Source organism: Centroberyx affinis, unplaced genomic scaffold (genome assembly GCF_046629955.1).
Source record: "Centroberyx affinis isolate AG114_WGS23_722 - 3 ecotype Tasmania unplaced genomic scaffold, CSIRO-AGI_Caff_v1 ptg004408l_1, whole genome shotgun sequence".
Lineage (NCBI taxonomy): Eukaryota > Metazoa > Chordata > Actinopteri > Beryciformes > Berycidae > Centroberyx > Centroberyx affinis.
In genome coordinates, this window is record NW_027282089.1 from 1 (window position 1) to 62,392 (window position 62,392).

The 62,392-nt window shown below is 47.5% G+C and overlaps 1 protein-coding gene and 68 non-coding genes across 69 annotated transcripts; 51 read left to right on the forward strand and 18 right to left on the reverse strand.

The window, feature by feature from the left end:
* The first annotated feature begins 2,934 nt into the window (after window positions 1-2,934).
* trnap-ugg (transfer RNA proline (anticodon UGG)) lies at window positions 2,935-3,006 on the forward strand. Its single transcript has one exon. It is a non-coding gene; the product is annotated as a tRNA-Pro (tRNA).
* A 1,256-nt stretch (window positions 3,007-4,262) lies between these two features.
* trnag-ccc (transfer RNA glycine (anticodon CCC)) lies at window positions 4,263-4,334 on the reverse strand. Its single transcript has one exon. It is a non-coding gene; the product is annotated as a tRNA-Gly (tRNA).
* Window positions 4,335-4,499: 165 nt separating this feature from the next.
* On the forward strand, window positions 4,500-4,571 carry trnap-ugg (transfer RNA proline (anticodon UGG)). Its single transcript has one exon. It is a non-coding gene; the product is annotated as a tRNA-Pro (tRNA).
* A 194-nt stretch (window positions 4,572-4,765) lies between these two features.
* trnap-cgg (transfer RNA proline (anticodon CGG)) lies at window positions 4,766-4,837 on the forward strand. Its single transcript has one exon. It is a non-coding gene; the product is annotated as a tRNA-Pro (tRNA).
* Window positions 4,838-5,842: 1,005 nt separating this feature from the next.
* trnag-ccc (transfer RNA glycine (anticodon CCC)) lies at window positions 5,843-5,914 on the reverse strand. The gene has a single exon. It is a non-coding gene; the product is annotated as a tRNA-Gly (tRNA).
* Window positions 5,915-6,079: 165 nt separating this feature from the next.
* Window positions 6,080-6,151, forward strand: trnap-ugg (transfer RNA proline (anticodon UGG)). Its single transcript has one exon. It is a non-coding gene; the product is annotated as a tRNA-Pro (tRNA).
* A 194-nt stretch (window positions 6,152-6,345) lies between these two features.
* On the forward strand, window positions 6,346-6,417 carry trnap-cgg (transfer RNA proline (anticodon CGG)). The gene has a single exon. It is a non-coding gene; the product is annotated as a tRNA-Pro (tRNA).
* Window positions 6,418-7,422: 1,005 nt separating this feature from the next.
* On the reverse strand, window positions 7,423-7,494 carry trnag-ccc (transfer RNA glycine (anticodon CCC)). The gene has a single exon. It is a non-coding gene; the product is annotated as a tRNA-Gly (tRNA).
* A 165-nt stretch (window positions 7,495-7,659) lies between these two features.
* trnap-ugg (transfer RNA proline (anticodon UGG)) lies at window positions 7,660-7,731 on the forward strand. The gene has a single exon. It is a non-coding gene; the product is annotated as a tRNA-Pro (tRNA).
* Window positions 7,732-7,925: 194 nt separating this feature from the next.
* trnap-cgg (transfer RNA proline (anticodon CGG)) lies at window positions 7,926-7,997 on the forward strand. Its single transcript has one exon. It is a non-coding gene; the product is annotated as a tRNA-Pro (tRNA).
* Window positions 7,998-9,002: 1,005 nt separating this feature from the next.
* On the reverse strand, window positions 9,003-9,074 carry trnag-ccc (transfer RNA glycine (anticodon CCC)). Its single transcript has one exon. It is a non-coding gene; the product is annotated as a tRNA-Gly (tRNA).
* Window positions 9,075-9,239: 165 nt separating this feature from the next.
* trnap-ugg (transfer RNA proline (anticodon UGG)) lies at window positions 9,240-9,311 on the forward strand. The gene has a single exon. It is a non-coding gene; the product is annotated as a tRNA-Pro (tRNA).
* A 194-nt stretch (window positions 9,312-9,505) lies between these two features.
* On the forward strand, window positions 9,506-9,577 carry trnap-cgg (transfer RNA proline (anticodon CGG)). Its single transcript has one exon. It is a non-coding gene; the product is annotated as a tRNA-Pro (tRNA).
* A 651-nt stretch (window positions 9,578-10,228) lies between these two features.
* On the forward strand, window positions 10,229-10,300 carry trnap-ugg (transfer RNA proline (anticodon UGG)). The gene has a single exon. It is a non-coding gene; the product is annotated as a tRNA-Pro (tRNA).
* Window positions 10,301-10,582: 282 nt separating this feature from the next.
* Window positions 10,583-10,654, reverse strand: trnag-ccc (transfer RNA glycine (anticodon CCC)). Its single transcript has one exon. It is a non-coding gene; the product is annotated as a tRNA-Gly (tRNA).
* Window positions 10,655-10,819: 165 nt separating this feature from the next.
* Window positions 10,820-10,891, forward strand: trnap-ugg (transfer RNA proline (anticodon UGG)). Its single transcript has one exon. It is a non-coding gene; the product is annotated as a tRNA-Pro (tRNA).
* A 209-nt stretch (window positions 10,892-11,100) lies between these two features.
* On the forward strand, window positions 11,101-11,172 carry trnap-cgg (transfer RNA proline (anticodon CGG)). The gene has a single exon. It is a non-coding gene; the product is annotated as a tRNA-Pro (tRNA).
* Window positions 11,173-11,823: 651 nt separating this feature from the next.
* trnap-ugg (transfer RNA proline (anticodon UGG)) lies at window positions 11,824-11,895 on the forward strand. The gene has a single exon. It is a non-coding gene; the product is annotated as a tRNA-Pro (tRNA).
* Window positions 11,896-12,177: 282 nt separating this feature from the next.
* On the reverse strand, window positions 12,178-12,249 carry trnag-ccc (transfer RNA glycine (anticodon CCC)). The gene has a single exon. It is a non-coding gene; the product is annotated as a tRNA-Gly (tRNA).
* A 165-nt stretch (window positions 12,250-12,414) lies between these two features.
* trnap-ugg (transfer RNA proline (anticodon UGG)) lies at window positions 12,415-12,486 on the forward strand. Its single transcript has one exon. It is a non-coding gene; the product is annotated as a tRNA-Pro (tRNA).
* Window positions 12,487-12,695: 209 nt separating this feature from the next.
* trnap-cgg (transfer RNA proline (anticodon CGG)) lies at window positions 12,696-12,767 on the forward strand. The gene has a single exon. It is a non-coding gene; the product is annotated as a tRNA-Pro (tRNA).
* Window positions 12,768-13,669: 902 nt separating this feature from the next.
* trnap-ugg (transfer RNA proline (anticodon UGG)) lies at window positions 13,670-13,741 on the forward strand. The gene has a single exon. It is a non-coding gene; the product is annotated as a tRNA-Pro (tRNA).
* A 282-nt stretch (window positions 13,742-14,023) lies between these two features.
* Window positions 14,024-14,095, reverse strand: trnag-ccc (transfer RNA glycine (anticodon CCC)). The gene has a single exon. It is a non-coding gene; the product is annotated as a tRNA-Gly (tRNA).
* A 446-nt stretch (window positions 14,096-14,541) lies between these two features.
* trnap-cgg (transfer RNA proline (anticodon CGG)) lies at window positions 14,542-14,613 on the forward strand. The gene has a single exon. It is a non-coding gene; the product is annotated as a tRNA-Pro (tRNA).
* Window positions 14,614-15,515: 902 nt separating this feature from the next.
* Window positions 15,516-15,587, forward strand: trnap-ugg (transfer RNA proline (anticodon UGG)). The gene has a single exon. It is a non-coding gene; the product is annotated as a tRNA-Pro (tRNA).
* A 282-nt stretch (window positions 15,588-15,869) lies between these two features.
* On the reverse strand, window positions 15,870-15,941 carry trnag-ccc (transfer RNA glycine (anticodon CCC)). Its single transcript has one exon. It is a non-coding gene; the product is annotated as a tRNA-Gly (tRNA).
* A 446-nt stretch (window positions 15,942-16,387) lies between these two features.
* On the forward strand, window positions 16,388-16,459 carry trnap-cgg (transfer RNA proline (anticodon CGG)). Its single transcript has one exon. It is a non-coding gene; the product is annotated as a tRNA-Pro (tRNA).
* A 1,153-nt stretch (window positions 16,460-17,612) lies between these two features.
* Window positions 17,613-17,684, forward strand: trnap-ugg (transfer RNA proline (anticodon UGG)). The gene has a single exon. It is a non-coding gene; the product is annotated as a tRNA-Pro (tRNA).
* A 282-nt stretch (window positions 17,685-17,966) lies between these two features.
* Window positions 17,967-18,038, reverse strand: trnag-ccc (transfer RNA glycine (anticodon CCC)). Its single transcript has one exon. It is a non-coding gene; the product is annotated as a tRNA-Gly (tRNA).
* A 165-nt stretch (window positions 18,039-18,203) lies between these two features.
* Window positions 18,204-18,275, forward strand: trnap-ugg (transfer RNA proline (anticodon UGG)). The gene has a single exon. It is a non-coding gene; the product is annotated as a tRNA-Pro (tRNA).
* A 209-nt stretch (window positions 18,276-18,484) lies between these two features.
* Window positions 18,485-18,556, forward strand: trnap-cgg (transfer RNA proline (anticodon CGG)). The gene has a single exon. It is a non-coding gene; the product is annotated as a tRNA-Pro (tRNA).
* A 400-nt stretch (window positions 18,557-18,956) lies between these two features.
* On the forward strand, window positions 18,957-19,028 carry trnap-ugg (transfer RNA proline (anticodon UGG)). Its single transcript has one exon. It is a non-coding gene; the product is annotated as a tRNA-Pro (tRNA).
* A 282-nt stretch (window positions 19,029-19,310) lies between these two features.
* On the reverse strand, window positions 19,311-19,382 carry trnag-ccc (transfer RNA glycine (anticodon CCC)). The gene has a single exon. It is a non-coding gene; the product is annotated as a tRNA-Gly (tRNA).
* A 165-nt stretch (window positions 19,383-19,547) lies between these two features.
* trnap-ugg (transfer RNA proline (anticodon UGG)) lies at window positions 19,548-19,619 on the forward strand. Its single transcript has one exon. It is a non-coding gene; the product is annotated as a tRNA-Pro (tRNA).
* A 209-nt stretch (window positions 19,620-19,828) lies between these two features.
* Window positions 19,829-19,900, forward strand: trnap-cgg (transfer RNA proline (anticodon CGG)). The gene has a single exon. It is a non-coding gene; the product is annotated as a tRNA-Pro (tRNA).
* A 651-nt stretch (window positions 19,901-20,551) lies between these two features.
* On the forward strand, window positions 20,552-20,623 carry trnap-ugg (transfer RNA proline (anticodon UGG)). The gene has a single exon. It is a non-coding gene; the product is annotated as a tRNA-Pro (tRNA).
* Window positions 20,624-20,905: 282 nt separating this feature from the next.
* Window positions 20,906-20,977, reverse strand: trnag-ccc (transfer RNA glycine (anticodon CCC)). Its single transcript has one exon. It is a non-coding gene; the product is annotated as a tRNA-Gly (tRNA).
* A 165-nt stretch (window positions 20,978-21,142) lies between these two features.
* trnap-ugg (transfer RNA proline (anticodon UGG)) lies at window positions 21,143-21,214 on the forward strand. The gene has a single exon. It is a non-coding gene; the product is annotated as a tRNA-Pro (tRNA).
* A 209-nt stretch (window positions 21,215-21,423) lies between these two features.
* Window positions 21,424-21,495, forward strand: trnap-cgg (transfer RNA proline (anticodon CGG)). Its single transcript has one exon. It is a non-coding gene; the product is annotated as a tRNA-Pro (tRNA).
* Window positions 21,496-22,146: 651 nt separating this feature from the next.
* trnap-ugg (transfer RNA proline (anticodon UGG)) lies at window positions 22,147-22,218 on the forward strand. Its single transcript has one exon. It is a non-coding gene; the product is annotated as a tRNA-Pro (tRNA).
* Window positions 22,219-22,500: 282 nt separating this feature from the next.
* On the reverse strand, window positions 22,501-22,572 carry trnag-ccc (transfer RNA glycine (anticodon CCC)). Its single transcript has one exon. It is a non-coding gene; the product is annotated as a tRNA-Gly (tRNA).
* Window positions 22,573-22,737: 165 nt separating this feature from the next.
* trnap-ugg (transfer RNA proline (anticodon UGG)) lies at window positions 22,738-22,809 on the forward strand. The gene has a single exon. It is a non-coding gene; the product is annotated as a tRNA-Pro (tRNA).
* Window positions 22,810-23,018: 209 nt separating this feature from the next.
* Window positions 23,019-23,090, forward strand: trnap-cgg (transfer RNA proline (anticodon CGG)). The gene has a single exon. It is a non-coding gene; the product is annotated as a tRNA-Pro (tRNA).
* A 400-nt stretch (window positions 23,091-23,490) lies between these two features.
* Window positions 23,491-23,562, forward strand: trnap-ugg (transfer RNA proline (anticodon UGG)). The gene has a single exon. It is a non-coding gene; the product is annotated as a tRNA-Pro (tRNA).
* Window positions 23,563-23,844: 282 nt separating this feature from the next.
* trnag-ccc (transfer RNA glycine (anticodon CCC)) lies at window positions 23,845-23,916 on the reverse strand. The gene has a single exon. It is a non-coding gene; the product is annotated as a tRNA-Gly (tRNA).
* A 165-nt stretch (window positions 23,917-24,081) lies between these two features.
* Window positions 24,082-24,153, forward strand: trnap-ugg (transfer RNA proline (anticodon UGG)). The gene has a single exon. It is a non-coding gene; the product is annotated as a tRNA-Pro (tRNA).
* A 209-nt stretch (window positions 24,154-24,362) lies between these two features.
* trnap-cgg (transfer RNA proline (anticodon CGG)) lies at window positions 24,363-24,434 on the forward strand. The gene has a single exon. It is a non-coding gene; the product is annotated as a tRNA-Pro (tRNA).
* A 651-nt stretch (window positions 24,435-25,085) lies between these two features.
* trnap-ugg (transfer RNA proline (anticodon UGG)) lies at window positions 25,086-25,157 on the forward strand. Its single transcript has one exon. It is a non-coding gene; the product is annotated as a tRNA-Pro (tRNA).
* A 282-nt stretch (window positions 25,158-25,439) lies between these two features.
* On the reverse strand, window positions 25,440-25,511 carry trnag-ccc (transfer RNA glycine (anticodon CCC)). Its single transcript has one exon. It is a non-coding gene; the product is annotated as a tRNA-Gly (tRNA).
* A 165-nt stretch (window positions 25,512-25,676) lies between these two features.
* On the forward strand, window positions 25,677-25,748 carry trnap-ugg (transfer RNA proline (anticodon UGG)). The gene has a single exon. It is a non-coding gene; the product is annotated as a tRNA-Pro (tRNA).
* Window positions 25,749-25,957: 209 nt separating this feature from the next.
* Window positions 25,958-26,029, forward strand: trnap-cgg (transfer RNA proline (anticodon CGG)). The gene has a single exon. It is a non-coding gene; the product is annotated as a tRNA-Pro (tRNA).
* A 651-nt stretch (window positions 26,030-26,680) lies between these two features.
* Window positions 26,681-26,752, forward strand: trnap-ugg (transfer RNA proline (anticodon UGG)). Its single transcript has one exon. It is a non-coding gene; the product is annotated as a tRNA-Pro (tRNA).
* Window positions 26,753-27,034: 282 nt separating this feature from the next.
* Window positions 27,035-27,106, reverse strand: trnag-ccc (transfer RNA glycine (anticodon CCC)). The gene has a single exon. It is a non-coding gene; the product is annotated as a tRNA-Gly (tRNA).
* A 165-nt stretch (window positions 27,107-27,271) lies between these two features.
* trnap-ugg (transfer RNA proline (anticodon UGG)) lies at window positions 27,272-27,343 on the forward strand. Its single transcript has one exon. It is a non-coding gene; the product is annotated as a tRNA-Pro (tRNA).
* A 209-nt stretch (window positions 27,344-27,552) lies between these two features.
* trnap-cgg (transfer RNA proline (anticodon CGG)) lies at window positions 27,553-27,624 on the forward strand. Its single transcript has one exon. It is a non-coding gene; the product is annotated as a tRNA-Pro (tRNA).
* Window positions 27,625-28,275: 651 nt separating this feature from the next.
* Window positions 28,276-28,347, forward strand: trnap-ugg (transfer RNA proline (anticodon UGG)). Its single transcript has one exon. It is a non-coding gene; the product is annotated as a tRNA-Pro (tRNA).
* Window positions 28,348-28,629: 282 nt separating this feature from the next.
* Window positions 28,630-28,701, reverse strand: trnag-ccc (transfer RNA glycine (anticodon CCC)). Its single transcript has one exon. It is a non-coding gene; the product is annotated as a tRNA-Gly (tRNA).
* Window positions 28,702-28,866: 165 nt separating this feature from the next.
* Window positions 28,867-28,938, forward strand: trnap-ugg (transfer RNA proline (anticodon UGG)). The gene has a single exon. It is a non-coding gene; the product is annotated as a tRNA-Pro (tRNA).
* Window positions 28,939-29,147: 209 nt separating this feature from the next.
* On the forward strand, window positions 29,148-29,219 carry trnap-cgg (transfer RNA proline (anticodon CGG)). Its single transcript has one exon. It is a non-coding gene; the product is annotated as a tRNA-Pro (tRNA).
* Window positions 29,220-29,870: 651 nt separating this feature from the next.
* trnap-ugg (transfer RNA proline (anticodon UGG)) lies at window positions 29,871-29,942 on the forward strand. The gene has a single exon. It is a non-coding gene; the product is annotated as a tRNA-Pro (tRNA).
* A 282-nt stretch (window positions 29,943-30,224) lies between these two features.
* Window positions 30,225-30,296, reverse strand: trnag-ccc (transfer RNA glycine (anticodon CCC)). Its single transcript has one exon. It is a non-coding gene; the product is annotated as a tRNA-Gly (tRNA).
* A 165-nt stretch (window positions 30,297-30,461) lies between these two features.
* Window positions 30,462-30,533, forward strand: trnap-ugg (transfer RNA proline (anticodon UGG)). Its single transcript has one exon. It is a non-coding gene; the product is annotated as a tRNA-Pro (tRNA).
* A 209-nt stretch (window positions 30,534-30,742) lies between these two features.
* Window positions 30,743-30,814, forward strand: trnap-cgg (transfer RNA proline (anticodon CGG)). The gene has a single exon. It is a non-coding gene; the product is annotated as a tRNA-Pro (tRNA).
* Window positions 30,815-31,465: 651 nt separating this feature from the next.
* On the forward strand, window positions 31,466-31,537 carry trnap-ugg (transfer RNA proline (anticodon UGG)). Its single transcript has one exon. It is a non-coding gene; the product is annotated as a tRNA-Pro (tRNA).
* Window positions 31,538-31,819: 282 nt separating this feature from the next.
* trnag-ccc (transfer RNA glycine (anticodon CCC)) lies at window positions 31,820-31,891 on the reverse strand. Its single transcript has one exon. It is a non-coding gene; the product is annotated as a tRNA-Gly (tRNA).
* A 165-nt stretch (window positions 31,892-32,056) lies between these two features.
* On the forward strand, window positions 32,057-32,128 carry trnap-ugg (transfer RNA proline (anticodon UGG)). The gene has a single exon. It is a non-coding gene; the product is annotated as a tRNA-Pro (tRNA).
* A 209-nt stretch (window positions 32,129-32,337) lies between these two features.
* Window positions 32,338-32,409, forward strand: trnap-cgg (transfer RNA proline (anticodon CGG)). The gene has a single exon. It is a non-coding gene; the product is annotated as a tRNA-Pro (tRNA).
* Window positions 32,410-33,060: 651 nt separating this feature from the next.
* Window positions 33,061-33,132, forward strand: trnap-ugg (transfer RNA proline (anticodon UGG)). The gene has a single exon. It is a non-coding gene; the product is annotated as a tRNA-Pro (tRNA).
* A 6,278-nt stretch (window positions 33,133-39,410) lies between these two features.
* LOC139664917 (uncharacterized) lies at window positions 39,411-42,250 on the forward strand. Its single transcript, XM_071543917.1, has 2 exons — window positions 39,411-39,549; window positions 41,571-42,250. Exon 2 carries the CDS (start codon window positions 41,610-41,612, stop codon window positions 41,760-41,762), a length of 153 nt encoding a protein of 50 aa, XP_071400018.1. The 5' UTR covers window positions 39,411-39,549; window positions 41,571-41,609; the 3' UTR covers window positions 41,763-42,250.
* Window positions 42,251-62,392: the final 20,142 nt, after the last annotated feature.

The window sequence follows — 62,392 nt, forward strand, 5'->3', positions numbered from 1 at the left end:
TTCAGAGCATTGTGATTCCGGTTAAAAGAAAATAACTTCACAATATCTATCTGACGTCTGTGTGCTAAACCACACATCCACTTCACTGTGGAACCTGCCAGTCATCTGTCAGCACTCCGTTTGTTGAATAACCCACAGCATCTGCTCTGCTCTAACTCTTAACCAGGCGCCACAAGGGAGAGATTCCCACCATGCAAGGCAATCAGCCAGCCATTAGTGCAGTCAGGATTCCCTTGTTAGTTCAGTGAATATATAGGCTCTGGTAGCATTAAACTTGATGAGTGAATATGCAGGATCTACGAGCATCAAGTTAGGTAAATGTTGTACTCAGCTGTTCTATTTGAGTTCTCGAGCCTGTTAATGTCATGCTGTAACATTATTCACAAACAAATGAAGTGATGGCAGAAGTAAACATGCAGATTGTGTGTTCATTTCTCTGCTTTCCATCACAAAGACAAGAACCAGTGACACTTTATTTTGTGTGCAGCCATCTTGGGGGAAATGCATAATTTACATAGTTTGGGTATTCTGGATTCCTTCTGATGATTTGGATTGACAGCTACAGTTACGTCCAATCGAGGAACAACAACAATGTGACTGGAGCCGTCTACCGGTAAATATCAAAGAATCAGGGATCCATCTATACAGTCGCACACCAAAGTGGGTTACTAAAGTAGAAACAATTGTGTTTGTGATATGAAATTCCAACAAATCACTGTGTGATGGTTAATCTTAGACATTTAAGTAATTTGGGAGCATTTAAATCTCCATATACCCCCTGTATGAATTAATTTCTTGGCATATCCCTCTGAGACACACATATGTACACATTTCACTAGAGAGGTCAGGAGCAGACAGACTAATTTAGACTAATTTAATCAAAGAGTGACTGCAAGAGGAAGCATGCCTGACAAAACCGACACATAGGAGCATTTGGATTTGGTCAGTCATCGACAGGTCAAATTATGTTAATACTAGCTGTGATTTGTCTCAGAATAGCAGGAGTGGTAGCTGCAGTGAAGTGAATGTTCTGATCTTAATGACCCAACTTTTATGTAGGCTAAGTTTTTATGGGAAGAACACATTAAAAAGTTATGAGAAGATGCTCCGGAAATGCATATGGATGAATCACATTAGCCCAATTACTCTGTGCCTCTGATATTCTCTGGAGCATGACCATTTCTGAATCTGGCTCCAGATGTTCTTAAAAAGCATAGCCTTTTTTGCCTGCTCTCCTTTCCTACTTGGCTATTGCTGAAGCTTGGGAAGTGTCAGCAGTGATGTGGGAAAAACTGGCCTCAGATCAGAGTTTAAACAGTTTGTAGCCATGCACTCACTGTACATTGACTGAGACTGGCACTGAACATCTGAGGTTTAACGTAAAAAATTAGCTCTGTAGGCTGTGGGGCAATGTCGTGTCAGGCTTTTCTATCTGTCACATGACCTTTGCCTTTCATCGCCTTCTGTCTTTCTCCCATCTGGATAGAATTTGGTGAAGCAGACATGCCAAAAAATAATCTTTAAGAAAGCTATGCACAAGCTGGAACTTGGAGAGATAGTAGGATTGCGATGCTTTGTAGAGATTGTAGTTTTGGACAAGTAAATGTGTTAGTTTAACAAGTCAATATGCAGAATAATGACGATAATACAAAAAAAGAGCCGCTGCAGTTCCTCTCCAAAAAGACACAAATATGGGACAGACTGTTTGGAGCTTTTTGTGGAAGCTAAGGATGCTAATTTGAATACTCACTGTTGTCAGTTAGGCAAATCCACTGCAAGTACACACACACACACACACACACACACACACACACACACACACACATACAAACATACATACAGATCCACACACTATGCATCCTGGATGTGGGTTCAACTTTAAGGTGCTAAACTGCCTCTGGCAGCCACAGTCGGCTTCCTGTCCTATGATCATGTGAGATCAAAACATATATTTCTCTTCTAGAGATTCTCCTGCTTGTCAAATGATGGGAGGTGTTTGTTCTCATGTCTGGGGAAAGCTTCCACTGGCCTACTTCTTCTCTCTAAGCTCAGTTATTGTGGTAAACTATACAGACGTCATGAAAGTAGAGAAATGTTGTAAGTTAAATTAAGACAAATTTTGAGAGAATTAATGTGAAATCAAATGAGCATAATTAACAGTGAATTAAGTCTTCATTACATTTAAGAGGAAAAATGCAAAAGGAAATGTAATTCATTTAAGCAGCAAAAAAACTATTCAGTGATTGGACTCTTGAATTAAACATCAGCATGCTATTTATATCCGTAAAGATTAGCAGCTCTATTCACTTCTTGGGAGAAATCGAGCTGATTAAGACTACAGGGTGTAGTGTGTCTTCCAACAGCCTCAAGCCGATTCTTCCAGATGCAAGCAGTCCGCATTCCTGCGCTTACTTCAAAGCAAGCAAGAGGGAAAGGAGATCGCTATTACCATAGATTAGCATACCTACAGATGCACTCCACTTTCCAGCAGCTGTTAGTTTAAATACTCCTCATTGGGATGGGAGGGCCTCATGAGAGGGCCTTGCCCATCAGATCCTTGATATAGCATGCCTTCATTCTTATCAAGCAGTTAATGCAAAATTATTAATCTTATGATTTTTAAGTAGAATCTTACAGACACTAGGCAGTTTACATAACACTATTATTGACTATTACCTTTTTGTTTTGTTTTTTTAATTCAAGACTTTTGTCATCCAGTTAGCTTGCCACCAGTACTTTAATGCTGTAGTGGCACTATACCAATAATGTTCACACGTATTGCCGGCTCGCTTGAGTGCTTACAAACCGTACAGTATCTGGGTGGGTTTGTACTGGGCTGTTTAAATGTTCCGCCCATCAGCATGTCAACATATTGCTTCGGCAGGAAATGAAGCCGGCCTCCGGTTTCAAGGCAGAGGGGCGCCACCGGTCGCTGGCTCGTTGGTCTAGGGGTATGATTCTCGCTTTGGGTGCGAGAGGTCCCGGGTTCAAATCCCGGACGAGCCCTTGTCAGCCAGAGATTTGCAAATCCGTGCTCTGCTGTTTGGCAGGTCCGTTTAAACAAAGGGATCTTTGCTAAACCGAGGCGCTCTTGCCAAAGTAAATAACCTGACAGGGATCGGTGTGGAGTAGTTGAACGCACACTACTAGGATGGCGTGAGCCAATATGACTGGATGTCCAACCAGCGTTCCACATTTGGTGTGCCGGTCTCTTGCGCTAATGCCTTTCACAAAAGTGAAAAAGAGAAACATTTGTATCGAGCCCCGCTCAGCATTGGCTTGCACGCAACAGCTTTGGGGCCCCGGATCCTTGTAAAAGAACGCGCTGGCCGGGAATCCAAGTAGCGAAAGTAAATAACCCGCCAGGGATCGCTGTGGAGTAGTTGAACGCACACTACTAGGATGGCGTGAGCCAATATGACTGGATGTCCAACCAGCGTTCCACATTTGGTGTGCCGGTCTCTTGCGCTAATGCCTTTCACAAAAGTGAAAAAGAGAAACATTTGCATCGAGCCCCGCTCAGCATTGGCTTGCACGCAACAGCTTTGGGGCCCCGGATCCTTGTAAAAGAACGCGCTGGCCGGGAATCCAAGTAGCGAAAGTAAATAACCTGACAGGGATCGCTGTGGAGTAGTTGAACGCACACTACTAGGATGGCGTGAGCCAATATGACTGGATGTCCAACCAGCGTTCCACATTTGGTGTGCCGGTCTCTTGCGCTAATGCCTTTCACAAAAGTGAAAAAGAGAAACATTTGCATCGAGCCCCGCTCAGCATTGGCTTGCACGCAACAGCTTTGGGGCCCCGGATCCTTGTAAAAGAACGCGCTGGCCGGGAATCCAAGTAGCGAAAGTAAATAACCCGACAGGGATCGGTGTGGCAGCGACAGAGGAGCGTCTCCCGTCGCTGGCTCGTTGGTCTAGGGGTATGATTCTCGCTTTGGGTGCGAGAGGTCCCGGGTTGAAATCCCGGACGAGCCCTCGCCAGTGTGAACTCTGTTGGCCTGTGTCCTAGTCTTTGGTTGGTCTGTTTAAACCAGCGGTCCGAGCGCCTGCAGGTTTTCCTTCCGACCAAAGACTACACCCGGTGATTTCACTGGTTCGCTGCTCCCTTTCCGGTTGAAGGCGTGCTAACCAATGAAGTCATCGTGCCAGTACTCTACGGCCTCTTGCTCTAATGCTTTTCGCAAAAGTAACAAAGCCTTCTCCTCAACTGCTGCGTTTAACTTGCCAAATTTTAGCCCTGGGGCACTTATAAACGAATGCACTGGCCGGGAATCGAACCCGGGTCAACTGCTTGGGAAGCAGCTATGCTTTCCACTATACCACCAGTGCTCACACGCTTTGCCGGCTCGCTTGAGTGCTTACAAACCGTACAGTATCTGGGTGGGTTTGTACTGGGCTGTTTAAATGTTTCGCCCATCAGCATGTGAACATATTGCTTCGGCGGGAAATGAAGCCGGCCTCCGGTTTCAAGGCAGAGGAGCGCCACCGGTCGCTGGCTCGTTGGTCTAGGGGTATGATTCTCGCTTTGGGTGCGAGAGGTCCCGGGTTCAAATCCCGGACGAGCCCTTGCCCGTGTGAGCTCTGTAGGTCTGCGTCCTACTCTTTGGTCGCTCTGTTTCAACCAGAATCCCACTTCTGCCACCTGAGCGCAGCGCCTTTGATCGCTCGGCCATCCTCCCAGCTGTTGCTGATGTGCTTTTATAAACTTCTCTGATGAAGCCAGCCTCCGTTTACGAACTTGAGGAGCCCGTCCCCTGGCTGGCTCGTTGGTCTAGGGGAATGATTCTCGCTTCGGGTGCGAGAGGTCCCGGGTTCAAATCCCGGACGAGCCCTTGTCAGCCAGAGATTTGCAAATCCGTGCTCTGCTGTTTGGCAGGTCCGTTTAAACAAAGGGATCTTTGCTAAACCGAGGCGCTCTTGCCAAAGTGAATAACATGACAGGGATCGGTGTGGAGTAGTTGAACGCACACTACTAGGATGGCGTGAGCCAATATGACTGGATGTCCAACCAGCGTTCCACATTTGGTGTGCCGGTCTCTTGCGCTAATGCCTTTCACAAAAGTGAAAAAGAGAAACATTTGCATCGAGCCCCGCTCAGCATTGGCTTGCACGCAACAGCTTTGGGGCCCCGGATCCTTGTAAAAGAACGCGCTGGCCGGGAATCCAAGTAGCGAAAGTAAATAACCTGACAGGGATCGCTGTGGAGTAGTTGAACGCACACTACTAGGATGGCGTGAGCCAATATGACTGGATGTCCAACCAGCGTTCCACATTTGGTGTGCCGGTCTCTTGCGCTAATGCCTTTCACAAAAGTGAAAAAGAGAAACATTTGCATCGAGCCCCGCTCAGCATTGGCTTGCACGCAACAGCTTTGGGGCCCCGGATCCTTGTAAAAGAACGCGCTGGCCGGGAATCCAAGTAGCGAAAGTAAATAACCCGACAGGGATCGGTGTGGCAGCGACAGAGGAGCGTCTCCCGTCGCTGGCTCGTTGGTCTAGGGGTATGATTCTCGCTTTGGGTGCGAGAGGTCCCGGGTTGAAATCCCGGACGAGCCCTCGCCAGTGTGAACTCTGTTGGCCTGTGTCCTAGTCTTTGGTTGGTCTGTTTAAACCAGCGGTCCGAGCGCCTGCAGGTTTTCCTTCCGACCAAAGACTACACCCGGTGATTTCACTGGTTCGCTGCTCCCTTTCCGGTTGAAGGCGTGCTAACCAATGAAGTCATCGTGCCAGTACTCTACGGCCTCTTGCTCTAATGCTTTTCGCAAAAGTAACAAAGCCTTCTCCTCAACTGCTGCGTTTAACTTGCCAAATTTTAGCCCTGGGGCACTTATAAACGAATGCACTGGCCGGGAATCGAACCCGGGTCAACTGCTTGGGAAGCAGCTATGCTTTCCACTATACCACCAGTGCTCACACGCTTTGCCGGCTCGCTTGAGTGCTTACAAACCGTACAGTATCTGGGTGGGTTTGTACTGGGCTGTTTAAATGTTTCGCCCATCAGCATGTGAACATATTGCTTCGGCGGGAAATGAAGCCGGCCTCCGGTTTCAAGGCAGAGGAGCGCCACCGGTCGCTGGCTCGTTGGTCTAGGGGTATGATTCTCGCTTTGGGTGCGAGAGGTCCCGGGTTCAAATCCCGGACGAGCCCTTGCCCGTGTGAGCTCTGTAGGTCTGCGTCCTACTCTTTGGTCGCTCTGTTTCAACCAGAATCCCACTTCTGCCACCTGAGCGCAGCGCCTTTGATCGCTCGGCCATCCTCCCAGCTGTTGCTGATGTGCTTTTATAAACTTCTCTGATGAAGCCAGCCTCCGTTTACGAACTTGAGGAGCCCGTCCCCTGGCTGGCTCGTTGGTCTAGGGGAATGATTCTCGCTTCGGGTGCGAGAGGTCCCGGGTTCAAATCCCGGACGAGCCCTTGTCAGCCAGAGATTTGCAAATCCGTGCTCTGCTGTTTGGCAGGTCCGTTTAAACAAAGGGATCTTTGCTAAACCGAGGCGCTCTTGCCAAAGTGAATAACATGACAGGGATCGGTGTGGAGTAGTTGAACGCACACTACTAGGATGGCGTGAGCCAATATGACTGGATGTCCAACCAGCGTTCCACATTTGGTGTGCCGGTCTCTTGCGCTAATGCCTTTCACAAAAGTGAAAAAGAGAAACATTTGCATCGAGCCCCGCTCAGCATTGGCTTGCACGCAACAGCTTTGGGGCCCCGGATCCTTGTAAAAGAACGCGCTGGCCGGGAATCCAAGTAGCGAAAGTAAATAACCTGACAGGGATCGCTGTGGAGTAGTTGAACGCACACTACTAGGATGGCGTGAGCCAATATGACTGGATGTCCAACCAGCGTTCCACATTTGGTGTGCCGGTCTCTTGCGCTAATGCCTTTCACAAAAGTGAAAAAGAGAAACATTTGCATCGAGCCCCGCTCAGCATTGGCTTGCACGCAACAGCTTTGGGGCCCCGGATCCTTGTAAAAGAACGCGCTGGCCGGGAATCCAAGTAGCGAAAGTAAATAACCCGACAGGGATCGGTGTGGCAGCGACAGAGGAGCGTCTCCCGTCGCTGGCTCGTTGGTCTAGGGGTATGATTCTCGCTTTGGGTGCGAGAGGTCCCGGGTTGAAATCCCGGACGAGCCCTCGCCAGTGTGAACTCTGTTGGCCTGTGTCCTAGTCTTTGGTTGGTCTGTTTAAACCAGCGGTCCGAGCGCCTGCAGGTTTTCCTTCCGACCAAAGACTACACCCGGTGATTTCACTGGTTCGCTGCTCCCTTTCCGGTTGAAGGCGTGCTAACCAATGAAGTCATCGTGCCAGTACTCTACGGCCTCTTGCTCTAATGCTTTTCGCAAAAGTAACAAAGCCTTCTCCTCAACTGCTGCGTTTAACTTGCCAAATTTTAGCCCTGGGGCACTTATAAACGAATGCACTGGCCGGGAATCGAACCCGGGTCAACTGCTTGGGAAGCAGCTATGCTTTCCACTATACCACCAGTGCTCACACGCTTTGCCGGCTCGCTTGAGTGCTTACAAACCGTACAGTATCTGGGTGGGTTTGTACTGGGCTGTTTAAATGTTTCGCCCATCAGCATGTGAACATATTGCTTCGGCGGGAAATGAAGCCGGCCTCCGGTTTCAAGGCAGAGGAGCGCCACCGGTCGCTGGCTCGTTGGTCTAGGGGTATGATTCTCGCTTTGGGTGCGAGAGGTCCCGGGTTCAAATCCCGGACGAGCCCTTGCCCGTGTGAGCTCTGTAGGTCTGCGTCCTACTCTTTGGTCGCTCTGTTTCAACCAGAATCCCACTTCTGCCACCTGAGCGCAGCGCCTTTGATCGCTCGGCCATCCTCCCAGCTGTTGCTGATGTGCTTTTATAAACTTCTCTGATGAAGCCAGCCTCCGTTTACGAACTTGAGGAGCCCGTCCCCTGGCTGGCTCGTTGGTCTAGGGGAATGATTCTCGCTTCGGGTGCGAGAGGTCCCGGGTTCAAATCCCGGACGAGCCCTTGTCAGCCAGAGATTTGCAAATCCGTGCTCTGCTGTTTGGCAGGTCCGTTTAAACAAAGGGATCTTTGCTAAACCGAGGCGCTCTTGCCAAAGTGAATAACATGACAGGGATCGGTGTGGAGTAGTTGAACGCACACTACTAGGATGGCGTGAGCCAATATGACTGGATGTCCAACCAGCGTTCCACATTTGGTGTGCCGGTCTCTTGCGCTAATGCCTTTCACAAAAGTGAAAAAGAGAAACATTTGCATCGAGCCCCGCTCAGCATTGGCTTGCACGCAACAGCTTTGGGGCCCCGGATCCTTGTAAAAGAACGCGCTGGCCGGGAATCCAAGTAGCGAAAGTAAATAACCTGACAGGGATCGCTGTGGAGTAGTTGAACGCACACTACTAGGATGGCGTGAGCCAATATGACTGGATGTCCAACCAGCGTTCCACATTTGGTGTGCCGGTCTCTTGCGCTAATGCCTTTCACAAAAGTGAAAAAGAGAAACATTTGCATCGAGCCCCGCTCAGCATTGGCTTGCACGCAACAGCTTTGGGGCCCCGGATCCTTGTAAAAGAACGCGCTGGCCGGGAATCCAAGTAGCGAAAGTAAATAACCCGACAGGGATCGGTGTGGCAGCGACAGAGGAGCGTCTCCCGTCGCTGGCTCGTTGGTCTAGGGGTATGATTCTCGCTTTGGGTGCGAGAGGTCCCGGGTTGAAATCCCGGACGAGCCCTCGCCAGTGTGAACTCTGTTGGCCTGTGTCCTAGTCTTTGGTTGGTCTGTTTAAACCAGCGGTCCGAGCGCCTGCAGGTTTTCCTTCCGACCAAAGACTACACCCGGTGATTTCACTGGTTCGCTGCTCCCTTTCCGGTTGAAGGCGTGCTAACCAATGAAGTCATCGTGCCAGTACTCTACGGCCTCTTGCTCTAATGCTTTTCGCAAAAGTAACAAAGCCTTCTCCTCAACTGCTGCGTTTAACTTGCCAAATTTTAGCCCTGGGGCACTTATAAACGAATGCACTGGCCGGGAATCGAACCCGGGTCAACTGCTTGGGAAGCAGCTATGCTTTCCACTATACCACCAGTGCTCACACGCTTTGCCGGCTCGCTTGAGTGCTTACAAACCGTACAGTATCTGGGTGGGTTTGTACTGGGCTGTTTAAATGTTTCGCCCATCAGCATGTGAACATATTGCTTCGGCGGGAAATGAAGCCGGCCTCCGGTTTCAAGGCAGAGGAGCGCCACCGGTCGCTGGCTCGTTGGTCTAGGGGTATGATTCTCGCTTTGGGTGCGAGAGGTCCCGGGTTCAAATCCCGGACGAGCCCTTGCCCGTGTGAGCTCTGTAGGTCTGCGTCCTACTCTTTGGTCGCTCTGTTTCAACCAGAATCCCACTTCTGCCACCTGAGCGCAGCGCCTTTGATCGCTCGGCCATCCTCCCAGCTGTTGCTGATGTGCTTTTATAAACTTCTCTGATGAAGCCAGCCTCCGTTTACGAACTTGAGGAGCCCGTCCCCTGGCTGGCTCGTTGGTCTAGGGGAATGATTCTCGCTTCGGGTGCGAGAGGTCCCGGGTTCAAATCCCGGACGAGCCCTTGTCAGCCAGAGATTTGCAAATCCGTGCTCTGCTGTTTGGCAGGTCCGTTTAAACAAAGGGATCTTTGCTAAACCGAGGCGCTCTTGCCAAAGTGAATAACATGACAGGGATCGGTGTGGAGTAGTTGAACGCACACTACTAGGATGGCGTGAGCCAATATGACTGGATGTCCAACCAGCGTTCCACATTTGGTGTGCCGGTCTCTTGCGCTAATGCCTTTCACAAAAGTGAAAAAGAGAAACATTTGCATCGAGCCCCGCTCAGCATTGGCTTGCACGCAACAGCTTTGGGGCCCCGGATCCTTGTAAAAGAACGCGCTGGCCGGGAATCCAAGTAGCGAAAGTAAATAACCTGACAGGGATCGCTGTGGAGTAGTTGAACGCACACTACTAGGATGGCGTGAGCCAATATGACTGGATGTCCAACCAGCGTTCCACATTTGGTGTGCCGGTCTCTTGCGCTAATGCCTTTCACAAAAGTGAAAAAGAGAAACATTTGCATCGAGCCCCGCTCAGCATTGGCTTGCACGCAACAGCTTTGGGGCCCCGGATCCTTGTAAAAGAACGCGCTGGCCGGGAATCCAAGTAGCGAAAGTAAATAACCCGACAGGGATCGGTGTGGCAGCGACAGAGGAGCATCTCCCGTCGCTGGCTCGTTGGTCTAGGGGTATGATTCTCGCTTTGGGTGCGAGAGGTCCCGGGTTCAAATCCCGGACGAGCCCTCGCCAGTGTGAACTCTGTTAGCCTGTGTCCTAGTCTTTGGTTGGTCTGTTTAAACCAGCGGTCCGAGCGCCTGCAGGTTTTCCTTCCGACCAAAGACTACACCCGGTGATTTCACTGGTTCGCTGCTCCCTTTCCGGTTGAAGGCGTGCTAACCAATGAAGTCATCGTGCCAGTACTCTACGGCCTCTTGCTCTAATGCTTTTCGCAAAAGTAACAAAGCCTTCTCCTCAACTGCTGCGTTTAACTTGCCAAATTTTAGCCCTGGGGCACTTATAAACGAATGCACTGGCCGGGAATCGAACCCGGGTCAACTGCTTGGGAAGCAGCTATGCTTTCCACTATACCACCAGTGCTCACACGCTTTGCCGGCTCGCTTGAGTGCTTACAAACCGTACAGTATCTGGGTGGGTTTGTACTGGGCTGTTTAAATGTTTCGCCCATCAGCATGTGAACATATTGCTTCGGCGGGAAATGAAGCCGGCCTCCGGTTTCAAGGCAGAAGAGCGCCACCGGTCGCTGGCTCGTTGGTCTAGGGGTATGATTCTCGCTTTGGGTGCGAGAGGTCCCGGGTTCAAATCCCGGACGAGCCCTTGCCCGTGTGAGCTCTGTAGGTCTGCGTCCTACTCTTTGGTCGCTCTGTTTCAACCAGAATCCCACTTCTGCCACCTGAGCGCAGCGCCTTTGATCGCTCGGCCATCCTCCCAGCTCCTTCTGCTCAAGCTGTTGCTGATGTGCTTTTATAAACTTCTCTGATGAAGCCAGCCTCCGTTTACGAACTTGAGGAGCCCGTCCCCTGGCTGGCTCGTTGGTCTAGGGGAATGATTCTCGCTTCGGGTGCGAGAGGGCCCGGGTTCAAATCCCGGACGAGCCCTTGTCAGCCAGAGATTTGCAAATCCGTGCTCTGCTGTTTGGCAGGTCCGTTTAAACAAAGGGATCTTTGCTAAACCGAGGCGCTCTTGCCAAAGTAAATAACCTGACAGGGATCGGTGTGGAGTAGTTGAACGCACACTACTAGGATGGCGTGAGCCAATATGACTGGATGTCCAACCAGCGTTCCACATTTGGTGTGCCGGTCTCTTGCGCTAATGCCTTTCACAAAAGTGAAAAAGAGAAACATTTGCATCGAGCCCCGCTCAGCATTGGCTTGCACGCAACAGCTTTGGGGCCCCGGATCCTTGTAAAAGAACGCGCTGGCCGGGAATCCAAGTAGCGAAAGTAAATAACCTGACAGGGATCGCTGTGGAGTAGTTGAACGCACACTACTAGGATGGCGTGAGCCAATATGACTGGATGTCCAACCAGCGTTCCACATTTGGTGTGCCGGTCTCTTGCGCTAATGCCTTTCACAAAAGTGAAAAAGAGAAACATTTGCATCGAGCCCCGCTCAGCATTGGCTTGCACGCAACAGCTTTGGGGCCCCGGATCCTTGTAAAAGAACGCGCTGGCCGGGAATCCAAGTAGCGAAAGTAAATAACCCGACAGGGATCGGTGTGGCAGCGACAGAGGAGCGTCTCCCGTCGCTGGCTCGTTGGTCTAGGGGTATGATTCTCGCTTTGGGTGCGAGAGGTCCCGGGTTCAAATCCCGGACGAGCCCTCGCCAGTGTGAACTCTGTTGGCCTGTGTCCTAGTCTTTGGTTGGTCTGTTTAAACCAGCGGTCCGAGCGCCTGCAGGTTTTCCTTCCGACCAAAGACTACACCCGGTGATTTCACTGGTTCGCTGCTCCCTTTCCGGTTGAAGGCGTGCTAACCAATGAAGTCATCGTGCCAGTACTCTACGGCCTCTTGCTCTAATGCTTTTCGCAAAAGTAACAAAGCCTTCTCCTCAACTGCTGCGTTTAACTTGCCAAATTTTAGCCCTGGGGCACTTATAAACGAATGCACTGGCCGGGAATCGAACCCGGGTCAACTGCTTGGGAAGCAGCTATGCTTTCCACTATACCACCAGTGCTCACACGCTTTGCCGGCTCGCTTGAGTGCTTACAAACCGTACAGTATCTGGGTGGGTTTGTACTGGGCTGTTTAAATGTTTCGCCCATCAGCATGTGAACATATTGCTTCGGCGGGAAATGAAGCCGGCCTCCGGTTTCAAGGCAGAGGAGCGCCACCGGTCGCTGGCTCGTTGGTCTAGGGGTATGATTCTCGCTTTGGGTGCGAGAGGTCCCGGGTTCAAATCCCGGACGAGCCCTTGCCCGTGTGAGCTCTGTAGGTCTGCGTCCTACTCTTTGGTCGCTCTGTTTCAACCAGAATCCCACTTCTGCCACCTGAGCGCAGCGCCTTTGATCGCTCGGCCATCCTCCCAGCTCCTTCTGCTCAAGCTGTTGCTGATGTGCTTTTATAAACTTCTCTGATGAAGCCAGCCTCCGTTTACGAACTTGAGGAGCCCGTCCCCTGGCTGGCTCGTTGGTCTAGGGGAATGATTCTCGCTTCGGGTGCGAGAGGTCCCGGGTTCAAATCCCGGACGAGCCCTTGTCAGCCAGAGATTTGCAAATCCGTGCTCTGCTGTTTGGCAGGTCCGTTTAAACAAAGGGATCTTTGCTAAACGGAGGCGCTCTTGCCAAAGTAAATAACCTGACAGGGATCGGTGTGGAGTAGTTGAACGCACACTACTAGGATGGCGTGAGCCAATATGACTGGATGTCCAACCAGCGTTCCACATTTGGTGTGCCGGTCTCTTGCGCTAATGCCTTTCACAAAAGTGAAAAAGAGAAACATTTGCATCGAGCCCCGCTCAGCATTGGCTTGCACGCAACAGCTTTGGGGCCCCGGATCCTTGTAAAAGAACGCGCTGGCCGGGAATCCAAGTAGCGAAAGTAAATAACCTGACAGGGATCGCTGTGGAGTAGTTGAACGCACACTACTAGGATGGCGTGAGCCAATATGACTGGATGTCCAACCAGCGTTCCACATTTGGTGTGCCGGTCTCTTGCGCTAATGCCTTTCACAAAAGTGAAAAAGAGAAACATTTGCATCGAGCCCCGCTCAGCATTGGCTTGCACGCAACAGCTTTGGGGCCCCGGATCCTTGTAAAAGAACGCGCTGGCCGGGAATCCAAGTAGCGAAAGTAAATAACCTGACAGGGATCGCTGTGGAGTAGTTGAACGCACACTACTAGGATGGCGTGAGCCAATATGACTGGATGTCCAACCAGCGTTCCACATTTGGTGTGCCGGTCTCTTGCGCTAATGCCTTTCACAAAAGTGAAAAAGAGAAACATTTGCATCGAGCCCCGCTCAGCATTGGCTTGCACGCAACAGCTTTGGGGCCCCGGATCCTTGTAAAAGAACGCGCTGGCCGGGAATCCAAGTAGCGAAAGTAAATAACCCGACAGGGATCGGTGTGGCAGCGACAGAGGAGCGTCTCCCGTCGCTGGCTCGTTGGTCTAGGGGTATGATTCTCGCTTTGGGTGCGAGAGGTCCCGGGTTGAAATCCCGGACGAGCCCTCGCCAGTGTGGACTCTGTTGGCCTGTGTCCTAGTCTTTGGTTGGTCTGTTTAAACCAGCGGTCCGAGCGCCTGCAGGTTTTCCTTCCGACCAAAGACTACACCCGGTGATTTCACTGGTTCGCTGCTCCCTTTCCGGTTGAAGGCGTGCTAACCAATGAAGTCATCGTGCCAGTACTCTACGGCCTCTTGCTCTAATGCTTTTCGCAAAAGTAACAAAGCCTTCTCCTCAACTGCTGCGTTTAACTTGCCAAATTTTAGCCCTGGGGCACTTATAAACGAATGCACTGGCCGGGAATCGAACCCGGGTCAACTGCTTGGGAAGCAGCTATGCTTTCCACTATACCACCAGTGCTCACACGCTTTGCCGGCTCGCTTGAGTGCTTACAAACCGTACAGTATCTGGGTGGGTTTGTACTGGGCTGTTTAAATGTTTCGCCCATCAGCATGTGAACATATTGCTTCGGCGGGAAATGAAGCCGGCCTCCGGTTTCAAGGCAGAGGAGCGCCACCGGTCGCTGGCTCGTTGGTCTAGGTGTATGATTCTCGCTTTGGGTGCGAGAGGTCCCGGGTTCAAATCCCGGACGAGCCCTTGCCCGTGTGAGCTCTGTAGGTCTGCGTCCTACTCTTTGGTCGCTCTGTTTCAACCAGAATCCCACTTCTGCCACCTGAGCGCAGCGCCTTTGATCGCTCGGCCATCCTCCCAGCTCCTTCTGCTCAAGCTGTTGCTGATGTGCTTTTATAAACTTCTCTGATGAAGCCAGCCTCCGTTTACGAACTTGAGGAGCCCGTCCCCTGGCTGGCTCGTTGGTCTAGGGGAATGATTCTCGCTTCGGGTGCGAGAGGTCCCGGGTTCAAATCCCGGACGAGCCCTTGTCAGCCAGAGATTTGCAAATCCGTGCTCAGCTGTTTGGCAGGTCCGTTTAAACAAAGGGATCTTTGCTAAACCGAGGCGCTCTTGCCAAAGTAAATAACCTGACAGGGATCGGTGTGGAGTAGTTGAACGCACACTACTAGGATGGCGTGAGCCAATATGACTGGATGTCCAACCAGCGTTCCACATTTGGTGTGCCGGTCTCTTGCGCTAATGCCTTTCACAAAAGTGAAAAAGAGAAACATTTGCATCGAGCCCCGCTCAGCATTGGCTTGCACGCAACAGCTTTGGGGCCCCGGATCCTTGTAAAAGAACGCGCTGGCCGGGAATCCAAGTAGCGAAAGTAAATAACCTGACAGGGATCGCTGTGGAGTAGTTGAACGCACACTACTAGGATGGCGTGAGCCAATATGACTGGATGTCCAACCAGCGTTCCACATTTGGTGTGCCGGTCTCTTGCGCTAATGCCTTTCACAAAAGTGAAAAAGAGAAACATTTGCATCGAGCCCCGCTCAGCATTGGCTTGCACGCAACAGCTTTGGGGCCCCGGATCCTTGTAAAAGAACGCGCTGGCCGGGAATCCAAGTAGCGAAAGTAAATAACCTGACAGGGATCGCTGTGGAGTAGTTGAACGCACACTACTAGGATGGCGTGAGCCAATATGACTGGATGTCCAACCAGCGTTCCACATTTGGTGTGCCGGTCTCTTGCGCTAATGCCTTTCACAAAAGTGAAAAAGAGAAACATTTGCATCGAGCCCCGCTCAGCATTGGCTTGCACGCAACAGCTTTGGGGCCCCGGATCCTTGTAAAAGAACGCGCTGGCCGGGAATCCAAGTAGCGAAAGTAAATAACCCGACAGGGATCGGTGTGGCAGCGACAGAGGAGCGTCTCCCGTCGCTGGCTCGTTGGTCTAGGGGTATGATTCTCGCTTTGGGTGCGAGAGGTCCCGGGTTGAAATCCCGGACGAGCCCTCGCCAGTGTGGACTCTGTTGGCCTGTGTCCTAGTCTTTGGTTGGTCTGTTTAAACCAGCGGTCCGAGCGCCTGCAGGTTTTCCTTCCGACCAAAGACTACACCCGGTGATTTCACTGGTTCGCTGCTCCCTTTCCGGTTGAAGGCGTGCTAACCAATGAAGTCATCGTGCCAGTACTCTACGGCCTCTTGCTCTAATGCTTTTCGCAAAAGTAACAAAGCCTTCTCCTCAACTGCTGCGTTTAACTTGCCAAATTTTAGCCCTGGGGCACTTATAAACGAATGCACTGGCCGGGAATCGAACCCGGGTCAACTGCTTGGGAAGCAGCTATGCTTTCCACTATACCACCAGTGCTCACACGCTTTGCCGGCTCGCTTGAGTGCTTACAAACCGTACAGTATCTGGGTGGGTTTGTACTGGGCTGTTTAAATGTTTCGCCCATCAGCATGTGAACATATTGCTTCGGCGGGAAATGAAGCCGGCCTCCGGTTTCAAGGCAGAGGAGCGCCACCGGTCGCTGGCTCGTTGGTCTAGGTGTATGATTCTCGCTTTGGGTGCGAGAGGTCCCGGGTTCAAATCCCGGACGAGCCCTTGCCCGTGTGAGCTCTGTAGGTCTGCGTCCTACTCTTTGGTCGCTCTGTTTCAACCAGAATCCCACTTCTGCCACCTGAGCGCAGCGCCTTTGATCGCTCGGCCATCCTCCCAGCTCCTTCTGCTCAAGCTGTTGCTGATGTGCTTTTATAAACTTCTCTGATGAAGCCAGCCTCCGTTTACGAACTTGAGGAGCCCGTCCCCTGGCTGGCTCGTTGGTCTAGGGGAATGATTCTCGCTTCGGGTGCGAGAGGTCCCGGGTTCAAATCCCGGACGAGCCCTTGTCAGCCAGAGATTTGCAAATCCGTGCTCAGCTGTTTGGCAGGTCCGTTTAAACAAAGGGATCTTTGCTAAACCGAGGCGCTCTTGCCAAAGTAAATAACCTGACAGGGATCGGTGTGGAGTAGTTGAACGCACACTACTAGGATGGCGTGAGCCAATATGACTGGATGTCCAACCAGCGTTCCACATTTGGTGTGCCGGTCTCTTGCGCTAATGCCTTTCACAAAAGTGAAAAAGAGAAACATTTGCATCGAGCCCCGCTCAGCATTGGCTTGCACGCAACAGCTTTGGGGCCCCGGATCCTTGTAAAAGAACGCGCTGGCCGGGAATCCAAGTAGCGAAAGTAAATAACCTGACAGGGATCGCTGTGGAGTAGTTGAACGCACACTACTAGGATGGCGTGAGCCAATATGACTGGATGTCCAACCAGCGTTCCACATTTGGTGTGCCGGTCTCTTGCGCTAATGCCTTTCACAAAAGTGAAAAAGAGAAACATTTGCATCGAGCCCCGCTCAGCATTGGCTTGCACGCAACAGCTTTGGGGCCCCGGATCCTTGTAAAAGAACGCGCTGGCCGGGAATCCAAGTAGCGAAAGTAAATAACCTGACAGGGATCGCTGTGGAGTAGTTGAACGCACACTACTAGGATGGCGTGAGCCAATATGACTGGATGTCCAACCAGCGTTCCACATTTGGTGTGCCGGTCTCTTGCGCTAATGCCTTTCACAAAAGTGAAAAAGAGAAACATTTGCATCGAGCCCCGCTCAGCATTGGCTTGCACGCAACAGCTTTGGGGCCCCGGATCCTTGTAAAAGAACGCGCTGGCCGGGAATCCAAGTAGCGAAAGTAAATAACCTGACAGGGATCGCTGTGGAGTAGTTGAACGCACACTACTAGGATGGCGTGAGCCAATATGACTGGATGTCCAACCAGCGTTCCACATTTGGTGTGCCGGTCTCTTGCGCTAATGCCTTTCACAAAAGTGAAAAAGAGAAACATTTGCATCGAGCCCCGCTCAGCATTGGCTTGCACGCAACAGCTTTGGGGCCCCGGATCCTTGTAAAAGAACGCGCTGGCCGGGAATCCAAGTAGCGAAAGTAAATAACCCGACAGGGATCGGTGTGGCAGCGACAGAGGAGCGTCTCCCGTCGCTGGCTCGTTGGTCTAGGGGTATGATTCTCGCTTTGGGTGCGAGAGGTCCCGGGTTGAAATCCCGGACGAGCCCTCGCCAGTGTGGACTCTGTTGGCCTGTGTCCTAGTCTTTGGTTGGTCTGTTTAAACCAGCGGTCCGAGCGCCTGCAGGTTTTCCTTCCGACCAAAGACTACACCCGGTGATTTCACTGGTTCGCTGCTCCCTTTCCGGTTGAAGGCGTGCTAACCAATGAAGTCATCGTGCCAGTACTCTACGGCCTCTTGCTCTAATGCTTTTCGCAAAAGTAACAAAGCCTTCTCCTCAACTGCTGCGTTTAACTTGCCAAATTTTAGCCCTGGGGCACTTATAAACGAATGCACTGGCCGGGAATCGAACCCGGGTCAACTGCTTGGGAAGCAGCTATGCTTTCCACTATACCACCAGTGCTCACACGCTTTGCCGGCTCGCTTGAGTGCTTACAAACCGTACAGTATCTGGGTGGGTTTGTACTGGGCTGTTTAAATGTTTCGCCCATCAGCATGTGAACATATTGCTTCGGCGGGAAATGAAGCCGGCCTCCGGTTTCAAGGCAGAGGAGCGCCACCGGTCGCTGGCTCGTTGGTCTAGGGGTATGATTCTCGCTTTGGGTGCGAGAGGTCCCGGGTTCAAATCCCGGACGAGCCCTTGCCCGTGTGAGCTCTGTAGGTCTGCGTCCTACTCTTTGGTCGCTCTGTTTCAACCAGAATCCCACTTCTGCCACCTGAGCGCAGCGCCTTTGATCGCTCGGCCATCCTCCCAGCTCCTTCTGCTCAAGCTGTTGCTGATGTGCTTTTATAAACTTCTCTGATGAAGCCAGCCTCCGTTTACGAACTTGAGGAGCCCGTCCCCTGGCTGGCTCGTTGGTCTAGGGGAATGATTCTCGCTTCGGGTGCGAGAGGTCCCGGGTTCAAATCCCGGACGAGCCCTTGTCAGCCAGAGATTTGCAAATCCGTGCTCTGCTGTTTGGCAGGTCCGTTTAAACAAAGGGATCTTTGCTAAACCGAGGCGCTCTTGCCAAAGTAAATAACCTGACAGGGATCGGTGTGGAGTAGTTGAACGCACACTACTAGGATGGCGTGAGCCAATATGACTGGATGTCCAACCAGCGTTCCACATTTGGTGTGCCGGTCTCTTGCGCTAATGCCTTTCACAAAAGTGAAAAAGAGAAACATTTGCATCGAGCCCCGCTCAGCATTGGCTTGCACGCAACAGCTTTGGGGCCCCGGATCCTTGTAAAAGAACGCGCTGGCCGGGAATCCAAGTAGCGAAAGTAAATAACCCGACAGGGATCGGTGTGGCAGCGACAGAGGAGCGTCTCCCGTCGCTGGCTCGTTGGTCTAGGGGTATGATTCTCGCTTTGGGTGCGAGAGGTCCCGGGTTCAAATCCCGGACGAGCCCTCGCCAGTGTGAACTCTGTTGGCCTGTGTCCTAGTCTTTGGTTGGTCTGTTTAAACCAGCGGTCCGAGCGCCTGCAGGTTTTCCTTCCGACCAAAGACTACACCCGGTGATTTCACTGGTTCGCTGCTCCCTTTCCGGTTGAAGGCGTGCTAACCAATGAAGTCATCGTGCCAGTACTCTACGGCCTCTTGCTCTAATGCTTTTCGCAAAAGTAACAAAGCCTTCTCCTCAACTGCTGCGTTTAACTTGCCAAATTTTAGCCCTGGGGCACTTATAAACGAATGCACTGGCCGGGAATCGAACCCGGGTCAACTGCTTGGGAAGCAGCTATGCTTTCCACTATACCACCAGTGCTCACACGCTTTGCCGGCTCGCTTGAGTGCTTACAAACCGTACAGTATCTGGGTGGGTTTGTACTGGGCTGTTTAAATGTTTCGCCCATCAGCATGTGAACATATTGCTTCGGCGGGAAATGAAGCCGGCCTCCGGTTTCAAGGCAGAGGAGCGCCACCGGTCGCTGGCTCGTTGGTCTAGGGGTATGATTCTCGCTTTGGGTGCGAGAGGTCCCGGGTTCAAATCCCGGACGAGCCCTTGCCCGTGTGAGCTCTGTAGGTCTGCGTCCTACTCTTTGGTCGCTCTGTTTCAACCAGAATCCCACTTCTGCCACCTGAGCGCAGCGCCTTTGATCGCTCGGCCATCCTCCCAGCTCCTTCTGCTCAAGCTGTTGCTGATGTGCTTTTATAAACTTCTCTGATGAAGCCAGCCTCCGTTTACGAACTTGAGGAGCCCGTCCCCTGGCTGGCTCGTTGGTCTAGGGGAATGATTCTCGCGTCGGGTGCGAGAGGTCCCGGGTTCAAATCCCGGACGAGCCCTTGTCAGCCAGAGATTTGCAAATCCGTGCTCTGCTGTTTGGCAGGTCCGTTTAAACAAAGGGATCTTTGCTAAACCGAGGCGCTCTTGCCAAAGTAAATAACCTGACAGGGATCGGTGTGGAGTAGTTGAACGCACACTACTAGGATGGCGTGAGCCAATATGACTGGATGTCCAACCAGCGTTCCACATTTGGTGTGCCGGTCTCTTGCGCTAATGCCTTTCACAAAAGTGAAAAAGAGAAACATTTGCATCGAGCCCCGCTCAGCATTGGCTTGCACGCAACAGCTTTGGGGCCCCGGATCCTTGTAAAAGAACGCGCTGGCCGGGAATCCAAGTAGCGAAAGTAAATAACCTGACAGGGATCGCTGTGGAGTAGTTGAACGCACACTACTAGGATGGCGTGAGCCAATATGACTGGATGTCCAACCAGCGTTCCACATTTGGTGTGCCGGTCTCTTGCGCTAATGCCTTTCACAAAAGTGAAAAAGAGAAACATTTGCATCGAGCCCCGCTCAGCATTGGCTTGCACGCAACAGCTTTGGGGCCCCGGATCCTTGTAAAAGAACGCGCTGGCCGGGAATCCAAGTAGCGAAAGTAAATAACCCGACAGGGATCGGTGTGGCAGCGACAGAGGAGCGTCTCCCATCGCTGGCTCGTTGGTCTAGGGGTATGATTCTCGCTTTGGGTGCGAGAGGTCCCGGGTTGAAATCCCGGACGAGCCCTCGCCAGTGTGAACTCTGTTGGCCTGTGTCCTAGTCTTTGGTTGGTCTGTTTAAACCAGCGGTCCAAGCGCCTGCAGGTTTTCCTTCCGACCAAAGACTACACCCGGTGATTTCACTGGTTCGCTGCTCCCTTTCCGGTTGAAGGCGTGCTAACCAATGAAGTCATCGTGCCAGTACTCTACGGCCTCTTGCTCTAATGCTTTTCGCAAAAGTAACAAAGCCTTCTCCTCAACTGCTGCGTTTAACTTGCCAAATTTTAGCCCTGGGGCACTTATAAACGAATGCACTGGCCGGGAATCGAACCCGGGTCAACTGCTTGGGAAGCAGCTATGCTTTCCACTATACCACCAGTGCTCACACGCTTTGCCGGCTCGCTTGAGTGCTTACAAACCGTACAGTATCTGGGTGGGTTTGTACTGGGCTGTTTAAATGTTTCGCCCATCAGCATGTGAACATATTGCTTCGGCGGGAAATGAAGCCGGCCTCCGGTTTCAAGGCAGAGGAGCGCCACCGGTCGCTGGCTCGTTGGTCTAGGGGTATGATTCTCGCTTTGGGTGCGAGAGGTCCCGGGTTCAAATCCCGGACGAGCCCTTGCCCGTGTGAGCTCTGTAGGTCTGCGTCCTTCTCTTTGGTCGCTCTGTTTAAACCAGAATCCCACTTCTGCCACCTGAGCGCAGCGCCTTTGATCGCTCGGCCATCCTCCCAGCTCCTTCTGCTCAAGCTGTTGCTGATGTGCTTTTATAAACTTCTCTGATGAAGCCAGCCTCCGTTTACGAACTTGAGGAGCCCGTCCCCTGGCTGGCTCGTTGGTCTAGGGGAATGATTCTCGCTTCGGGTGCGAGAGGTCCAGGGTTCAAATCCCGGACGAGCCCTTGTCAGCCAGAGATTTGCAAATCCGTGCTCTGCTGTTTGGCAGGTCCGTTTAAACAAAGGGATCTTTGCTAAACCGAGGCGCTCTTGCCAAAGTAAATAACCTGACAGGGATCGGTGTGGAGTAGTTGAACGCACACTACTAGGATGGCGTGAGCCAATATGACTGGATGTCCAACCAGCGTTCCACATTTGGTGTGCCGGTCTCTTGCGCTAATGCCTTTCACAAAAGTGAAAAAGAGAAACATTTGCATCGAGCCCCGCTCAGCATTGGCTTGCACGCAACAGCTTTGGGGCCCCGGATCCTTGTAAAAGAACGCGCTGGCCGGGAATCCAAGTAGCGAAAGTAAATAACCTGACAGGGATCGCTGTGGAGTAGTTGAACGCACACTACTAGGATGGCGTGAGCCAATATGACTGGATGTCCAACCAGCGTTCCACATTTGGTGTGCCGGTCTCTTGCGCTAATGCCTTTCACAAAAGTGAAAAAGAGAAACATTTGCATCGAGCCCCGCTCAGCATTGGCTTGCACGCAACAGCTTTGGGGCCCCGGATCCTTGTAAAAGAACGCGCTGGCCGGGAATCCAAGTAGCGAAAGTAAATAACCCGACAGGGATCGGTGTGGCAGCGACAGAGGAGCGTCTCCCGTCGCTGGCTCGTTGGTCTAGGGGTATGATTCTCGCTTTGGGTGCGAGAGGTCCCGGGTTGAAATCCCGGACGAGCCCTCGCCAGTGTGAACTCTGTTGGCCTGTGTCCTAGTCTTTGGTTGGTCTGTTTAAACCAGCGGTCCGAGCGCCTGCAGGTTTTCCTTCCGACCAAAGACTACACCCGGTGATTTCACTGGTTCGCTGCTCCCTTTCCGGTTGAAGGCGTGCTAACCAATGAAGTCATCGTGCCAGTACTCTACGGCCTCTTGCTCTAATGCTTTTCGCAAAAGTAACAAAGCCTTCTCCTCAACTGCTGCGTTTAACTTGCCAAATTTTAGCCCTGGGGCACTTATAAACGAATGCACTGGCCGGGAATCGAACCCGGGTCAACTGCTTGGGAAGCAGCTATGCTTTCCACTATACCACCAGTGCTCACACGCTTTGCCGGCTCGCTTGAGTGCTTACAAACCGTACAGTATCTGGGTGGGTTTGTACTGGGCTGTTTAAATGTTTCGCCCATCAGCATGTGAACATATTGCTTCGGCGGGAAATGAAGCCGGCCTCCGGTTTCAAGGCAGAGGAGCGCCACCGGTCGCTGGCTCGTTGGTCTAGGGGTATGATTCTCGCTTTGGGTGCGAGAGGTCCCGGGTTCAAATCCCGGACGAGCCCTTGCCCGTGTGAGCTCTGTAGGTCTGCGTCCTACTCTTTGGTCGCTCTGTTTCAACCAGAATCCCACTTCTGCCACCTGAGCGCAGCGCCTTTGATCGCTCGGCCATCCTCCCAGCTCCTTCTGCTCAAGCTGTTGCTGATGTGCTTTTATAAACTTCTCTGATGAAGCCAGCCTCCGTTTACGAACTTGAGGAGCCCGTCCCCTGGCTGGCTCGTTGGTCTAGGGGAATGATTCTCGCTTCGGGTGCGAGAGGTCCCGGGTTCAAATCCCGGACGAGCCCTTGTCAGCCAGAGATTTGCAAATCCGTGCTCTGCTGTTTGGCAGGTCCGTTTAAACAAAGGGATCTTTGCTAAACCGAGGCGCTCTTGCCAAAGTAAATAACCTGACAGGGATCGGTGTGGAGTAGTTGAACGCACACTACTAGGATGGCGTGAGCCAATATGACTGGATGTCCAACCAGCGTTCCACATTTGGTGTGCCGGTCTCTTGCGCTAATGCCTTTCACAAAAGTGAAAAAGAGAAACATTTGCATCGAGCCCCGCTCAGCATTGGCTTGCACGCAACAGCTTTGGGGCCCCGGATCCTTGTAAAAGAACGCGCTGGCCGGGAATCCAAGTAGCGAAAGTAAATAACCCGACAGGGATCGGTGTGGCAGCGACAGAGGAGCGTCTCCCGTCGCTGGCTCGTTGGTCTAGGGGTATGATTCTCGCTTTGGGTGCGAGAGGTCCCGGGTTGAAATCCCGGACGAGCCCTCGCCAGTGTGAACTCTGTTGGCCTGTGTCCTAGTCTTTGGTTGGTCTGTTTAAACCAGCGGTCCGAGCGCCTGCAGGTTTTCCTTCCGACCAAAGACTACACCCGGTGATTTCACTGGTTCGCTGCTCCCTTTCCGGTTGAAGGCGTGCTAACCAATGAAGTCATCGTGCCAGTACTCTACGGCCTCTTGCTCTAATGCTTTTCGCAAAAGTAACAAAGCCTTCTCCTCAACTGCTGCGTTTAACTTGCCAAATTTTAGCCCTGGGGCACTTATAAACGAATGCACTGGCCGGGAATCGAACCCGGGTCAACTGCTTGGGAAGCAGCTATGCTTTCCACTATACCACCAGTGCTCACACGCTTTGCCGGCTCGCTTGAGTGCTTACAAACCGTACAGTATCTGGGTGGGTTTGTACTGGGCTGTTTAAATGTTTCGCCCATCAGCATGTGAACATATTGCTTCGGCGGGAAATGAAGCCGGCCTCCGGTTTCAAGGCAGAGGAGCGCCACCGGTCGCTGGCTCGTTGGTCTAGGGGTATGATTCTCGCTTTGGGTGCGAGAGGTCCCGGGTTCAAATCCCGGACGAGCCCTTGCCCGTGTGAGCTCTGTAGGTCTGCGTCCTTCTCTTTGGTCGCTCTGTTTCAACCAGAATCCCACTTCTGCCACCTGAGCGCAGCGCCTTTGATCGCTCGGCCATCCTCCCAGCTCCTTCTGCTCAAGCTGTTGCTGATGTGCTTTTATAAACTTCTCTGATGAAGCCAGCCTCCGTTTACGAACTTGAGGAGCCCGTCCCCTGGCTGGCTCGTTGGTCTAGGGGAATGATTCTCGCTTCGGGTGCGAGAGGTCCAGGGTTCAAATCCCGGACGAGCCCTTGTCAGCCAGAGATTTGCAAATCCGTGCTCTGCTGTTTGGCAGGTCCGTTTAAACAAAGGGATCTTTGCTAAACCGAGGCGCTCTTGCCAAAGTAAATAACCTGACAGGGATCGGTGTGGAGTAGTTGAACGCACACTACTAGGATGGCGTGAGCCAATATGACTGGATGTCCAACCAGCGTTCCACATTTGGTGTGCCGGTCTCTTGCGCTAATGCCTTTCACAAAAGTGAAAAAGAGAAACATTTGCATCGAGCCCCGCTCAGCATTGGCTTGCACGCAACAGCTTTGGGGCCCCGGATCCTTGTAAAAGAACGCGCTGGCCGGGAATCCAAGTAGCGAAAGTAAATAACCTGACAGGGATCGCTGTGGAGTAGTTGAACGCACACTACTAGGATGGCGTGAGCCAATATGACTGGATGTCCAACCAGCGTTCCACATTTGGTGTGCCGGTCTCTTGCGCTAATGCCTTTCACAAAAGTGAAAAAGAGAAACATTTGCATCGAGCCCCGCTCAGCATTGGCTTGCACGCAACAGCTTTGGGGCCCCGGATCCTTGTAAAAGAACGCGCTGGCCGGGAATCCAAGTAGCGAAAGTAAATAACCCGACAGGGATCGGTGTGGCAGCGACAGAGGAGCGTCTCCCGTCGCTGGCTCGTTGGTCTAGGGGTATGATTCTCGCTTTGGGTGCGAGAGGTCCCGGGTTGAAATCCCGGACGAGCCCTCGCCAGTGTGAACTCTGTTGGCCTGTGTCCTAGTCTTTGGTTGGTCTGTTTAAACCAGCGGTCCGAGCGCCTGCAGGTTTTCCTTCCGACCAAAGACTACACCCGGTGATTTCACTGGTTCGCTGCTCCCTTTCCGGTTGAAGGCGTGCTAACCAATGAAGTCATCGTGCCAGTACTCTACGGCCTCTTGCTCTAATGCTTTTCGCAAAAGTAACAAAGCCTTCTCCTCAACTGCTGCGTTTAACTTGCCAAATTTTAGCCCTGGGGCACTTATAAACGAATGCACTGGCCGGGAATCGAACCCGGGTCAACTGCTTGGGAAGCAGCTATGCTTTCCACTATACCACCAGTGCTCACACGCTTTGCCGGCTCGCTTGAGTGCTTACAAACCGTACAGTATCTGGGTGGGTTTGTACTGGGCTGTTTAAATGTTTCGCCCATCAGCATGTGAACATATTGCTTCGGCGGGAAATGAAGCCGGCCTCCGGTTTCAAGGCAGAGGAGCGCCACCGGTCGCTGGCTCGTTGGTCTAGGGGTATGATTCTCGCTTTGGGTGCGAGAGGTCCCGGGTTCAAATCCCGGACGAGCCCTTGCCCGTGTGAGCTCTGTAGGTCTGCGTCCTTCTCTTTGGTCGCTCTGTTTCAACCAGAATCCCACTTCTGCCACCTGAGCGCAGCGCCTTTGATCGCTCGGCCATCCTCCCAGCTCCTTCTGCTCAAGCTGTTGCTGATGTGCTTTTATAAACTTCTCTGATGAAGCCAGCCTCCGTTTACGAACTTGAGGAGCCCGTCCCCTGGCTGGCTCGTTGGTCTAGGGGAATGATTCTCGCTTCGGGTGCGAGAGGTCCCGGGTTCAAATCCCGGACGAGCCCTTGTCAGCCAGAGATTTGCAAATCCGTGCTCTGCTGTTTGGCAGGTCCGTTTAAACAAAGGGATCTTTGCTAAACCGAGGCGCTCTTGCCAAAGTAAATAACCTGACAGGGATCGGTGTGGAGTAGTTGAACGCACACTACTAGGATGGCGTGAGCCAATATGACTGGATGTCCAACCAGCGTTCCACATTTGGTGTGCCGGTCTCTTGCGCTAATGCCTTTCACAAAAGTGAAAAAGAGAAACATTTGCATCGAGCCCCGCTCAGCATTGGCTTGCACGCAACAGCTTTGGGGCCCCGGATCCTTGTAAAAGAACGCGCTGGCCGGGAATCCAAGTAGCGAAAGTAAATAACCTGACAGGGATCGCTGTGGAGTAGTTGAACGCACACTACTAGGATGGCGTGAGCCAATATGACTGGATGTCCAACCAGCGTTCCACATTTGGTGTGCCGGTCTCTTGCGCTAATGCCTTTCACAAAAGTGAAAAAGAGAAACATTTGCATCGAGCCCCGCTCAGCATTGGCTTGCACGCAACAGCTTTGGGGCCCCGGATCCTTGTAAAAGAACGCGCTGGCCGGGAATCCAAGTAGCGAAAGTAAATAACCCGACAGGGATCGGTGTGGCAGCGACAGAGGAGCGTCTCCCGTCGCTGGCTCGTTGGTCTAGGGGTATGATTCTCGCTTTGGGTGCGAGAGGTCCCGGGTTGAAATCCCGGACGAGCCCTCGCCAGTGTGAACTCTGTTGGCCTGTGTCCTAGTCTTTGGTTGGTCTGTTTAAACCAGCGGTCCGAGCGCCTGCAGGTTTTCCTTCCGACCAAAGACTACACCCGGTGATTTCACTGGTTCGCTGCTCCCTTTCCGGTTGAAGGCGTGCTAACCAATGAAGTCATCGTGCCAGTACTCTACGGCCTCTTGCTCTAATGCTTTTCGCAAAAGTAACAAAGCCTTCTCCTCAACTGCTGCGTTTAACTTGCCAAATTTTAGCCCTGGGGCACTTATAAACGAATGCACTGGCCAGGAATCGAACCCGGGTCAACTGCTTGGGAAGCAGCTATGCTTTCCACTATACCACCAGTGCTCACACGCTTTGCCGGCTCGCTTGAGTGCTTACAAACCGTACAGTATCTGGGTGGGTTTGTACTGGGCTGTTTAAATGTTTCGCCCATCAGCATGTGAACATATTGCTTCGGCGGGAAATGAAGCCGGCCTCCGGTTTCAAGGCAGAGGAGCGCCACCGGTCGCTGGCTCGTTGGTCTAGGGGTATGATTCTCGCTTTGGGTGCGAGAGGTCCCGGGTTCAAATCCCGGACGAGCCCTTGCCCGTGTGAGCTCTGTAGGTCTGCGTCCTTCTCTTTGGTCGCTCTGTTTCAACCAGAATCCCACTTCTGCCACCTGAGCGCAGCGCCTTTGATCGCTCGGCCATCCTCCCAGCTCCTTCTGCTCAAGCTGTTGCTGATGTGCTTTTATAAACTTCTCTGATGAAGCCAGCCTCCGTTTACGAACTTGAGGAGCCCGTCCCCTGGCTGGCTCGTTGGTCTAGGGGAATGATTCTCGCTTCGGGTGCGAGAGGTCCCGGGTTCAAATCCCGGACGAGCCCTTGTCAGCCAGAGATTTGCAAATCCGTGCTCTGCTGTTTGGCAGGTCCGTTTAAACAAAGGGATCTTTGCTACACCGAGGCGCTCTTGCCAAAGTAAATAACCTGACAGGGATCGGTGTGGAGTAGTTGAACGCACACTACTAGGATGGCGTGAGCCAATATGACTGGATGTCCAACCAGCGTTCCACATTTGGTGTGCCGGTCTCTTGCGCTAATGCCTTTCACAAAAGTGAAAAAGAGAAACATTTGCATCGAGCCCCGCTCAGCATTGGCTTGCACGCAACAGCTTTGGGGCCCCGGATCCTTGTAAAAGAACGCGCTGGCCGGGAATCCAAGTAGCGAAAGTAAATAACCTGACAGGGATCGCTGTGGAGTAGTTGAACGCACACTACTAGGATGGCGTGAGCCAATATGACTGGATGTCCAACCAGCGTTCCACATTTGGTGTGCCGGTCTCTTGCGCTAATGCCTTTCACAAAAGTGAAAAAGAGAAACATTTGCATCGAGCCCCGCTCAGCATTGGCTTGCACGCAACAGCTTTGGGGCCCCGGATCCTTGTAAAAGAACGCGCTGGCCGGGAATCCAAGTAGCGAAAGTAAATAACCCGACAGGGATCGGTGTGGCAGCGACAGAGGAGCGTCTCCCGTCGCTGGCTCGTTGGTCTAGGGGTATGATTCTCGCTTTGGGTGCGAGAGGTCCCGGGTTGAAATCCCGGACGAGCCCTCGCCAGTGTGAACTCTGTTGGCCTGTGTCCTAGTCTTTGGTTGGTCTGTTTAAACCAGCGGTCCGAGCGCCTGCAGGTTTTCCTTCCGACCAAAGACTACACCCGGTGATTTCACTGGTTCGCTGCTCCCTTTCCGGTTGAAGGCGTGCTAACCAATGAAGTCATCGTGCCAGTACTCTACGGCCTCTTGCTCTAATGCTTTTCGCAAAAGTAACAAAGCCTTCTCCTCAACTGCTGCGTTTAACTTGCCAAATTTTAGCCCTGGGGCACTTATAAACGAATGCACTGGCCGGGAATCGAACCCGGGTCAACTGCTTGGGAAGCAGCTATGCTTTCCACTATACCACCAGTGCTCACACGCTTTGCCGGCTCGCTTGAGTGCTTACAAACCGTACAGTATCTGGGTGGGTTTGTACTGGGCTGTTTAAATGTTTCGCCCATCAGCATGTGAACATATTGCTTCGGCGGGAAATGAAGCCGGCCTCCGGTTTCAAGGCAGAGGAGCGCCACCGGTCGCTGGCTCGTTGGTCTAGGGGTATGATTCTCGCTTTGGGTGCGAGAGGTCCCGGGTTCAAATCCCGGACGAGCCCTTGCCCGTGTGAGCTCTGTAGGTCTGCGTCCTTCTCTTTGGTCGCTCTGTTTCAACCAGAATCCCACTTCTGCCACCTGAGCGCAGCGCCTTTGATCGCTCGGCCATCCTCCCAGCTCCTTCTGCTCAAGCTGTTGCTGATGTGCTTTTATAAACTTCTCTGATGAAGCCAGCCTCCGTTTACGAACTTGAGGAGCCCGTCCCCTGGCTGGCTCGTTGGTCTAGGGGAATGATTCTCGCTTCGGGTGCGAGAGGTCCCGGGTTCAAATCCCGGACGAGCCCTTGTCAGCCAGAGATTTGCAAATCCGTGCTCTGCTGTTTGGCAGGTCCGTTTAAACAAAGGGATCTTTGCTACACCGAGGCGCTCTTGCCAAAGTAAATAACCTGACAGGGATCGGTGTGGAGTAGTTGAACGCACACTACTAGGATGGCGTGAGCCAATATGACTGGATGTCCAACCAGCGTTCCACATTTGGTGTGCCGGTCTCTTGCGCTAATGCCTTTCACAAAAGTGAAAAAGAGAAACATTTGCATCGAGCCCCGCTCAGCATTGGCTTGCACGCAACAGCTTTGGGGCCCCGGATCCTTGTAAAAGAACGCGCTGGCCGGGAATCCAAGTAGCGAAAGTAAATAACCTGACAGGGATCGCTGTGGAGTAGTTGAACGCACACTACTAGGATGGCGTGAGCCAATATGACTGGATGTCCAACCAGCGTTCCACATTTGGTGTGCCGGTCTCTTGCGCTAATGCCTTTCACAAAAGTGAAAAAGAGAAACATTTGCATCGAGCCCCGCTCAGCATTGGCTTGCACGCAACAGCTTTGGGGCCCCGGATCCTTGTAAAAGAACGCGCTGGCCGGGAATCCAAGTAGCGAAAGTAAATAACCCGACAGGGATCGGTGTGGCAGCGACAGAGGAGCGTCTCCCGTCGCTGGCTCGTTGGTCTAGGGGTATGATTCTCGCTTTGGGTGCGAGAGGTCCCGGGTTGAAATCCCGGACGAGCCCTCGCCAGTGTGAACTCTGTTGGCCTGTGTCCTAGTCTTTGGTTGGTCTGTTTAAACCAGCGGTCCGAGCGCCTGCAGGTTTTCCTTCCGACCAAAGACTACACCCGGTGATTTCACTGGTTCGCTGCTCCCTTTCCGGTTGAAGGCGTGCTAACCAATGAAGTCATCGTGCCAGTACTCTACGGCCTCTTGCTCTAATGCTTTTCGCAAAAGTAACAAAGCCTTCTCCTCAACTGCTGCGTTTAACTTGCCAAATTTTAGCCCTGGGGCACTTATAAACGAATGCACTGGCCAGGAATCGAACCCGGGTCAACTGCTTGGGAAGCAGCTATGCTTTCCACTATACCACCAGTGCTCACACGCTTTGCCGGCTCGCTTGAGTGCTTACAAACCGTACAGTATCTGGGTGGGTTTGTACTGGGCTGTTTAAATGTTTAGCCCATCAGCATGTGAACATATTGCTTCGGCGGGAAATGAAGCCGGCCTCCGGTTTCAAGGCAGAGGAGCGCCACCGGTAGCTGGCTCGTTGGTCTAGGGGTATGATTCTCGCTTTGGGTGCGAGAGGTCCCGGGTTCAAATCCCGGACGAGCCCTTGCCCGTGTGAGCTCTGTAGGTCTGCGTCCTTCTCTTTGGTCGCTCTGTTTCAACCAGAATCCCACTTCTGCCACCTGAGCGCAGCGCCTTTGATCGCTCGGCCATCCTCCCAGCTCCTTCTGCTCAAGCTGTTGCTGATGTGCTTTTATAAACTTCTCTGATGAAGCCAGCCTCCGTTTACGAACTTGAGGAGCCCGTCCCCTGGCTGGCTCGTTGGTCTAGGGGAATGATTCTCGCTTCGGGTGCGAGAGGTCCCGGGTTCAAATCCCGGACGAGCCCTTGTCAGCCAGAGATTTGCAAATCCGTGCTCTGCTGTTTGGCAGGTCCGTTTAAACAAAGGGATCTTTGCTAAACCGAGGCGCTCTTGCCAAAGTAAATAACCTGACAGGGATCGGTGTGGAGTAGTTGAACGCACACTACTAGGATGGCGTGAGCCAATATGACTGGATGTCCAACCAGCGTTCCACATTTGGTGTGCCGGTCTCTTGCGCTAATGCCTTTCACAAAAGTGAAAAAGAGAAACATTTGCATCGAGCCCCGCTCAGCATTGGCTTGCACGCAACAGCTTTGGGGCCCCGGATCCTTGTAAAAGAACGCGCTGGCCGGGAATCCAAGTAGCGAAAGTAAATAACCTGACAGGGATCGCTGTGGAGTAGTTGAACGCACACTACTAGGATGGCGTGAGCCAATATGACTGGATGTCCAACCAGCGTTCCACATTTGGTGTGCCGGTCTCTTGCGCTAATGCCTTTCACAAAAGTGAAAAAGAGAAACATTTGCATCGAGCCCCGCTCAGCATTGGCTTGCACGCAACAGCTTTGGGGCCCCGGATCCTTGTAAAAGAACGCGCTGGCCGGGAATCCAAGTAGCGAAAGTAAATAACCCGACAGGGATCGGTGTGGCAGCGACAGAGGAGCGTCTCCCGTCGCTGGCTCGTTGGTCTAGGGGTATGATTCTCGCTTTGGGTGCGAGAGGTCCCGGGTTGAAATCCCGGACGAGCCCTCGCCAGTGTGAACTCTGTTGGCCTGTGTCCTAGTCTTTGGTTGGTCTGTTTAAACCAGCGGTCCGAGCGCCTGCAGGTTTTCCTTCCGACCAAAGACTACACCCGGTGATTTCACTGGTTCGCTGCTCCCTTTCCGGTTGAAGGCGTGCTAACCAATGAAGTCATCGTGCCAGTACTCTACGGCCTCTTGCTCTAATGCTTTTCGCAAAAGTAACAAAGCCTTCTCCTCAACTGCTGCGTTTAACTTGCCAAATTTTAGCCCTGGGGCACTTATAAACGAATGCACTGGCCGGGAATCGAACCCGGGTCAACTGCTTGGGAAGCAGCTATGCTTTCCACTATACCACCAGTGCTCACACGCTTTGCCGGCTCGCTTGAGTGCTTACAAACCGTACAGTATCTGGGTGGGTTTGTACTGGGCTGTTTAAATGTTTCGCCCATCAGCATGTGAACATATTGCTTCGGCGGGAAATGAAGCCGGCCTCCGGTTTCAAGGCAGAGGAGCGCCACCGGTCGCTGGCTCGTTGGTCTAGGGGTATGATTCTCGCTTTGGGTGCGAGAGGTCCCGGGTTCAAATCCCGGACGAGCCCTTGCCCGTGTGAGCTCTGTAGGTCTGCGTCCTTCTCTTTGGTCGCTCTGTTTCAACCAGAATCCCACTTCTGCCACCTGAGCGCAGCGCCTTTGATCGCTCGGCCATCCTCCCAGCTCCTTCTGCTCAAGCTGTTGCTGATGTGCTTTTATAAACTTCTCTGATGAAGCCAGCCTCCGTTTACGAACTTGAGGAGCCCGTCCCCTGGCTGGCTCGTTGGTCTAGGGGAATGATTCTCGCTTCGGGTGCGAGAGGTCCCGGGTTCAAATCCCGGACGAGCCCTTGTCAGCCAGAGATTTGCAAATCCGTGCTCTGCTGTTTGGCAGGTCCGTTTAAACAAAGGGATCTTTGCTAAACCGAGGCGCTCTTGCCAAAGTAAATAACCTGACAGGGATCGGTGTGGAGTAGTTGAACGCACACTACTAGGATGGCGTGAGCCAATATGACTGGATGTCCAACCAGCGTTCCACATTTGGTGTGCCGGTCTCTTGCGCTAATGCCTTTCACAAAAGTGAAAAAGAGAAACATTTGCATCGAGCCCCGCTCAGCATTGGCTTGCACGCAACAGCTTTGGGGCCCCGGATCCTTGTAAAAGAACGCGCTGGCCGGGAATCCAAGTAGCGAAAGTAAATAACCTGACAGGGATCGCTGTGGAGTAGTTGAACGCACACTACTAGGATGGCGTGAGCCAATATGACTGGATGTCCAACCAGCGTTCCACATTTGGTGTGCCGGTCTCTTGCGCTAATGCCTTTCACAAAAGTGAAAAAGAGAAACATTTGCATCGAGCCCCGCTCAGCATTGGCTTGCACGCAACAGCTTTGGGGCCCCGGATCCTTGTAAAAGAACGCGCTGGCCGGGAATCCAAGTAGCGAAAGTAAATAACCCGACAGGGATCGGTGTGGCAGCGACAGAGGAGCGTCTCCTGTCGCTGGCTCGTTGGTCTAGGGGTATGATTCTCGCTTTGGGTGCGAGAGGTCCCGGGTTCAAATCCTGGACGAGCCCTTGCCTATGTGAACTCTGTTGGTCTGTTTAAACCAGCGGTCCAATCTCCTGCCATGGAGGGCAGAGCGCCTGCAGGTTTTCCTTCCGACCAAAGACTACACCTGGTGATTTCACTGGTTCGCTGCTCCCTTTCCGGTTCAAGGTGTGTTAATCAATGAAGTCATCGTGCCAGTACTCTACGGACTCTTGCTCTAATGCTTTTCACGAAAGTAATAAAGCATTCTCCTCAACTGCTGCATTTAACTTGCCAAATTTGGGCCTGGGATACTTATAAACGAATGCACGAATGCACTCCTTTTCTGTCAATACAGAAAAGGAATAAGGTGTTGCGGAGGTGTGGATGGGACAGGCTCTGACCTCCGGACAGCACGCACCAACATTTCAGAGTAAAAGCCTTAGTGTTTGTCCATTTGAACCAAGTTGTTTAACGGTAATTAACATCTTTCTCTCTGTCCTAACAGAGCATGGCAGAGACGAGGGAGCAGTGGCAGTGCTGAGGTGGTGCTTGTTGGTGCACCAGTAGAAACAATAGCACCACTATAGCACCACCAAGAAATTAACCAAAATTTGACATACAAATTGCAGCTGCTCTCTCTTTATAGTTTTGAATACAGCTTGATTCTCCAGTTGATCTAGTCAAACAATGCCCCCAATTACCATAGCACCCACGCAGTATATGCCATAAAGTTATTAACTCTGTGCTGGTCTAAGGTCAGATCCACTCTACACTTCTGCTTATTTGTTGTCAATGTCTTGCCTTTGCTGTCCTCAGATCAGTTAAACTGATCTAAGCTCACTTAAGCTTGTGATGTCACTCACTCTCAATCACGCGAGATTTATTTACTGTACATTGTGCTTTTACAAGCAGGGATGCTGGAAGTCAGTCAGAGTTGGGGGTGCTGAGAGAAAGTCTACATAATGACGTCATATTAAATGCTGCTCAACATTAATGATTTTTGTATTAATTTGAATGGCCAACATTTTACACCAGTTTTAGAACATTTTACACTACAACAGACAGCAAACTTGAACACCAACATGCTGTATGTCAAAGCAGCATAGTGCCATATTTAGCTATGGACAGTTCACACACGGAATGCAGGTTCATTCCTAATCAGAAGACGATTTATTGTTGAGTGAGCCACAGCCACGCTATACGGGTAGCAATAGAACAAGGCACTTGAACTTTATAACACACACACACACACACACATACACAAAGCAACTGAAAACATTAATAATAACTGAATTCATTGCAGACCGCACTCCAAAACGCAACTCCACACTACAGACACGTCCTCTTGCTCTCATTTGTTTACAAGCTAGCGTGCATTATTTTGGCCGCTGTGAAAATTGATCGATTTCTAGTGAAAAAACGACCTCACCCAGAGGAATCAGTGGTTTCTCAGCCTGTTTTAATTGAAAGTGACATGCAGAAAGAAGTAAGTGGGGATGAAGACGACAGCAGTTCGTCATTGAAGGAGTTTTGAGGGCGAAGTAGAGGAACAAGAAATGGAGCAGGAAGAGAACGTGGATGATGATATTCCAACGTCAACTTTTCAAGCGGTTCTTAGTGCTAGTGGGAATCCCGTCGGCCAGCCTTGAAAAAGTACCCTTCGCAACAGTTTGGCAATCAGCAAAGGAGTTTTATTCGTGGCTGGTTTGACCTGTGCTCCTGGCTGGAATATTCAATCACGAAAGATACTACGTTCTGCTTCACATACAGGCATTTCCTGTGTGGAGGACATGGGTTCCATTCTGAGTCTACCTTCACTGTCACCGGTTACCGCAACTGGCGGAAAGCTACAACAGCTTTCAAGACCCACCATGTAAGTGCAGCTCATAAGTTTGCAATGGAGGCATGGGCCGAATTCAGATGGAGAAAACAAGACTGGGAAGATTGGGAAATATGCTTGATAAAGGACATTCAAAGATTGTGTAAGAAAATCGTGAGTATATGAGAGTAGTGGTTGAGTCTCTACACTATACTGCGTGCCAAGGCATTGCCCAGCGAGGACGCTGGGAGGAAGATGGATCTGGCAATAGGGGAAACTTTGTTGAGTTGCTCAGTGTAATTGGGCAGTTTGATAAGACTGTAGCTAAAAAAATAGAGGACAATCCTGGAAATGCAAAATACACCCATCATGATGTCCAAAATGAAGTTATGGGTATTATGGCAGGTATGGTAGGACGTCAAATAAGTGCAGAAATCACGGAGGCTGGACATTTTGCCATCATGGTGGATGAAAGTAAAGACTTGAGTAAAAAGGAGCAAATATCAGTGGTGGTGCGGTATTTGAATAACGAAACAGTGCTTGAAGAATTCTTGCACTTCACTCCAGCAGAAGGGTTGGACGCAGAGTCGCTTCTTAAAAGCATTAAACAGACACTCGCCCAGTGTGTTATTGATAAGAACGCATGTGTAGGTCAGTGTTGTGACGGGGCGGCAGTGATGTCCGGGTGCAATAACGGGGTACAAGAGAGGTTCAGGAAAGAGGTCCCGCAGGCATTATATATACACTGCCAACCGCAATAAAATAAAAACAAGGCTTTACAAAAAACGATAACTGACTGAAACTGTATTGTGTGTTTACAAAACTAACTAAAATAAACTAAAATTATAGAGAAAATGTCTTTAGTTTTCGTCTTTGTCAATTTATTTCATACATAAGCCTAGTATTTTGAATTTTTGAATCTCGCCCCTGACAAATACCCCATATTACAAAAAAGACTAAAACTAACACTGAGACTAATAAAAACTAAACTAAAACTAAGCATTTTCAAAAAAAAAAACTAAACTAAACTAGTAAACCCGCTTTAAAAACTAATTAAAACTAAACTGAAATTGAAAAGAAAAAATCAAAACGAAATAAAAATAAAAACTAATGAAAAATGCAAAACTATAGACACAGAAGATTCATAGCTGCTCTTCGTCCTTTTGACCACCAGGTGCCACTAACGAGCACTGTGTTGAAAAGCTTGTGAAAGCCTTATTGCTTCAGAAAGCTTCGTTTTGCCATCACTAAAGTCCCTCAGCATCACTACTGAATAGTTCAGTCCGTCTGTAGCACCAGGAAGGTCCTTCAGGAGAACTCCTTAGACAAAGGTTCAACTTTGATCACAATAGCTGTATATTCTGTGATGAAGAATAGAGACTACGGATCACTTATTTTTCTTCTGTCTTCATAGCAACACTTTCTGGTGTGATATCTATGATTGGCTAGAATCAAAAATCTTTTCTCTATCCCATTTTACCAGAAATGATATTACATTTGGAATCATAATGGAGGATAAAAAAAACTGAATTTCTGTTGAATACTTCATTTATTTTAGGTAAATTTTATATCCATAAATGTAAATGTATTAAGACACAACCCTTATTGGTGGTTTTTATGAGAGAACTTTCACTGTACTGCAAATCACTGAAGTATATGGAAAAGAAAAAAGCAAAAAATCTACTGAACATTATTGATGCCTTAAAATTATTAGAAGACCCCTTAGCTACTTTATTCTATTTTTTTTTTTTATGTTATAATTCTGTTTACATTGTGTGCTCCGTTTTCTAAAGAGCCTACTACTGTTGGTGTATGATTTGCCATATATTGTTGTACAATTTATACTCAAATAAAAAGCCCCTAGGTTTGAATAAGTATAATAATAATATGTTAAACGCTTTCTACGCTATAAAGTTTCTTAAGCTTAGTGCGTGAAAATTAGGTGACTAAATTACTGCCTGACTGCAAAAAAAGTTGTATAAGCTTGTTGACATCAATTAGGCTTCGTATTTAATTTAGCATTATTTATTAGTGGTAAAATTTTCATCAAATTTAGTATTCGATCAAATATCCATGTCGCACGTAACGCTGTTTATGTAAAACTTTAGCTTTAAAAGGTTCAGGCATCTGCAAGTCGCCTAATTCAGGACCTCGAAATCATGGTCGGCGCAGGAGAAACAGCTGATTCCTGAAGGTGAGACCGGTTCAGTTATTTTATCCAGTTTGTTTCTTTAGTGTTTTTTTATTATTATAATTTTGTGAATGTTAATGTTCTGCCTCACCTGTCTTCACGGTGAACAGCCTGATCAGGCGGCTAGCCAGCGGTTGGCTAACATCAGAAAGCTAATGATCGCTTTGCTCAATGCTAGTTAGGTAACTCTCTGTGTGTGACCGTACTGCCAGGTTAGCACTCTGTTAATGTACTTTATATACGTTGTTTATATTAACTGGCTCCTCTGTGTGTTTACTCTTGCTCTGTGTCTGCCAGCATGTGTCATTGAGTATTTTAAACTGTACAGCCATACACTCACCGAGCACTTCATTAGGAAGACCTTACTAATACTGGGCAGGTATCAGCTTTCAGCTCAGTGTTGACCGGTGTTACACTGAATTTGGTGACCCATCCGATTCTGTGACCTGCCCTGATATTCTTACCCTAACCCCAACCATCTCACTCCTCATGCCTAAACCGAACCAACCGAACCAACACTGCAGGTCACAGAATCTGATGGGTCACCAAATACGGCAGAACCCTGAAAGTGCCATCCGCCTCCAGGTTGGACGTGTTGCATTCTGGGATGCTTTTCTGCTCTCCACAGCTGTAAAGAGGTTATCTGAGTTACTGAAGCCTTTCTGTCAGCTCCAACCAGTCTGGCCGCTCTCCTCTGACCTCTCTCATCAACAAGGCGTTTCTGTCCGCAGAACCTCCGCTCACTGGATGTTTTTTTGTTTTTCGCTCTGTTCTGTGTGAACTCTACAGACTGCTGTGTGTGAAAATCCCAGGAGATCAGCAGGTTCAGAAATACTCAAAGCAGCCCGTCTGGCACCAGCAGCCACGCCGCGGTCAAAGTCACTGAGATCACATTTGTTCCCCGTTCTGATGTTTGATGTGAACATGAACTGAAGCTGCTGACCTGTATCTGCATGATCTGATGCATTGCACTGCTGCCACATGATTGGCTGAATGGATAATTGCATGAATAAGCAGGTGTGCAGGTGTTCCTAATAAAGTGCTCGGTGAGTGAGTGTATATTAATGTGCAGAGCAGGGACGACTTCATGTGTAAAATCAAAAGGAGAATATGACTGCAGAAAATAACTGACTACCAGTATGTGTAGCTCTGACATGTGCCGTTAGTTCTCTCTCGTATGGAGAATATATCAAGCCAAACTTACACACTACTATACACCAAGCACAACTTATTTCAACCTGTCTATTGTTAGTTGATTCACCTTTTATTCCTATAATCTTCTTCCACCAAAATGCCATGAGGGCAGAAGCCAGTCCCAACGGTTGAGATTTTATTGAAATAAAAAGCAGCTGCTTGGTAGCTGATCTGTATGCAGTTTTACCAGGAGACCATAATGATTTGTGAAAGGTGAAAAGGTCTGAAGTCATGTTCCACGTTTGCCCATGAACAAGGCAACTTAGACCAGTGGTTCTCAACGTGGGGTCCGGGGACCACCGGGGGGCCTTGAGGGGGTTCCAGGGGGTCCCCAGCAAATTGATGAATTGTTAAACTTCAGCATTATTTAATTTACAAGAAGTGAACACAATTACAGAATGTAGAAGAATGACTGTTTTGATCATAGTTTCACTGTTATCTCTCTACCTACAATACAGATAGTTTTCTGGACAAAATCATATCTAACTAGGGCCGCAACTAACGATTATTTTCATTGTCGATTAATCTGTCGATTATTTTCTCGATTAATCGATTAGTTGTTTGGTCTATAAAATGTCAGAAAATGGTGAAAAATGTGGATCAGTGTTTCCCAAAGCCCAAGATGACGTCCTCAAATGTCTTGTTTTGTCCACAACCCAAAGATATTCAGTTTACTGTCATAGAGGAGGAAAGAAACCAGAAAATATTCACATTTAAGAAGCTGGAATCAGAGAATTTTGACTTATTTTTCTTAAAAGATTACTCAAACCGAGTAATCGATTATCAAAATAGTTATCTAACAACAAAAATATTCTCAGATTTGGGTCTGAGAGACAAAAACTCATCAAATGGGGTCCGTGGCTCTAATGTGGACTAAATTAGGGGTCCTTGATATGAAAAAGGTTGAGAATCACTAACTTAGACTGCCAGATATTTCCTTGCAAGAGAGAACGGTACAAATCGGGGCTCATGTGGGCCGCGAAGTCATCGTCTCCATCGTAGAGTCGACATTCATCCTTGTGTGTTTCTTCCCCAGCCGAGTGCCGTTCAGTCATGGGCCTGCGGGATTTCTGGAGGAGCTACAAAGTCTTGATTGTTATGGGAACGAGTCTGGGGCTGATCCACTGGGGCTGGTACGCTCTGAAGGCAAACCCGCTGCTACGGAAAGACAGAGACGAGTATATCCCCGAGCCTGGGATCGTGGCTTATGTTTCACCTCCGGCTTCCAAGGCCAAGTAGTCCAGAGTCCAGACTGAGGTATCACCAGCTGGTTCTGTGCTTGTTATCTTATAGCAGGGGGGAATCAGCCTTTTATCAGCCAGTCGGTGTCGTCCACCTCTGATATGATGGAGGTTCCTCCTGACCACAGCTACTGAAAAACATTTATTCATTTAATTGTTCAGTAATGTTTTTGTAATGTTATTTCTTCTTTTAACAGAGTTCCTACACAGGTCTTGAAAGTCTGGGAAAGTATTAAAAATGAGTTTGATCATTTCCAGGTCTTGAATAGTTTGGGAATTTGAAAAAATGTCTGGAAAAGTATGGAAAATGTTGCGCTTCAGGTCCGATACACACATCATTCTAGCTTTTATGTTGTTGTAGAGCCACTTTGAGTCCACAGTTTTTGTTGATGTGAAGAATAATGTTCAGATAGAGGGACGCTCTTATTACCCAGCCGCTGTCAGCATGCATTATATCAAATACCCACCAAAATCAAATCCGGTCAAGAACATAGGGTCTGGGAAAAATATGGAATTTAAAAACGGAAACCGTGTAGGAACCCTGCCAATCATCTCACATATTCTGATATTTGTCTCTGTGAAGAACAATCTTCATCTATACAGTGATATGACCTAGTTAGCAGGGGCAAGATGTCTATCTGCGTAAATCATATTGAACACCAGACAAAATCTTCAAAACAAATCAAGGTCTGGAAAAAGTATGGAATTTTTTAATTGAAAATGCCTGTTTTAAAGGCACCAATGTCTCCCAGAGTTTCCTTACCATTGAATAGGTGGGGTGGGTTTAAAAGGTAAAATAAAGAAATCTGTATTGTTAATCTGACCATCTTGTTTTTGCTAATCACACTTAACCTGCTGTTGGTTAATTAGTTTATGCTCTGAAATTGCACCAGCGATACTGTTCAGCTGCTAGCATAAAGATGAGTGGCCATGCTGATATTTACTGAACGTTACCCGACAGAAGAAGCTCTAGCTGAGTTAACGTTGTTTGCTCACAGTCACACAGCAGGTCTGAGAGAGTCCGGTCCCTTCCAGTCACATCTCAAAAATACGTTTTTGAATCCGGCCCGCTCATCTCCCCCTCACACCCATCTTTCCTGTCTCTCTCTCTACTGTGACTGTCTAATAAAGCGGAAATGCCAAATAATAATCTTAAGAAAGAGCTGACACATTTATCAGTCAAAATTTACTATGAAAACACCCAAAATATCAGCAAATAAACAAATTACTGTCGGTGCCATCGCCAAGTTACAATGTGTTTGAAACTTCGGCTTCTAAAACGAAGGTGTGGACTTTCCATCCGCTACAGTGCAGACTGTACTGCAGGCCCACATGCACAGCTGACTTTTCCTGCTTTACAGATTCCTTGCTTAGCTCCAAAGATGTCAACAAAAAAAAAAAAAAAAAAGGAACTTGTGGATTACCACTGTAACCGGTGCATTAACCATATTCTGTTTTTTCTCTCTCTTTCTTTCTTTCTTTCTTTCTTTCACTCTCTACCTCTCTTATTTCATATCTGTCTTCTTTCTCTTCATTTCTCTTTCTGTTTCTTCTCTATGCTTTTCTACCTCTTTCTTTCTTTCACTCTACCTCTCTTATTTCATATCTCTCTTCTTTCTTTCTTTCACTCTCTACCTCTCTTATTTCATATCTCTCTTCTTTCTCTTTCTTTCACTCTCTACCTCTCTTATTTCCTCTCTCTCTTTCTTTCTTTCTTTCACTCTCTACCTCTCTTATTTCATATCTCTCTTCTTTCTCTTCATTTCTCTTTCTGTTTCTTCTCTATGCTTTTCTACCTCTTTCTTTCACTCTCTACCTCTCTTATTCTCTCTCTCTCTCTCTCTCTCTCTCTCTCTCTCTCTCTCTCTCTCTCTCTCTCTCTCTCTCTCTCTCTCTCTCTCTCTCTCTCTCTCTCTCTCTCTCTCTCTCTCTCTCTCTCTCTCTCTCTCTCTCTCTCTCTCTCTCTCTCTCTCTCTCTCTCTCTCTCTCTCTCTCTCTCTCTCTCTCTCTCTCTCTCTCTCTCTCTCTCTCCTGCAGGACTCAGTAGGTGAAGCTGCAGGAAAAGACTTAGTCAGAATGAAAGCTCAGAGCTGGCTGAGGAGGAACTGGCTGTGGGTGGCGGGGGGGGCGTTCCTCGGGGTCCATCTGGCCACCTGGGTGATGCAGAGAGCCATGAGGAGCGCCGTCCGCTCCGAGGTGGCGCTGAAGGAGAAGGCGGCTGAAGACTGAACCGTGTTTTTACTCGTTATCCACATGTGGGGTTTCCACACAAATCCATTTATTGTCCCAATGGACAGACAGTTTGTTCGGCCGGTGCAGAAAACTGAGCATCAAACACAACGATCAACACAGCAGCAAACAAACACAGTGACAGGTTAACAACGCTCACAGAGAAATGATCTGTCTGTTCTTTCTAATAATGCCAAATGGACGGCTGAAAAAATAAATGCTGAAATAAGGTAACTGCTGTAAACAATGTTTTATTAGCTGTTTTTTTTTTTGTTTTTTTCTCCTCTCTATGACTCTATTTTATTAATAATTAATGGAGGCTTGGTTGATGGGATTGGGCTACACCTTGAATTCACTTGTGATCTGAATATAAAGATCAATAAAAATGAAGATCTCTGATGAAGCTGTAAATTCATTGTCACTCACTCACTTATTTTTTTTAATTTACATTTGAAAAGCAGTAACAATGTAAGTTAGGCTTCCATTTTGCTAAAATACACTGAACAAAAACTTTTGTTTTTGCTCCCATTTTTCATGAGTTGAAATAAAAGATCTAAGACGTTTTCTGTGCACACAAAAGGCTTATTTCTCTCAAATTGATTAAACGGCATGATTATTACACAGGTGAGCCTTGGGCTGGTCACAATAAAAGGCCGCTCTAAAATGTGCAGTTTTATCACACAACACAATGCCACAGATGTTGCAAGTTTTGAGGGAGCGTGCAATTAGCATGCTGACTGCAGGAATGTCCAGAGCTCATGTTGCAGCAGGATAATGCACGGCTCCATGTTGCAAGGATCTGTACACAACTCCTGGAAGCTGAAAACATCCCAGTTCTTCATGGCCTCATACTCACCAGACATGTCACCCACTGAGCATGTTTGGGACGCTCTGGATCTGCTGTACGACAGCGTGTTCCACTTCCTGCCGATATCCAGCAACTTGGCACAGCCATTGAAGAGGAGTGGACCAACTCTCCACAGCCCACAATCAACAACCTGATCAACTCTATGTGAAGGAGATGTGTCGCACTGCATGAGGCAAACGGTGCTCACAGCAGATACTGACTGGTTTTCAAAAAATGCATATCTGTAGCCCTAGTCATGTGAGATCCATAGTTCAGTGCCTAATAAATGTCTTTTTTCAAGATAAAACTGCACATTTTAGAGTGACCAGCCCAAGGCACACCTGTGCAATAATCATGCTGTTTAATCAGCATCTTGATATGCCACACCTGTCAGGTGGATGGATTATCTTGGCAAAGGAGAAGTGCTCACTAACATGGATTTGAAACAAATTTGTTAACAAAATTTGAGAGAAATAAGCCTTTTGTGTGCAAAAATGTTGTGTTTATATTTTTGTTCAGTATGCATTATGGCTAATTCATTGATATTGGTGTTATTTATCTATGATGGGTCTCTTTGAATCCTAATTTAGAAGTTGCATTTATAAAACAAATCAATGGTGTTGTGAATTACAGAAGTGAGTGAGGTTATATCTCATCATTACACAGACATCATTAAACTAAGTGCGTCAAACTACATCTTCACCCTTGGCTTAGAAGTCATTTCTTCTTTTTTTTATTTAAATGTTTACATTATTTTACAGAACAAAACATTCCCTGACATAGGACCTCATAGAAATAAAAAAAAATAAAAAAAAAATAGATAAAGAAACAGACATTTACAAAAGAGGGGGGCATTTGCAGCAAAGCAGGATCAGTTACCAAGGAACAGAAGAATGGCATTTTTGGTGGTATTTCCATCATAATAACACATTTTGTTACATCAACCCGTCTCACTTAGTTAAACACCTAGGCATAGCGTAACACAAGTCCACCTTTGTATGAAAGAATCCATTTTCAGTTGCAGACTTGCAGTCATTCGTTCCATTACGTAAACCCTTTTCAGTCTCTGCACCCACTGAGTTATGGTTGGTGGTTTTGCATCCTTCCAGTTCACAGTTATCATCTTCTTGGCAATCAATAAAAGTATCCGCAGTATATACCTCTGATCTGTGCTATATATTCCTTTAGGTACAGCTCCTAACAAAAATAACAATGGATCTGGGGGGACATCCACATCTAAAATATTGTCAATTTCTTCTTTAACACTTTTCCAGAACCCATGAATTATTGGCTGATCCCAAAAGTTATGTGTGTGGTCCCCTATTTTTCCACATTTTCTCCAACATAATGCCACAGAAGGTTCTTTCACATATGAAGAAATGACGAGAGGTGTATTCAAATACCTGATTGTTGATTTCCAGTCAAATTCTTTCCACGGTTGAAGAAGTCATTTCTTCTGAGAGAGAGAAATGAGAATCAGGCTGTTGTGGTAATTCAGAGCAGATCATCCTGTTCCCGTTTGAAAGCAGCTTCTGAGGAGCTGCAGTGTGTCGATGTTCCTCTAGAGGGAGCCGTCTCCTTTCTCTTCCACTGCCTCAAAAGTGAAGCAGTGTTTCGCTCCAAGTTGAATTCCTGTTCTGTTCTGTAATCTGTTCTGAAGTCAAAGCTGTTACTTGTCTCAGCAGACATCATAACTTGTTCATTACACAAAAACATAATGACCATTTCTGCTGAACCTGCTGCCTTTCATAACTAGACTTCACTATACTGCCGTTAACACCCGAAGTACATCAGAAGGAAACTGTAGAGTCAGACACTGTAAGACTTCCTTTGCACAAACTGCATTCTCAATTAAAGGCAAAACCCAATGGAACTTCCTACCTGCCAGTTCAAAACAGATTCAGGATTTTAAAAAGTTTTCTACAACAGTCAAGTCCTGGTTAAAACTCGGCCAGAACTGTAATCATGACACCAACTAGTCATTATTTGTGTATTTGAGTTCATGCTAAAAATGTTTTGTGATTTGTTTTGTTTTGGTTTATTTGTCTTGTTTTGTTTTATTTGGTAAAAAAAATGTTTTGTGTTTTGTTTGGATTTGTTTTCTTTGTTTCGTGGTTTGTTTAGTTTTGTTTTATTTGTCTGTTTGTTTGTGTGTTGTCATGGATGGTTGCTGCTCTTGTTTTATTACTATATGCACTTGATTGCTTGAACTATCAATGCTATCTTGCTTTATTGATATATGCACTGATTTTAAACTGCAACACTGCGGCTGCACAGCTGGAAGGTTGCCGGTTTGATTCCTGGTCGTTTCTGTGTGCAGAGTTTTTGCTTGTTATCCCGTTCTCCTGGGTTTCCTGCTGCTAGTCCGGCTGATTGGAGACTCTAAACTGCCCATAGGCCCCCGTGAACCTGAATAGGAATAAAGGAATACACAAGTTTTTGGTAGATTGTCCCATTGATCAGCTTCTCTCTTAAGTGGTGAGGACATACAGTGATGGAAGAAGTACTGAGATCTTTTACTTCAGTAAAAGTAGCAATACAACAATGTAAAGATACTCCATTACAAGTAAAAGTCCTGCATTCAAAATCTTACTTAAGTAAAAGTACATAAGTATTGGCAGCAAACTGTACTTAGAGTATCAAAGTAAACGTACTCATTATGCAAACTGTCCCCATTTAGAGAGTTATATTTTTCATAAATTATTGGAATATTAATACTGATTTATTGACATACATGTACATGTAAGCAGCATTTTAAAGTTGTCAACGTGAAGCTAATCTTAACAATTTAGCTATACTTTTGGGTAGTCTAATCTATAACAATGCTATTTTATAGTTATTTTATAAAGATGATCAAATGTTTTAAATACAAAATATTGATCTGAAAAGTAACTAGTAACTATAGCTGTGAAATAAATGTAATGGAGTAAAAAGTACAATATTTCCCTCTAAAATGTAGTGGAGTATAAGTACAAAGTAGCATATAATGGAAATACTCAGGTAAAGTAAAGTACCTCAAAATTGTATTTAAGTACAGTACTTGAGTAAATGTACTTAGTTACTTTCCACCTGTGGTCATTTTGAGCAGAAATCAAAATCCAGTCAAGAAATTGAAGTCTGGAAAAAGTTTGGAGTTTTAAAATGAAACATGAGCAGGAAGCCTGGAACATTTCGTCTGGACAGTCCGGTGTTTGCAAGAGAAAAAAGGGAGACGAGAGAGAATAAAAAGAGGAGAAGAAGAAACTCTGTTCCAGGAAACCAAAGTCAGGATGAAGTGAGGAGCGCTTGGTTTCTCCTCCTCTGCCTCCCTGCTGCTCCGCCGGTCCACATGACGACCGGCTCACTCTGCTCACCTCCTGGTTTTATGGATTTACCTTCATCTGATCTGTGCTGTGAGACACCGCCGGGCGTGTGTGTGTGTGTGTGTGTGTGTGTGTGTGTGTGTGTGTGTGTGTGTGTGTGAGTGTGTGTGTGTGTGTGTGTGTGTTAGACAGAGACAGAGAGGACGGTGACAGAATGACCTTTCTCTCCGTCATTAGTGGCGGTGGCGGCGGGCGGCTCGTCTGCCCCGGGGCTCCACAGCACCGGCCATCTATCACCACACCGAGGGGGGGCGGAGGGGGGAGGGGGGGGGGGACAGACTCCCGGGCACCCAGGGGTCCCAGAGAACCCGAACCCATCACATACATTATCTCGGCTGACCTTTCCGACTGGCTCTCACCCACTTAGAGCCGCTTCACGCCGAACTTTACCTGCCGCCGGGGAATCAGTCCGCTCACTAAACTCCTCGCCGTTCGTTATGGACTCACACTGATCACCTGCTGATGGCCGGCCGCCGGACACATTCAGGACTAATTAAGTTTTTTTTTTTTTTAGTAAGGATCCTGGTGTGACAGCCGGCCCTCGCTGTCATGTAACGGCTTGTAGAGAGGCTTAAAGGTTTTTTTTAATGTAGAAACATTTCATTGTAACACAAGCAAATGCATTTTAAAGGAAAAATCCAGAGTCATTCCTATGTTCCCAGGGTCCTATGTTCCCAAGGTCCTATGTTCCCAGGGTCCTATGTTCCCAAGGTCCTATGTTCCCAAGGTCCTATGTTCCCAAGGTCCTATGTTCCCAAGGTCCTATGTTCCCAAGTTCCTATGTTCCCAAGTTCTTATGTTCCCAGGGTCCTATGTTCTCAAGGTCCTATGTTCCCAGGGTCCTATGTTCCCAAGGTCTTATGTTCCCAAGATCCTATGTTCCCAGGGTCTTATGTTCCCAGGGTCCTATGTTCCCCAGCTCTATACAGCACATAATGGGAACCTGAAAAAGATGTTCCCCCAAGAGTTTGAGTCAAGTTTGAAAAAATTTTTTATCCACAGAACCACCCAGACTCTTTAATATTCTCTGCCGGGTCAGATTTGACCCAGAACACCACAGATGTAACAATTTTTTTTAGAGACCTTCAAAATCAAATAAAATGATAACCATTGGGTTAATGTGTGTTAACAGAATATTGAACTGGGGAACATAGGACCCTGGGAACATGGGACATAGAGAACTTAGGACCCTGGGAACATAGGACCTTGGGAACATAGGACCTTGGGAACATAGGACCTTGGGAACATAGGACCCTGGGAACATAGGACCTTGGGAACATAGGACCCTGGGAACATAGGACCCTGGGAACATGGGACATTGGGAACTTAGGACCCTGGGAACATAGGATCCTGGGAACACAGCACCTTGGGAACATAGGACACTGGGAACATAGGGCATTGGGAACTTAGGACCCTGGGAACATAGGACCCTGGGAACATAGGACCCTGGGAACATAGATACGCTCCCAGAAATCCCCTTCAGATCTTAAATATCACCAGTCTGTGATGTTCAGTTCATTGTTGAAGTGTTGTACTTTACTTTTTTGGTGAAGCCACTTTCCCTCATCCTGCCTCCTCTACTTCTACTGCATTTTAATGGTTTACTATGTTTCCCAGAATGCCTTTCAACAACCCCAGGAGAAGGGGTGATATGAACTTCAGCTGTGTGAAGTTAGCTTCATATTGGATATTGGATCTTGTGGATATTCATTTTTCCACCTTCCAGTTTCAGCGTTATGTTGCAGTGACTTTCTCAACAAGGTTTTGTATCAGTCAACAGTAAGAAAACACTAAAATACACCTGCAGCTTTGTTGCTAGTGTGCTGTTCGCCTGTCTAACCATCACAACTAACATTTGTTTAAATTAAGTTTGTCTAATTATCTTGTTAAGCTGCAGGACGGCCATGTTTGTTTATTGTTTGTCTTCCAGGTTTGATTTTCAGACAAAATAGCACCTGAAAGCAACGCTGTTTAGGAGCAGATTTGGAAGTCCTGGATGTCGGACTTCCACCAGAGTCGACTAACTCAGTGGTTCTCAACGTGGGGTCTGGGGGACCACCAGGGGTCCTTGAGGGGGTTCCAGGGGGTCCCCAGCAAATTGATGAATTGTTAAACTTCAGCATTATTTAATTTATCAGAAGTTAACACAGTTAGAGAATGTAGAAGAATGACTGTTTTGATCATAGTTTCTCGGTTATCTCTCTACCTACAAATTCTGGACAAAATCATATCTAACAGTAAAAATATTCTCAGATTTGGGTCCGAGAGACAGAATCTCATCAAATGGGGGTCTGTGGCTCTAATGTGGACTAAGTTAGGGGTCCATGATATTAAAAAGGTTGAGAATCACTGGACTAACTAACCAGCTGCAGCCCAAACTGAGCTGCATTTGGCTGGTGGAGCGAGGTCATTTCCACCCTGGTCCCCCCGCACCATCACCCCTCCATTTACCCCACTACCCCCCTCCACCTCCACTACCCCCCCACCCCCCACCCCAGTGAGCCTGGTCTGTTCATTTGGCTAATATCAGCCTAATGAACACCACAAGCTGCTGCTCAGAGCCTCAGCTGCTGCAGATCAATGAGCTCATCAATAAATCAATGCAGCCTCAGTTTTGGTTCAGATGGTTTCACATTTTAACCAGATCCTGACAGAACGACCGCAACGCCTGTTCTGGCAAGAATATCGATCACCGAGTCGCTGTGAATCTGTCTCACTTCACATGACTTGGACTCGAGTCACAGTTTTAATCGCTTGAGACTTGACTTGATGCATGAAGAGAAGACCTGAGACTTGACTCTGACTTGGGTTCTGGTGACTTGAGACTTGACTCTGACTTGGGTTCTGGTGACTTGAGACTTGACTCTGACTTGGGTTCTGGTGACTTGAGACTTGACTCTGACTTGGGTTCTGGTGACTTGGGACTTGACTCTGACTTGTACTCTGATGACTTGAAAAGGTTTCTAAAGTCTTGACTTGAGATCTTGTGTTTGTGTAAATGACTCAGATTGAAAGTGATGAGATTTGTTCCAGCAGACGACTGAATTTAAATTCTGTTTTCTGAATTTGTATGGAATGATTGAATTTATTGAAGTTGAAACTGATTATAGAAATCAAACTCATGATGCTCTTACCAAGTTTTTATCCTATTAAAACCATATTGCATTGAAAAGTCCTAGATATTTAGTTTTCTTTAAGATATTAAATTGATACTGGACTCTTGATTTGTTCTGACTTGACTTGCTGCTCTACATTTAGACTTGAGACTTGACATTAATGACTTGGACTTGACTTGGACATGACTTGGTAATCTACATTTAGACTTGAAACTTGACTTGAGTGAAGTTGACTTTGTCAAAACTCTGTTGGTAGAAACTTCTTTCCACTAAACCTTGATGTAGTTTCATATCGTCCGGCTTCAGAGGAGTTCAGCGGCTCTGTGCTGCGGTGAAAATAATTTACAGACAAACAAGAGTGAGAAAGAAGAAGAAGAAGAAGAAGAAGAAGAAGTTTCCTGTGAGTTTAAACCACAGAGGAAAAGTTTCCAGCGGCAGACTGAACAGACTGAGCTTCTGCCTGCAGATCGATCAGCGCTTGATTATCCTCCTCTAAACTCTCTCTCTCTCTCTCTCTCTCTCTCTCCCTCTCCCTCTCCCTCTCTCTCTCTCTCCCTCTCCCTCTCTCCCTCTCTCTCTCTCTCTCGGGGTCAGTGTTAATGAATGTGGCTCGTCCGGCTCTGTGTGGCTGTAATGAAGCCTGATCCTCCATAAAGTCCCAGCTATCGATTAGAGCTGCTTTAATGTGGACACACACACACCCAGACACACTGTACACACACATCTTACACTTACGCTACACACACACACACACCAAGCACACATACACCATACATGCACATACAGTATGCACATGAACACACACATATGCCTAAAACACACACACACACACACACACACACACACATATTGGATCAGGGTCTAGCTGAACACTGTGTGTGACTTTAAAAGTGTGTGAGGTCTGTTTCTATACAAACACATCATATAGTTTTACTGTGTTCAACCTGTTTGCTGTAATTGGCCAATTACAGAAGCCCTGTAGTTTTCTGTGTGTGTGTGTGTGTGTGTGTGTGTGTGTGTGTGTGTGTGTGTGTGTGTAGCTGCTGTGTTTTCAGATAAAACAACACGGACTCCTTTACAAACTTTCCCGTCGTGTCGGACTGAGCCGAGCTGAAACCACCCGTCACTTTTACCGCAGGAATTTAATTAGCTCAAACTTTATCGCCCCATAAGGGAAAAACACGTTTGCAGACGGAGTTTACAGCAAAAAAAAACACAATAAAAACAATAAAAATTCATAATAGAAAGGCACAATAAAACATGACAACTCACCGCAGCGTGAAGCAGACACACATCAGTTAATGAGAGCAGATAAACAGTCAATAACTCCATATAATGCAATGAAAATTAAAAGTACTTACAGTATATAATCCAGTATGAGACGCTGCATCCGTTCATATGCAAATGAAGCAATCGACCTGCAGCAGTGAACTAATGAGCTCATCTTTATTTTACTCTTGACTTCAGACAGTCTGATCACACCCACTGCTGCTTTTCTTTGGTCTAAGACAAAGTGGGAATATTCACCTTGTTTTTTTTGTATTTTGTTCATTTCAATTCCAGTTCCTTTATTCAAACAGGTAAGTCCCATTGAGAACGAGATCTCGTTTTCAAGAGGGACCTGTGTACACAACAAGAACAAAACAAAACAAAACAAAATTCACGACAAGTTAATTCCAGACAATCCACATGCAGACAAAATAAGAAAACTAAGAGAAACAAGAGCAGTCCCTTTATATAACGCATCATCCAGCAGCAGCCTGAACGTCTCTATGGAGACAAGTCGGTCCAGTTTGAGTGAGTCCTGAAGCCTGTTCCATCCGTTAGGAGCGTAAAAGGTGAAAGCGGTCTTTCCTGAGTCTGCGTTCATACGTGGATTGTCCAGTCTAATGTAAGCCTGCGATGTGCAGAACGGATCGGGCAGCCGGTCCGGATCGGGTGCTGACCCTGCAGCAGGAATCGGTCGAGCTGTGATGTCATCGCTCTTTCCAAAATGGCTGAACGGAGCAGGGACTCGTACGAGAACGGTATGAAATTTTATACGATAAAGCCGAAAATGTACCACAAGTGCAAATTTAGAAGACGTGGATATTCCTTGATAACTATAGTGCTGCAGCATTCAGTTTCCTGTGGTTTTTACATTCAGAATCCACTGAAATAGCCGAAATAGCCAAACCACAGCCTCCATCTCTTCTCCAATTTTCCGACCATAAAGCACGTGAACGCACACTACTCAGATGGCCGAGTTGTGACCTAACTCAGAGAAAAGTAAGACCCGACATCACTTGGACGCAGGGTAACTCCCCTCTGGCGGCCATGTTGGAGGTCCTCAGCTCTGTGAACAGCTGACTGTGTTTCTGTCTCAACAGAATTGAACAGACGGTTAATTTCTGTCTGTTTCTGACTGAACTGATCATTTCATCACTGATCCATCTGATTGATTTAGTGTTTAGATAATGTCAGCTTGTTAGCTAGCTAACCATAGCATCTGGTCAGCTAACATCACTGTCTTGTTGTTAACACATCTGATTAGCACACTAGCTAACGTATCTAGTAGCAGCTAGCGTTAGCATGTTCACATTAACATCAGTGTGTTTGCTGGCTAGTTAGCTAGCTAACAGTTTGTTCAGGTTAACTGAGCTGACTCTTCTCAAGCTCCAACTCTTCATGTTTTGGAGTAGAGACTAGGGCTAAAGACAAGACAGGTTATTGTCTCCATCATGAGACTCAGCTGGCTGGAGCAGATTGGTGATAAAAGTGTAAAATTACAAGTCAACCAGAGCTTGTAAACCAAAGTCACAGTTAGCTTGTTTATATTGTTCATATTGGATGTGTAGCTGTGGAATCAAGGTGGAACTAACTGGGTGATAAATAGTTAATCATTGTCCACGGCTGCTAATCATCTACTAATGGTGACTATTAATTGCTGGCCAACATCCCCTTCCCACACACACACACACACACACACACACACACACACACACACACACACACAGTAATTAGGCCCTGCAGCACTGAGCTGGGACCAGCCAGCCTTATCGCTGCTGCAAATCCCCGGCTTAATCAATTGATTCTCCTCGGATCCAAACTGCGTTTATTCCACATCATCATTCTTGTTTAGTTATTAATTTATTTGGCCGCTCATCTCGCCGGAGGACTGAAGCATCACAGAGCGGCTGAATAAATCAACCAATAAGACGCCAGACACTGGAGGAAGCAAGACGCTGATCAATGAGTGTCTGGACTGCACACACACACACACACACACACACACACACACACACACACTGCTAAACATCAATAATAGTAATAATAATACACTTTATTTATGTAGCACTTTTTTGTACCACCAGAATTTACGAAGAGCTTAATGATCAGGCAGCAAAAAGAAACAGCAAGACAGAGGGAAAATAAAATAAACTTTATTGATATAACACTTTTCAAAACAGAAGTTATTAAGTGCTTAACAAACAGGCAGCGAAACAAACTGCCTGGACAAAAACTGCAATCGTCAGGAAAAATAAAATAACTGAACATGCATTTACACACACACACACACACACACACACACACACACACACACACACACACACACACACGTACAGCATGTGTGTAGATGCAGGGGAACGTAACCCAGCAGCTTCTTCAACTGAGATGAATCTTTAAAGCAAAAACTTTCTATTTCACTTGATTTGAACTGCACTAGTTTACTTTTATAATATATATAAAAGTAATATACGATTTTATAAGTCTTTTATCTTGTCTGTACTTTTGCACTTTTTAAATTGTAAATCTTTTACCTTTACTGTATTTTTTATCACTCTGTAAAGCACTTTGAATTGCCTCAGTGTATGAAATGTGCTGTACAAATAAAGCTGCCTTGCCTAAATTTGAAAACACATCTTTATTTCTTCCATCCACACTCAGATGGAGTTTTCCACCGGTGAAGTCGGAGCTTAGTGAAGACGCTCTGCACAGTGGAGACGTTTGAAAACGCTGCTTTGGTGTTGGTGGGGAAAACGGAGCTTTTCCAAAACGCTGAGGTGGGATTGTCATGTGATCCCAGGCGGTCAAACAGTCTGTGTTCTCCGTGTCTTTGGCGTCTTCTAGTCGTTTGTTACTTTCAACCAGAGGCGGGATGTAACAAAATAAAAATACTACTGTACTTAAGTAGGATTTTCAAGTATCAAGTAAGTTTTTCTTTCACTGAAGACTTTTTACTTTTACTCACTACATTTCAAAAGAAAAATCTCTACTTTCTACTCACTACATTTTCAAAACAGACTCGTTACTCTCAGGAAATCATCAAATGATTTTCAAAAAAAAAAAAAATTTTCAGCATCAGACGGCTTCCATCCCGGAAGCAGCTGATCAAGAGTCAGATGTGATCGGCTGCTTGTTCAGCAAAGTGACACCAAAAATTAGGGAAAGGGAGAGAGAGAGAAGCAACATGAAGAAGAGAGAAGCAACAAGAGAGAGAAGCAACAAGAGAGAGAAGCAACAAGAGAGAGAAGCAACAGGAAGAAGAGAGCAGCAACATGAAGAAGAGAGAAGCAACAAGAGAGAGAATTAACGTTAGTGAATTCAGCTGCTGGGGTTCAGGTTCCTGATCTGAGCTGCAGACTCTTTCTCATCCAGTTTAGAACATTAGAAATGACTTTTTTAGAGAAGTAAATTTAAGTCCACGTACTTTCATACTTTGACTTGAGTAAAGGATTTGAAACGGTACTTCAACTTCTACCAGAGTATATTTTTAGATGAGTATTTGCACTTTTCCTTGAGTAGGGACTTTGTGTACTTCTGCCTCCTCTGCTTTCTACAGCAGCTGATCCGTCTGTCCGGACAGAGACGTCTGTCTCGCTTTCGTCCGTCTTTGGTTGTGATTCTGACATCTTGCTGGTGCTGAAGGTTCTGCTGCTGCAGCCATGACAACACTTCAGTAAACAGCTGTAACGACATGAAGGTCATGGGGTCAGAGGCTTGCTCACGCCCACTGATGGTGCGTTTTCACAGAGGCGTCATTTCACCTGAAGGATCACACTGCTTCTCAGTATCGGACGCTTGATAGCTTTGCTTCCATATCGGTTCCTCGCTGCACCTGATTGGACGAACGCTGTCACTCTCTGGGCCCCCAGATTTCAAACTGGAAAAACATGGCGGCTCGTTTGCAAATTGTCTCTTATATTACGAAAATAGTTCACCGAAATGTGTTTCTGAAAACATTAGAGGTGAGAAATAAGCTGCAGCTGCTGAATCTGTTTTCATTTAGATCGACAGCGGTTAGTTTAAAAGTTTGTACGAGAGTTTCAGGAGTTTCCAGAGTCGGCGAGTCACGCTGGACGCCCCTGATTTGTTCATAAAGTAGCCTAGACCTCAACTTTATGCAAATGCGGAGCGGCCAACGTGACGCCCCGTCTCTCGAAACGCACCGCGGCGCTCCCAGAATGCATTGCACGGCTGCTTACATAGAAAATGAATGGGAAGCGTGGAAATGACGGATCCTGTGGAAACGCACCATCAGGGAGATTTCACCGTTTCCTGTTTGCGTATCAGTGCGGACGGGAAACTTGTAGAAAACGGCGTGGAAACGCTGAGCGGACGGAAACGCAAACGACACGAAAATGCTGTTTTAAAATTTACCGGATCAGTGTGCAGAAGACCTCAAGGCGTCCAGCGAGTCAAACCGTCTTCACACATCAAGTTTCTGCAGCCGATATTCTCGACTTCATAATTATCTAAACAGGCTTGTCTGTGTTGTGACGCATATTTCTTTTTTTTTTTTTTTTAAAGGATTCTCTTTTTTTTAATTACAGGGTATTTTTGGATCTTGTTAATTAGCCCACTGGCAGCTCGTTAAGTCGCCTGTTTGTTAAGTTTTATGAAGCTATAAAGTGAAGCAGGAGAATCCTGACGAGCCTGAAATGTTAGTTATGTTCGTTATTTCATATGTAAGATTTAAGATTGTTTATGCTATATATAAAATTTAAGACTTAATGACAAAATATGATCAATTACTTGGTCTTCCAAGTATAATGAGCAGACCGTGGTATACGGTCTGCTCGTTATAAAATTTATGTCACCATAAAACATGTGAGCCGTCAGTGGAAATGTCACAGTCTTCATATCTCCGCCTGCAGTGAAGCAGTAAAAGTTGCGTTTTGATTTTACTTGAAATTTTACTTTTGCTTGGAATTGTTTTAATCCATTTATTGTTTCAATCAATCTATTTTATATTTATTTAAGTATTATTATTGTTATACATGAAATTAAGAGTATATATCATAGTAAGTAGAATCAAAGATGTAAGTTATATGAGGATAGGGTGGTTTGAGGGGAAAAAACATGAATTAATGCTAAATTTTTGACTATATTAATTGATTTTTCTTTCTATTTGTGGTTTTGTCTTATCATCACCAACTGGAGGTCATAATTTCCTAGTCTCCTTATTTTTCACTACATCACTCTATATATGCATATATATGTACATATTTGCATGCATACACACACACACACCATTCTAACCCAGACAGAAAGAAATACAGCCTCATATATGTCACTGTCTCCTTTTTTATGATGCTACATTTTATGTCCCAGGCAGAGTGTCAGTCATCAGAGTGTTGATAAGAATCATCATGACGGCCTGAACGCCGCCGGGGATTTACGGCCGAGCGGCAGATGGTGCGAGTCCGTCTCCAACAGGCTGCTCTCAGATCAGCAGCAGAGACACAAACTCTCTGCTTTTACCCAGCGGACACCAGACTGCCCCGGCTGCTGTCTGCTTCACCAAGACCGGACCGGACCGGACTAGACCGGACCGGACCACAGGGGATCCAGGTGAGCGTCCAACCTGATCTCACACAAATACATGAAGTGAACACGACTTGTTAACACCAAATTACGTGTTGGTGGTATAGAAAGTGTTTAAACTCAGTTTTCCCAGCAGGAAACAGTTCCTAAGTTCCCAGGGTCCTATGTTCCCCAGTTTTAGGGTTAGGGTTAGAGACCTTCAACATCAAATAAAATTATAACCATTGGTTTTGTTGTGTTTATATAGCTGTTTTGAAGCCTTGTTCCAATAAAAATAATAATATTTATGAAATATTTTAACTTGAAACGGGTCAAATTTGACCCGAACACAATAGGAGGGTTAATGTGTGTTAACAGAATATTGAACTGGGGAACATAGGACCTTGGGAACATAGGACCTTGGGAACTTAGGACCCTGGGAACATAGGACCTTGGGAACTTAGGACCCTGGGAACATAGGACCTTGGGAACATAGGACCTTGGGAACTTAGGACCCTGGCAACATAGGACCCTGGGAACATAGGACCTTGGGAACTTAGGACCCTGGGAACAGTTATATGATGGAGACACCTAACCCTAAACCCTAAACCCTAAGAGGACGATCACACTGAGAAGTGTCACTAGAAACGCGTCGCCAGCAGAACCATTGTTCCCCTGCGGTCCAGCGCCTGGCGTGCGCTCCTCTCTTGCGTCACGTTGTTCTGGTGGTTTTTAGGCGCACATAAAAGTTAAAATATTTTCAGCTTTTCAGAGCAATGTCAATGTCACACTTGGGCTGGGCAGCCGATCAAATCAAGCAGAAGGCGGGCTCTCCTTCCTGTTTTGATGCTGTTTGATGCGATGGGAACGGTGAAGCGCACACGGATGAAAAGCTGATCTTAGCGGTCTTTAACCCGGTCGCACCTGCTGCCCTGCTCCACAGTCTGCGGTCTGCCTAGACGTTTTTGAAGTGGGCGCACCTGTAGCGACGCTTCTCGGTGTGATCGCCCCTTAACCCTAACCCTGATCTAACCCTAATCTAACCCTAATCTAACCCTAGCCCTACTCTAACCCTAATCTAACCCTAACCTTAACCCTAATCTAACCCTAACCCTAATCTAACCCTATCCCTAAAAACGTTGCCTGGGTCCAGACCTTTGACTCCGCCCACTCCACCAAGTTGACTGATTCTGGTCTGGCATCGTGACATGAAACAGCAGTTTCTCGTGGTACCACTCCTAACAAAACGGGTTCTATACAATATAATGTCATGTTGATGATGATGATGATGATGATGATAAGGATTGCATGTCCTGTCATCTTGACATCTGAAAACCCGTAGAACGTCTGAAAACTGATGAGCTGCAGGTCAGTTTGTGTGGAACTGTCCTTTAAGACGTTCTCCAGCACGTGGGTTCTGCTGCTGTTCTCTCAGTCTTGTTATCGTCTTCAGGTCCAGAGCAGCCGACCTCAGCCGGTCCGGCCAGAGGAGAGCGTGACCGCGGCTCGATGAGGTCACAGGTCAGTAATGAGGCTTCTTATTGGTCATTACAGCCGTCTGGGGAGCAGGGGGGCCGGGGGGAGAGGGGACAGGCGGCTCTGACAGAGTCATCCTGACCCTACAGGCTTCCTGCGTGACCCCTGACCCCGTGACCCTGTGACCCCTGACCCCGCTGCAGGCCTTGCTCCTCACAGCACGTCTCTCTTCCTGTCGACTGCTGTGTTGTCGTCCTTCCAGCAGGTCGGCCGGTCGACTCAATGCCTGAAATGCAAGACGCATGTTTGTTGGTACAATAATGTTTATTTATACGCCACTTTTCACATTACAGTTACAAAGGACTTTACAAAGTGGTAAAAACAAGCAAACACAAGCATAAAAAGCAAAATAGGAAATATAGAATCAAGGCAAAGTAAAGTGAAAGTAAACCATAAAAGAGAAGCCAAAGACAGTTAATAAAAGCTCATCACATCAAAGTCTGTAAAAGTGATTTTAAGAAATGATGTAAAAGATGATACAAGATGATAAGATGATGTAATCTAATACATGTATAATTTGGATTTTGTTACAACCAATAGAACCTCTGCTTTTTAATCTATTACTATTACCATTACTAATACTACTCCTGCTACTACTACTGCTAAATCTAATGCTACTGCTACTACTACTGCTACTGCTAATATTACTACTACTACTGCTACTACTGCTACTACTACTGCTACTGCTAAATCTAATGCTACTGCTACTACTACTGCTACTGCTAATATTACTGCTACTACTGCTAATGCTACTACTGCTACTACTACTGCTACCTCTAATGCTATTGCTACTACTACTACTACTGCTAATGCTACCTTTAATGCTACTGCTACTACTACTATTGCTAATGCTACCTTTAATGCTACTGCTACTACTGCTAATGCTACCTCTCATGCTATTGCTACTACTACTGTTGCTAATGTTACCTCTAATGCTACTGCTACTACTACTACTACTAATGCTACCTCTAATGCTACTGCTACTACTACTGCTAATGCTACCTCTAATGCTACTGCCACTACTACTACTGCTAATGCTACCTCTAATGCTACTGCTACTACTACTACTACTAATGCTACCTCTAATGCTACTGCTACTACTACTGCTAATGCTACCTCTAATGCTATTGCTACTACTACTACTACTGCTACCGCTAATGCTGCTACTGATGCTGCTGCTACTGCTACCGCTAAGATGACTCCATCGTTAAATTGTCACTATTTTCAAGAAAAGGTCTTCAGATTATGAATTCATCTTAAAACCCTACATTATTATTAATGTAGGGTTCATACATGGAGAACAGCAGTCATGTTTAGAGAGCAGCTGTCAGTTTGTTTCTCATCTCTAATCAAACTCTGGAAATAAAATCACAGTCAGGCTGAAGATGTTTGTTCTGCAGCAGGAAACAAACTCAAGAGACCTGACAGGTGGGCTCATGGTGTGTGTGTGTGTGTGTGTGTGTGTGTGTGTGTGTGTGTGTGTGTGTGTGTGTGAACAGAAGGGCTTGTCTTTGGTGTTTCTTACAGGCGGAGATCATCATGCTGCTGCTTTCATACCGAGAGAGAGAGAGAGAGAGAGAGAGAGAGAGGGAGAGAGAGAGAGAGAGAGAGAGGAACTGACCAGGGATGCACCAGCGTCATTACACTGTGTGTGTGTGTGTTGGGGGGGGGGGGGGGGGGGTTTGGTCTGCTGTGTTAAAGAGCTTCATTTGTGGATTTTAAAGGTGAGATGCAGTGACACTTATTAATGCAAATAGCCTTTAGTGGAGGGGTGAGAGAGAGAGAGAGAGAGAGAGAGAGAGAGAGAGAGAGAGAGAGAGAGAAGCAGGTCAGTCAGCTCAGCCAACAGTAGATGGTGCTATGCTAGCTAAAGTCGATATAAAACACACACACACACACACACACACACACACACACACACACACAGGTCTGTCTGTTTATTTCCTGGTAAACTGTCTCACACTCTTAACAGAAAGGGTTCCACATAGCACCAGAAAATGGTTGTCCAGCCTTGTACCACAGCAGAACCCTTAACGGTTCTGTAAAGAACCTTTTTAGAACGTATGAACTGTTCCAAACCAGCAGCAGAGAAAGAACTTTATTACTTTCTTTAGGTGAAAACCTAAAGAACCGTTTCCTGACATTATATACAACTGTTTTTATTAAGAGTGGAACTTCGATTGGTTCTGTTACTGACAACAGAACCAGCAAATAAAGGAACCAATAAGTGGAACCATGACAGCAGTGTATTATTTCATATGAGCTGGTGTCACTTTCTTCAGATGGTGTCAGTTTTATTTGGGAATGAAACAAGAAACAGCAGAATCACACAGGTGAAACTCTGTTTTAGTGGAGTGTATGGACAGTTTGATGGAGAACCTAGAGAACATGGAGAACCTGGAGAACATGGAGAACATGGAGAACCTGGAGAACATGGGGAACAGAGCGAGAGAAACTCCAACCACAGAACAACAGGCAGCCGTGTGTGTGTGTGTGTGTGAGTGAGTGTGTGTGAGACAGAGACAGAGAGATTTGTTTTGTGAGTGTTGATGTGTGTATGCCTGTGTGTGTGTGTGTGTTCATGAGAGATGAAGACAGATTTAGCTTTGTGTGTGTGTGTGTGTGTGTGTGTGTGTGTGTGCGTGTGAAACAGGGTTATTTGTGTGTATTTTGAGTGTGTGTAATATACTGTATGTGTGTGTGTCTGAGAGAGAAAGTGTGTGTGTATGTGTTTTGTGACTGGGTATTGTGTGTTTTGGTGTGTGTGTGTGAGACAGTGTTGGAGAGGGTGTGTGTGTGTTTGTGAGAGATAAAGACAGATTTAACTTTGTGTGTGTGTGTGTGTGTGTGAGAGAGAGAAAGAGAGAGAGCGTTATTTGTGTGAATTTTGTGTGTGTGCGTGTGTTTGAGTTTCATGACCAGGTATTGTGTATTTGTGTGTGGGTGTGTGTGTGTGTGCGTGCGTGCGTGTGTGTGTGTGTATGAAACAGTGAAAGAGAGAGTGTGTGTGTGGGATTGACTCATCACGCATCACTGATGTCAATCAACTGATGATGTCAAGTAGACCAGTGCTCACCAGGAAATGACATCATCAGACATGACGAGCCGATGACAGAGCGACGACAGGCTGGGAAACAGATTACAGATTATCTGCTTCAAACCTGGCAACCGAGGAGTTAGAGAGAGAGAGAGAGAGAGAGAGGGAGAGAGAGAGGGAGAGAGAGAGAGAGAGAGAGAGTGTCCTGCAGATCACAGTCCCACAGCAGCCTGTTTGAATTTGACAAAGCAGATTCTGCCAATATATAAAAAATGTCTCTCAATTATTTTTTCTCCTATTTACAATTATTGATAAACGCATCATTATTTTGGTAACACTTTACAACAAGGGTCACTAAGTTAAGGGTTAGTTAATGCTTAATAAGCATTAACTAACCCTTAATTAACAGTTAGCTAATGTGTAATTTACTAATGGTGTTCATGTTAACTAAGGTATTAATTTATACATTATTTAATAGTTTATAAAGATGACTATTAAATAATGTATAAATTAATACCTTAGTTAACATGAACACCATTAGTAAATGATTACCAGACACATTAGTTAACTGTTAATTAAGGGTTAGTTAATGCTTATTAAGCATTAACTAACCCTTAAATAATGTAGCCTTATTGTAAAGTGTTACCATTATTTTCTTTGTTCATTCAGCATAAGTTTCCTCCGACTGGATTTCGGTGTTCCACCTACATAAAAAACATAAGCATAAAGAAAGAGATTCACTTCAAAACAATTCAGCAGCAGGACTAGTTTTTTCTATATTGTCAGAATCTGCTTTGTCGGCGTTCCTTTATGTGCTAGAAGTGATTTTCAGACTGTTCCTCCAGACAATGGCAGTGAATGGAGAGAGAAAAAAACCCCACAATTCTCCAGTCTGCTCTACCGGAGCAACAGATCACAGAATCACTGATTTGGGGTTTTATCATGGAGGAAGAGACACAACCCAAGATACTACCAGAGTCACACAGAGGTTTAAAGGGTTCAAACTTGTGGGATTTGAACCTGTGACTCACTCATACCTTCTCTTAATACACTGTGTTATTTTTTTCTATCTTGGGATTCCACCTCACTGCTGTTCTTGCCGTGTGAGGCGGTGGAATAAAACCACTGAGTCACACATGATAACAGCAGCTGAAAGGCCTGATAATAACCTGATAATACTAATATTACTAATGCTAATATGTGGAAAGGCAGAGATGCACTGCAAAAAAATCTCCATCTTAACAAGTCATTCAGTCTGTTATTGAGTCCTAAAATCATGATTTTCTTAAAATAAGTGAATAAACCTGCCAGTGTTGTTAGATAATTTCTCTTGTTTCCAATGCAAATCAACTCATTTGAAGAATTCAGTAGAATCAAGAGTCATTTCCTTGACAGCAGTGCAGTGATCTGCCTTATTCTGACTGCTTTCAACAGACTGACACTCTGTTCTAGAAAACTCCTGAAACAAGTGAAGCTGCATTGGAGACAAGTGGAGTTATCTCTCCTCACTGCAGAATGTTTCTCTTGGTTTAACAACAAGAAGATCTGAAGGCTGAATATGAGACTAGATGACAGATGAGGATTTTTTTTTTGCAGTGTGGGATGTGAAACTGAGGAAAGACAAACAGAAACTCTGCTGTTGACTTTCCCCTGCGGCAGCTGAGTCAGCGAACGTTACGTCAGGTTTGGTTTGGAGGGAGCGAAGCCGGCTGAGTCACCGAGTCGCTTCACGGCCGGGTCCCTCCACGGCCGGGTCGCTCCACGGCCGAGTCGCTCCACAGCCGAGTCGTTCCTCTGAGCGGGAACGAGCAGCAACAAGTCAGACCGCTGCAGGGAGCAGAGCTGAGACATTCCTGCTGAGTGAGTCCAACAGGAGGACGACCTGACACGACCTGACACACTGCTCACTGCTGTCTGTCAACACTCTGCGTCATTGTTATTAGTAG

Coding starts and splice junctions, on each gene's coding strand:
- LOC139664917 (XM_071543917.1), top strand. CDS start 41,610: ATGAAAGCTCAGAGCTGGCTGAGGAGGAACTGGCTGTGGGTGGCGGGG.